Raw genomic sequence first — 72,089 nt, forward strand, 5'->3', positions numbered from 1 at the left:
AACAATTCTATGATTCTATTGTACTGTGGGGACAGTAGTTCATAAATTATCTAGAAAGCAGATTGCTTGATAATACTGCTTTCTGCATTCTCTTCTTCCTTAAAACTGTCTGGTTTTATCAACAGAGTAGAGCACAATACAGAGTACCAAAGGACCTGGGTAAATAAATCCTGTCTAATTATTTACAACCATCTCAGGAATTGTCTCAACAGTAATCTTACAAAAGATTTGGATTCACTGAAATCTACAAGGCAAGTGGTTGCTGCTTCTATACCTTCTACAGGAAACAACTGCTCAGCAGCAAAGGACTTGCCCCATTTTTCCTCTGGAATCTACAAATAATTGATAAAATCAGGAGAATTACACCCTAGGCATTATAAAGCAGGGGTTCTCCTTCCTAATTTCTGGATCTTGGATGAGAAATTAATATCTCTGCAATGAAAGAGAAGTTTCTCAGTATTTGATTGCTGTGTAATTCAAATGTGTATTTATGAAACACATCAGTGAGCCAGGTGACTGTGTTGTAAATCCTTATGCAGCAGCTTCTTTTCTATCCCTGTTTCTCCTTTATGAAACTGTAGGGCTTCTTTAATCCATAAATAGACGCTGTTAGGGATTTACCATAAAGGAAATCTGAAGGACACTCTTAGCTATTTCCAGTTAACTTCCCCTTTTCATGAACACATCCCCTTAGTGGATGACCCCCCCATGCATGTAAAGCTCTTGAGACTCCCAAACACAGGAGACAAACCATATACATTGTGTTTATTTGCTTTAATGAAGCGATTGATTTATTGGTCCCAAATCCCCCAAAAATATTTGGTTTTATCTCCTGGATTCCTCTCAGAGAGCTCTCAACATCAGTCAAAATCACAGCTGTCGTTCACTACAGCAAAGTGCAACTCAAAGGCCCTCCCAGTGCTCCCTGTTAGTGGGGAGCCTTCCCCTGCCCTCCAAGCGTGTCCCCTGCCAGGGCACTGACATCCCCTTCGTCCTACAGTTGTTTGCTTCCCAGAATAGCTAGATTTGAGGACGAGAGCCTTCCTAATGGAGCTCGAGTGCATTTGTGGCACAATAGGTCATTTCTGGCTCACTTGCTTTCTTTTCAGCTCATGGGACAAAAAGGGACATGCTTACACCATTTGCTTACATTGGTAGGTAAAGAAAACCTTAAATGTCGCATGAGTCACTTGCACTCAATTAATTTCTGCTTGTGTTATTTATTCACGTTTAAGATATGACTTTTATTCTATATGTGACCTTCACCAACGGAACTGATAACAAGAACATTACTTTGGAAAAGTGAAAGGTTAAACATTAACCAGAAAAACAGTTCTAAGACAAACATTTTGAATGTTTTTTCCTTCATATTTGGAAGTAGCTTGTCACTTCCCCTCTTAGCACCCTCCCTCCCCTCATATTACTGTCGTGCTGCTGTTCCTGATACTTGGTAGATGCAGTAAGCACTGTACCACAATGTGATGGCCTCCTCTTTGCTTAAAGCAAACCACATGGGTCTTTGAGCTGGCTGCAAGCTCTTGCCTGACTAGCTTTTCATTAGCAATTTCTAGGCTTTCTCATCACCTGAGAAGTGCACTACAGAGAAGCCCATCAGCTTTGTCCTCCCTCTTCTACTCCTTGCTGCATATGGGGTGTGGAGAAAAACATAGCAGATGAACAGGGGAACAGGCTGAGGGGTTGCCCGAGTTTCAAAAGTGCTGTAGGAGTTTGAAGCACCGATTTTAGCAGATGGCTTTTTCCTCCATGTCCCACAAGCTTCACTTGGGAACAACCAACAATTTGAAATTTATTCTACATTGTGATGGGGGAGGGTGTTGTGCAGCTTTGGTAGTTCAAAAGTCTTCATATCTGTTAGGAAATGAGTGAAAAATTAAAAATAGTCTCTGCTTTCAAAGCTGAGTGCCTATTTTGCCTGTGTATCAATTTATCTTTCTTATGTGGAGACACACTTGTGAGCTGCAACTCTGCTCTGAAATTACTTCAGCTTTTCTGCTTTAAGGCAGTCGCAAGCCTCAGTCACAACAATACCAATTGTTAAAAAAAATCTGTAAATCAATAATATCACTTCTGCTCCCACCCATTTTTGAAAGCCCGGGACATGGGACATGCATATATTTTACTCGGTAAAATAGTCTAATTGCTGGTTGTTTGGTTAATTTGGGTAGCAAAAATAAACCACCAAAAGTAAAGATGAATGAAACAGCTAAGATAAAACCAAGGCCAAACAAACATTGACAACAACAAACTACGTGTCTGGAAAAGGGTAACTCCTGCTCTGGGAGTCATTCTGGGTGGTCGAGGCTCTGTCTTAGCCCACAGCAGGACATGGGTCCCAGGGCATGGGGCTGCTGGACTGCAGGACAGCAGAGGTGACCACCAGCCCCCTTTCCTGCTGCCTCCCCTCTGCCCTTCTTGCTCAACTTATGCCCCCACCATGTCTTTAGACAGTTCATTTTGCCTTTTTCAGCGCAAACATTGGTCTACTGATAATATTTTGATCCATCCAGAACAAAAAAAAGCAGCGAAAACTATAACAAACTGTCAGGCAATCCCATCCCCTTTACTGATCTTTATACAATGGATTGGTAAAACCCTGCTACTTGTCCATATATCTCACTCTCTAGACTCACTCTCTAGTCTCACTCTCTAGGCTTGTAGACAAAGTGGTGTCTTGTACCAACAAATGACAGCAGGTTCGACTATGCTGTCTCCATAAGTATTTCCTTTCATCAGTTCTTATTTTGCCATATATCAGTATTTTATTAAATGTCCTCTTATCCTTTGCCATAGAACAAGGTGAATAGAAACCTTCTGATCTTCTTCTTTGGGACCATTTATTATTTCATAAGATTTTGTCATGTCTCCCCTTATTTATGTCTCCCACAAGGTAGTCTGTCCTGGGATAACAGACTGCTCCACCAGTGTTGCTGACGCAGTCATTGCCAGAGAGAACCAGAAGCCTCCTGTCATAATTCCTTTGTGTGAGATCTGCAGCCAGGGTCACAGACCCATTAGGCAGGCTTGGCTTAAGGCAACTGGGGCCTGAGCCTACCACAGTGAGCCTTCTCCCAGCCCTCCCAGTCTGGCTCGTGCCCTTCCCCCTCGCTCAGCTCCCCATGGAGCTCTTCTTCCCCAGACAGATGATCCCTTCCTGTCGCCTCCCTGGGATGGACTTCTTCATTTTTCCTTAGCCAGCTCCCCTGGACAGACTCTTGGTTTCTCACTGACTTGTGCTGTTGAGGTTTCTTGGCCGGGGTCCCAGGGTTCCTGCCTTAATCCATAGCTTCAAAGAGATTTGGATAAGTCTGGATAAGCTTCCAAGTCTCTGGATGCTTATTCAAAGTGCAAGGCTGGGGGAAAGGGGGAGCATCCCTGAAGGAAGCCAGAGACCATCTATGTACAGTCAAACGACTTTTTTTTTCTGAATCAGAGATACTTCCCCAAATCCCTCAGCACCTGTGTGTCAAAATCTGCATTTACTTTAGTGAAAAAACAAATCCTGGCCTCGGCATCCTGAAACAAAATGCCTGGGCATTTAGACACACAGATGGGCCAGCATCTCACCAGGGTGTCTGTTGCAGCATAAAAAGCTGGGATTCCTTCTTTCAGGAGAGCTTGGGCATGTTTACATACCACTGGGTATTTTAGGGGTGACTCACTACAGAAGTCCCATTTGAAAACAAGAAAGAACAGAGTTTTGAAATAAAGTGCACTGAGAAGGTAAGAACACAGCAACAGATCACAAAAAAATGTGAGGCTGGATTCTCCAGCCTGCAGGAGTCCTGCTGGGCTGCAGTATGGGGGGGATGGTCCTGACTGAGCACAGGAGAAGGGTGAAGCAGTTGTAGGAGCTGGGCCCAAAAGGAAATGTCTTCTGTACTATCCATCCTCCTCCTCACTTCTGATGTTGTGGATGGACTGAGAAAGTGCCATTTGGAGCTATTTCTGCATGTGTTTTGCATGGCTGTGGTCCTGGTTTTAAGTCACTGGCACCTGCCATGAAGCTAGGCATGTTCCCCCAAAATTAGAATCAGATTTTAGCCCCTCTGGAATCAAAACCAGCATTTGCTCAAACCACAATTGCTCCAGTCCTTCCCATTAGGCCCTCAGCATTCAAGATACATTCATTCATAGTTTAGTTTCCTGCTCTGAACATGTTTGCTTTGGGAAAACTGATCTTTATTTTCCATCTAAATGAAGCCCAGTTGTGTCATGTCCACCAAAAGAACAATCTGGCTCAAAGCAGCTTTAAGAAAACCACTATCTGATGTCAGTAAATCTATGTCTATGCCATAACTGCTTTAAGTCAGGAAGCAGTGGGTGTGCTCAAAACAACACATAAAGATAAAAGATTTCCAGTGCCAGGAACGTGGATGTATTTTGGAAGAAAACACGGGGGGCATTATGTGCAGGAAGAGATGAAAACATGCATCAGCCTGTGGAGCCTGCCAGGGCTGCAGCTCACACACGCCGGCTCTCCGGGGAAGCCACGTCTTCAGATGGAGAGAGGGAGGCACCGCAGGGTCCTGTCCTTGGCACACAAACAGAGGGAATGGCTGCTGCTTTAGTCCTTTCTTTGTCTTGCAGCAGAGCAGTCTGTATTCCTCTGTCCTCTAGGAGCTGAAGGAACACATCAGAGAAGAGACCCCTGCCTCTTCTCTTTTCCAGGGATGGATGTTGAACAGTTCCTGGAGGTGGGAGAGGATTTGGCCATCTGGCCACGTTGCACTCCTGGACTCCCATGGGGATCTACTCTCATCCTCTCCTGAGCAGAAAGGGTGTTGCCACAACCAAACCTTTACATGCTGGTCACACTTTGACCCTGTAATAACCCTAGAAAAGCCATTACAACAGGTGATGCTGGAATAATTCCATCAAGGCCAAGGATATTTCTATCCCTTGCCCAGCATGTGTAAGTTGGAACGGAAGAGAGATCATTGCTCTCTGTTAAAGGTATACCTGGTAATCAACCTACTTCTACATCTTATTGCTAGTTTTTCTTTTATTTACAATGCAGAAGAAAAAATAAAACACACATCAAAAAAAGAAGAAAACTAAACAAGACCAAAATAATAATAATATTAAAAAAAAAACCCCAACCAAACAAAACAAGTAAGTATACATCCACTGGAGCAGTCTTCTTTTCCAGGAGATATCATGAGGTACCACACTTACAAGAAAGAGAATCAGTCCTCTGACTGGTTCCTTGATTAAAAGCCATAACTTTTTTCAAGCCATGATCATGTGCAGGGCAGTAAGTAACCAGTTTAGAGGGTATTTTGATTCAGTAGGCACATCACCTCTATCTTTTATTCTCAATGCTACTTACACAGCTTCTTTCATCCCAGAGTATCCTAGAGCTACTCATATAGTAAAGTGTAGCAACCTGAGTTCTACAGTCCATGTATTTTGTCTGCCACTGGCCTTCCTCAGACAACTTTTGTCCTTCTTCACAGTTGTTTTGGGAGGGAAGCAGAAGGCACAGGGAGAGCTGCAGCTCTCCTGCCACCCCTTGCCAGAAGGGAAAAGGCAGTGGCAGAGGGCCACAACAAAGGGCATTGCTTTAGCTTGGAGAGTCTGTGTCCCACGCTGTGTCACTGAGAGGCTGCATGGTGTTAGCAGGCTGTGGTGGCAGTGTGGGAGAGACTGCACCTTCTCTTGCTCTGGGGAAATGGATGTCCCAGCAATGTTCCCAGGTCACCCCTTAGGACACAGCCATGATTATATGCAGACTCTGTCTTTCAAACGGTGGATGGACATGGTGGTGCTTATGAGAAACCACTGAAATCCTGTCCACAGTAAATATATATATTTTAAAAATTTCATTATCAGAATAACAGTGGTTTTGTGTGATCGTTGTACATACTTCTTGTCTCTAACACAAGTGATAAAGGCTTTGGGCAAGAGCCTTCTGTGCTTGCTCTCTCCTACTCCATGTCCAGATCTGCCTGTGAAACCAACTGCATAAAAAAATAATGGATTCAGACAGGCTGGTCCCAGAGCATCATGCTATAGCCAGCATCTCTGGAGGAAGACTGAAAAGCAAAAAGGTCTTTCTGGGCACAGCACCTTCTCTCTGGCCTCCCTAAGGTTACCCATTCCTTGCTGCTAAGCAATTGCGTTTCCAAAGCCAGAGAAAATAAGTTATGCATTTAGGGACACTTATGCAACCTGAACAATCCAGCATAATTCTAGTGAGCACCGCCACAGTAGTGACTGCTGCCAGGTGTCCAAACAGAGGAATTAACAAGCACAAGAGAGCAGAGCTCATGGAAGCAAGGGCAGGCAGTATGTTAAGACACAGAACTAAGCCTGACTAAGCCTGGCTCTTCCCTAAGAGCGAGAGCAAAGCAGTGTCCCCTGGAGCCTTCTAATGCTGAAGCTTACAATAATAATGAAATCTCCATGGGCCTAAATGAGCCTCCCACACACATCTTGGGTAGGAGCTTACCACACAAGGAGTCCTGCTGAAAATTATGGGCTGTGTGTGGATTACAAGACGCTATTTAGAATAACTGAGGGTGACCTCGCAGATATTTTCCCATTGTTGTTCCCATTGTCCATTCAGTATACCTGGCTTTTGGTTTAACTGTGTCTCTTCATGAAGGAAATGAAACACAGGGAAGGAGAGAGAGGGAAACATTTATATGGAGAAGCACGGTGTAATGGCTGAAGCAGAAGACTTGGTGTCCAGCCTTGGCCCTCCCATTGACTCCTGTTATCCGGATGCAGTTATCCCATCTCAGCTCTGTCATCCATCTGTCAAGCAGAGCCTGGCAGTCGGGCATCTTGTGTGATTTCATGTCACTACGGTGACACAGGGCTGGAGAGGATCTCCCAGGTTCCCACTGCCCGTGCATCCCTCCGTGCGGGTACAGCCCCTGAGAGGGGTGATGTGGCTGTAGCTGCGAAGCAGGCAACAGCAGTGGCCTTTTCCTGTTTGCTTTATTCCCAGGGGCTATTTCTGGGCTGGAGGGAGGCTGCACTGTGATGTCAGTGTGTAAACAGGGAGGTGAGTGTCGTCAGGGCTCGGGGGGTGGAGATGAAGGCACGTCTGGCTCCCCGGAGCGGGGAGCAGGAAAAAAATCAGCTCAGATAAAGAAGCACAAGGGAAATGGCAGTGGAGCCACAGAGGAGGCGGCGGAGGGGGGGAAAGGCTGCCGTCCCCATGCAAATCGTTTGGGAAAACAGTGCACCGCCCTCCGTTAATTCGCCTGATTAAAACCGCATTAGTTTGTAGGTGTCAGGGACAGGCAGCTGTTTTCAAGGAAGCCCTGGCTCCACCAGGTCCTTCCTCGCCGGGCAGCGGCGGCTCTATCTGGAGGTAAATGTCAGCGAGGCGCGGAGCTCGCCGGCGCTTGTCCTCCTCCTGACAGGCCCTGGCCAATGTCCTGCTGCTGAGGGTCGTGGTAATTTACGTCCCTTCTGTGTACATTAACTTATCTGCAGCAGAGCTGGCGGGGCTCTTTCAGCCAGGCTGTCTCCTCCGCAGGCTGGGAGACTTTTCCTGCCTGTGGGACCAGGAGCGGGGACCGGCTGCGCGCCCCTGCCAAGTTCCTGCACCGGACCAACAACAACAAAAGCGCCGTGGAGCCCGCGGCGCTCGCCCAGACCCCCGGCATCGCCCGCGCCCCTCGGACCGCGGGGGACACTTGTGTCCTGCGGGCCCGTGCGCCCGGGGACAGGGGAGCCAGGCGGCCGCCGAAATCCGGGCACTCGGTTGTAAGCCCCCCCGCCCTGCCTGTCCTCCCTGTTTCTATTCTGCTCTTGCTGCAGCAGCTGAAATGGTTATTTATTATTTGCAGCTCCCCCGGGGCTCCTTTCCCACCCCTCCTCCCCTGCCCCCATGGAAGTAAGCGAGAAGCCTTATTACAGGAGGTAGATACTTCCCACTGGGCTGCATATTTTGGCTGGGGTGACTATATCCTTATGCTTTGTCCAGGAGGGATGGTAACACGCAGGTACGCTGCTATCGGCGGCAAGATCACTCTTTGCCTGAGGAGACGAGTGCCAGGCATGAAGGCACCATCTCAGTTTTCCTCTGGGTATTACGTTTTCCCTACAGCAGGGTATTCTCTCACATCTATTTAATAAGTTTCTCTGTCATCCCAAAGTGCACAACTGAACACATTTAATCATCCAGCAGCTCCAAGGAGGTTTTCTTGATTTGAAAGTTTTGGGGGCCATTACATTCGGATTCACTTTTTGTGTGATTATTCCCTTGGGAATCAACGAGGCCTTATTGGAAACCAGAAAGGATGAAGCAAACTCTGCCTGTCTTTGACTAGGTTAGGTGAGGTTGTCCATTATCATTACAGAACTCACAAAAATACTGAGAGCAGAAAGAAGCAGTGGCAAAGACCACATTGTGGTTAGCAGCCTGAACCCACACCAGTTCAGCCAGAAAGTGTTGATCTGCCAACCTAATTGATTGTAGGAAAGAGAGGAAAAAAGAGTTGATATCTGTAACAATATCAGAAAATGTGCCCTTTGCAGTCTTTCAAGGTCTCCTGAATGACCCCCATCAGGTGGCTTGCTTTACTGGATGCAAAGGACCACTGTTGTATCAGATTGTATTAGAAAGCCACCAACAAACTTCCAAAGTGCCACAATAATGTGAACAACCACAAATTACCTTTCTTCTTCACAAGGATTGAAAACTGTGTCTGATTAGGAGCTACTGGCTTGATCCTCCCACCATGTGCTTTACATGTACCTCTCAGCCTAGTGATGTCTGGGTGTAGCTGGTAGGTACAATAATGAGTGTGAGGAAGAGGATGGGTTATTGTGTTATGTTCCCAAAGCTCTTGGTGAGGATTAAGCTACTCAAAATAATAGAATATTAAAAAAAAAAAAAATCAGTATTATGGCTACAGGCTGTATATCCCTGTTCTAGTTCTCCTCAGAAGCTGCAGGTCACCCTTTACCAAGGGTAAAGCTGTGACGAGATGAACCTCGAATCAAGGGAGAGGACTCACAAGAGGAACTGTGAAATACAAGACCTGTATTTACTGCTGAGAGTCAAATGCCATGCATCTCAGACCCTTGTTGGGAGACATTGAAAGATGACTTGTGGCTTAGCGGGTGGCTAAGAATGCACCGAGTTTTTAGGTACATCTATAGCCCAAAGTTAGGTGCCTACAGCATCTCAATGAGGCATGTAGAGCATTAAGCATCTCAGTTCTGGAGCTACCTCACCTAGTTAGGACAAATACCCAGGAGAGGACTTTGATTTAAGCTCTGCACATTTAGAGCTTAAGCCATAGTTTAAAAGGGAAGATCCTATGTTCATCTAAAAGATGAGGGCCATTTTCTGAATACAGTCCTTTTTTAAAAAGCTTTAGGGCAGTGGCAACAGCAGTAGAACCATGTTTGGAGTTATCATTCTGGATATTTACACATTTTTATGTTGAGTATTTCTTGTATCAAGCGCTGGACCCTGGTTCTTCTTCCTTGGGCCACTCCATAACCACTGGGCAGGTACCTCATTTTTCTCCTCACCTCTATATTGGGAAGGTAGCTAAATTTCCTTCTAATTTAGGTCCCTCACTGGTTATAAAAATAAAAATTATCAAAATTTTCACTACCAGATGTTTTACTACTTATCAAATGGAAGTTTCCATTCCTCCAGATACAGTGGTTTTTTTCTCACGGCAATATTTTCCTCCCATCTCCCACCAAGATTTGGTCTCAGTCTTGCTGGAATGAACAAGTAACTCAGTAATTTACATAGATAGGGAAGAATTCTTTTGGATATTACCAGAAAAGATGCGTCACTCCTCAGATTTCACATTGGTAATAAATACTGTAAGTATAGATGAATTAATTAGGATGGAATTCATCAATCTATCTTGCCATTTGCAGTGTATGGCAGCACCTGCCCTAGGCACTCAGCTTTCAGACAGGGACCTGTACATGAGAACAAGCTCTCACCAACCATAGCCTTCATGACTTTTTTTCCGTAACTTCATGGAATTCCCATGGGAGAAAGAAAAAGACTGGATTGTAGCTTGAAGAATTCTATTCACCAGAACTACTTTGTGTTTAGTAAAGATCCTAAGGCTTGATGTGATATTTGTGAAGTTCACTATGATAAAGACTGTGCTGTTTACCCCATTTTGACTGAAATCTCACAAATCTCTTAAAAATTCAGGCTTTGCTTATAGACTTTCTTTTTAAATATGGCTCAGTCAACACACTGAAGTGAAGCCTCCACAGGATTTTCCACATTTTGATCTAAAGGTGATAACACAAGAGATTAGGGTTTTTTGTGGAAAAGTTGACAGCTTTTTTCCATGTGTAGGACTCCCATTGTCAGAGTTTTCTGCTGAGACAACACAAACACTTGAATCGTGAAGCACATCCCTTCCTTCAAGCACTTCCAAGTCATCACTTGCCTGTGAACACTTCTGTGTTTAAATCTGGCCTTATGAGTTTTACAGATGGACAGGAACAAGGGGTGTAGGATGAGGGAGACCCAGAGCCAGAACAGAAATAGAAGGAAATGACCAGCTTGGAGTCAAAGCAGACATGGATACGTGTTTCTCTCTGGAAACCACTAGAACACATCGAAGAACAGATTTAGTCACGTACAACTGAGTGTGAGCAAGTGTCTCTTGAGTGCTTCTCTCCTGAAATTCCAGAAGAGATTTCAAAAGAGCTCTTTTTTTTCTGCCTGAGCATCACACAGTCTTTCTGACTGTCTTTCTTATGACAAAAATCACTGTCAAGACATAAGTACAATGTTATGCATAGGACATAACTTTACAGCCACTTGATGCAAATAATTTTTGTTAAAGAAGAGCAACAGAAAAGAGCTAACAACCTTGCCTGTTTGACATAAATGTTTCCATGTATTTAAGTCTTACAATGAGTCTTAGAAGAAGAGCAACTAGGGTAAGCTAGAAATATATAGAAATGTATAGATCTAAATATCTCTGTGTTCCAGATAAAGTATAAACGTTACTGCAAATATGTAGTGCCAACGCTGTCTATTCTTCCAGTTAAATCAAAACTCCTGTTAGGTTCTGTTTTTAGTTCTTACAGCTGTGCCTCCCAGAATCATGTGATTTTATGACAATCTCAATTTTTCCGTCTTCATGTTTGCAATGGAAATCTTGAAAATATGTTCCTGTGGGCTGCTGTGTCAGGATGCAGGGGAACAGGCCCAGTCTAACAATACTTAAAAATATCCTGATGCTTAAGACAATGTCACAATTTGGGTTAGAATGTCACAATAAGGTTAGAAATATCATGATGCTTAGCACCATTTTCTGTTAAATCATGAGTGTCCATGAAAGTTCATCTCCTGCCTACAGGCAGCAGCAAGGGAATAAACTGAGCAACCCACATGTTCTCTTCTCATCCTGTCTATGATGTTGGGAGTCATGAATATCCCTTGATCAAGTCACACACAGGATGAGATACTAGAGGACTGATTGTTACCCTTTGATTCCTTGTTTTCATTTTACTATAACGGACCCTTATCTTTGTCAAGCAAGAGCGGGAGTTCTTCCATTGGCACACACACAGCAGAGATCTCTTTGGCTCTGACAGGGTCTTACAAGCTTTTCCCGCCTGTCTATCTTGACCCAGATGTATTTGCACAGACCTGTTGATTTTGCACACAGTACCAGTTGAAATTTGAAACTTTCCAAAAATCACACAAAGAAAAGAACATTTCTGTCTGTAGTACTTTTATGGCAAGTTTCACAAACCCTTCCAACAGTGTTTGTAGTTGAAACATTGGCAGCTGGTTTTTTTGTCGTTTTCTTTTCTCTCTCTCTTTCTTACAGTGACATTGCCAAGCTGTGTTCTAATCTGGTGGGCACTGGGAAAATGAAACAAAAAATAGTTGAAGGGCTTCTGGTAAACTTGAATCTTTCTGAGTCAAGGATGTGTGCTGTAAAGCAGTCAGAAATCCAAGAGCTCTCTCCCAGTGCATGCACTTTGCCATCGAGGGGGCTAAGTCATTTCTTTTGAAGAAGGCTATATTTTGATGGGCAAGACACCAGAGGGTGACGTAAACCTCTAAAGATGATTACTTGGGTCCTGTGTCCGGCTTAGTCTCAAAAAAACCGCCTTGAAAAATGTTTGGAGCTGCTGCTCTTTTGTCTGTCAGCAATGAAAACAAGGGAGATGTTACTGGTCACAAAGCAACTGAATAAAATGGCAGGCATTGTGCTAGGAAAAAGTTCCCTATGATGTTTGCTTGTCTTCAGTACAGTTAGTCCTCCGTTTGTTCTGTGGAGGTCTTCAGACAGAGGTGCCAGCTTGGGGACGCTTCATCAGATCTCAACCTCGTTGTGTGCACTTTGTCTTTATCTGATGCTGTGAGTTGAGTGCACTCCTCAGGGTACTGGTGGTCCTCAAGGCTGTCACCCACATGGGGCTGGCTGAACAGGCCTCTGGCTGCTCTTTGTAGCTGCTAATGCACATTTGGGAATGACAGTGATGCCATGTGCTTTCCCTCAGCATCTTGGGCAGCTGCATCCACATGGGCACAGAAGCCAGTGAGGGTCTGCAGTAACCCTCTGCACAAGCCCCTTTGCAATGGTCTGAAGATTTTGACAGTCACTTAATGAGCCTCTTGGTGGTCTTGTCCTTTTGATAATGAGAGAAAGAAAAATAGAGAAATTGAAACATTGCTGAGATTCATCATGTGTCATAAACCTCTAATCTTAATCTCAGTCTGTTCAACCAATAAGCCTTGATTCCTCATATTATCCTCCTACGCCTGTCCACCATTCCCGTTCCCAGAACAAAGCCCCCAAATTCCCATCACTCTTGTGGCAGAGCACCAAGATCAAACTAATCATCTGAGAATTTTTCCACTTTCCCAAAATTGTTCAGAATGTGACAATAGCTGTACATAACAAAACAAAGTCATACTCATGCTAAAATGCTGGCGTTAAGGTTTATTTATACTATTTTATTTTGTACACACTCCAATATTACATTTGCCATGGGAGTGTCTGAGTCTCTTGCAGTGATGCATTCAGAAATGTCTCCCTCTTCCAACAGCAGAAAGTGTGTAGGGGAAGGTAATATAGAAATAGACACAAAGACAGATGCAATACAGAAAGCGTCACTGGTACCAACAGTGTAGATCAGCTTTTGGAGAGGTCATTTAATTCCCTGCCACTGGTCAAGACCTGAAAAGTCCCTGCTTTCTGTACAGTTTTCCCTTTCTTATTAAAGGCCCTGTGAAAGGGCCTTTGACCGCAACTTTTGTCCCAGAGCTTAATTGCAGGCCTTTTTAGGCTCCCCACTCAGGCCAAGAGGACATAGAGATAGTTAATAAAACCATAATCTTGATTCAAATCCTGATTGGACACCATTCAAAGGAGTAGAGGACAAATATGAGAAATCTGGAATAGCCTCAGCTGTTGAGAAAATGCAGGACCAGTTTCTGCACACGTTGATTCACTGAAGGCTTTCTGCACTGCTGTAGCCTGGCCAGGAAGTGGCACAGGCATGAATTACTGGAGCCAGACTAATGACTGTCAGAGTGGGAGAAAATATCTTGAACAGCTCCAGACAGAACTGATCATTACTCTTGCTAAACCTCTTCAATAAGGCTCTATATAAGAATAAAAAAGAAAGTAAAATACCCGGCACATTACTGAGGAGACCTGTAAGGAGCATGACCTGCCATGGAGAGAAAATCAGAAATGTTAAGGCAAAGCACAACTTCCAAGGAGATGTAAAGTGAAAATGAGGCATTATTCTATATTGATCCAATTTGGTTCTTTTTTATTTTGGCCTTCACTAAATAGAATCAACTGTAGACCAATGCTGACTGCAGTTAACACCGCTGGCATAAAACTCGTTTGTCAAAAATTGTAATACACCATTAGTCAGGGGTAAAGTAGAAAATGCCAGATTGTTACCTCTTATGGAGTTAGATATTATCAAATAGGTTTCACTTGATTAAATTCACTACAACAAATTTGGACTCAGTATCAGTGATCCAAAACTCCAGATAGATGGATGGAGTTGTAGAGTACCAGAAAAGAGCATATATAGCTTTTATTTTTAATAAGGAGAAGTCCATGAGCCATGGCCTATCTTTTTTATTTTAATTTGCAGAAAAATAATAGAGTTCAATACTGTACATATATACTATAGCCATACATATAGCCAGAAGATCAGATGACAATCAGACTACTTGGGAGATAATGGCTGCACAAGAACACGGTTTTGTCAAACAAACACTAGCACTTTTAAGCCTAACTCAATTTTCCTCTCTAGCAGGATATGGGTCTTTGTGAGCTGATGTCATATATCTGGTTGCTAGGAAGGCTTTTGACGCTGTCTCATGTGACAGTTTCCTAAGGAAATTATAAGAAAACATGAGCTCAAAACTATTGTGAGGCCACTTGGAAAACTTTACTTAGCAGGTAGCTGGAAACCGGTCATTTGCCAGACTGCAAAGTTTCTTCGTAGTTCCACGGGGGTTCCATCTTGGGTCAACATTTTTATTAAAAGCTTGGAAAATTTCAGAAAGGATTTCTCACTTCTTTGGAGAATCTGGAAACATTTGGGAGGTTAGACTAGAATTCAATGAAGAAGCAGTGCTTAAAATAAAATTATCAGAAAGGACTAGAGTAAAGTACTACACCTAGAAAGACATTTTCTGCCAAAATGCAAGTGCAGGGAAGAACTGAATAGGCAACAGTTCTTCCAAAACTGAACTAGAGAATGTTGGGGACCACACATTAAGAGTGAGTCAATTTTATGACATTAATGTAAAAAACTCACGTAAATGATGGGGATTTGTAGAAGAGAATATTTTATTTAAGACTAAAAGAAATCCCTCCATTCTGCTTAGCATCTAGAAAGCATCTGTAAAGAACTGTGCCCATATTGAACAGACCATTCAAAAAAGACTTGGACAAACTGGGAAAAGTCATGAATAATCAGGGTTTAGACAACATGAGTTATAGAGAAAGAATGACAAAAATATGGGCTTGTTTAGTCCAGAGGGAAGATGTGATAATACATTTCAAATATATAAAATGCAGCTGCAAAGAAAGAGTAAAAATGAAAGTCCTTTCCATCCATTAGATAGATAAAATGAGAAAATGTTAGCAGAAATTGCAGTGTGGGATATTTTTCAAGGATAAAATGAACATTTTCAAATGGCAGGGGCAGTTAAACACTGGCACAGAAGGCTAAAACTACTGTGGGCTAGGGATGGTTAAGAATTTTGTGTTCCTCTCTTGCAGTCCGATCGCAAGGCTCATATCTTCTTTCAGTTCAGTGGTGCCTAAGGTTCTGAAAACAATCAGGAACACAAGAGCACCCTTAGTGCATGGGAGTGACTGGTTCATGCCTCCCACCAAGAGGAGCCCAACTCATACCAGCTCTTCAAAAAAGCTTCTTTCTCTCAGTATCTTCTGGATCATGATGGGTTTAGCTTTCAGCCAAAGCCTTTTTAGTGCTAATCTATGTACTGCTCTCCTCCAGAAAAAGTCACCTTGCTCACATTAACCAAACAGTAGGACTGTGCAACAAGAAGGTGCATCAGAAGTATCTGGGTGCTCCGAGGCGGCACATCATCTGACTGGCAGGAAGATATTGAACAGCAGAACAGAGAGCATTGATCCCTGGGGGACTTGGTAAGTGCTGCTGTCTTCCAACAGCAGAAACATAGCTTTCTGTACCTGGCAGTCACTGGCATCCCTTCAAGAGGGACCTGGACATTTATTGCATTACCCTGTCCCCCTGTTAACACTCTGAAGTGAAAGAGGAGTATCTTCAGGTCAAGAGTGTAAAATGTTGAAGAAAGAGCCAGGAGGATGAAAATGGATAGCTGTTTTCTATCTATTGACAAGGAGAGATCATCTGTCAATGCCACTAAAGTGGCTTCACCTAAGTGTCCTGGCCTCAATCTGAATTGTGCCATCTCTCACACTTATTAATACCCCTACATATTGAAATTGAATTGAAATATGTACAGGCCATATTTCATCTTCCCGTCAGATACTGGCCTGAACAAAAGGACATCTGTTCTGATATACAGTATGTCTATAGACAATGTATGCTGTGTACTTCTTTCTCCCCACTGGATGGTTAGATTTTTATAGAGAGTAGATGTTCTAACAAAACTTATTTCAGAAGCAACATATCTCCCATCTCTACAGGGAAATTGAATTATCCTGTTGGAAATAGAGATGAACTTAATTATCCAATAAGTGAATGCCAACACTAAAATCTTTGTAAGCACTCCTAGGTAATTCCTTTAAAAAAGAGAGATCCATTATACCCTAACCTGCACTTTGTCACCAGTGTTGTTCCACTGTCAAGGTAAAGAACTGAGGAATGTCCGCAGACTTGTTATGACATTAATCATATTAAACAAGTTATGTGAAAAACAACTGCAATTAAACTGTAGCAATCAAAGTCATAGGAAGCATTTACATTTTGGAAGACCATAAAGTGGTATGTTTTACTTAGAAATAACAAAGGTTGTGTCAATCTGTAAGACAGGAGCTATATACACACCCTTCCTGAAAACTATCCCTATCTTGGGCAGAATTTGTCTGCATCTCCAGTGAAGAGTCAGAGAGTTCAACAAGGAACTAAAAACTTGACCCTGGTACATAGTGGTATAACCTCTTCAGACTCTAATGAATTATAAACAATCCAAACTTATCTCCCAGCATCCACTTCTCATGTGGCTACCAGAAAAATGCCCAGCAAATAACCAAGGTAAATAAATGTTAGGCTCCTTGTGCAGAACTATAATGCCTCCCAAACTGCTATTTCACCACTGGGAATATTGATGGGCTGACATGAATCACTGATTGCAGACACATCTGCGCTGAGGAAAAAAGATTTTTTTCCTCCTCAGGGTCTCACATTTCTACGTGAGAAGTCTGAATGGTGAAGTCAAGGTTCCTGTCCTAATCTGGGGTTGCTTAGGAGCTCCAGAGAGCTCGGGTTTGTACTTAGGGCAAATCAGAAAACGATACTATGCCACCCCACCCAAGTCCTCCAAGACAACCAAATCCTCCCAGACTTTTAAAGCATTCAGACCTTGGGCATAATATAATTTATATTTTGACTGTAAACCTTCCATGACTATACACAGCAAAATCATTGTCAGAAATACCAGACCTCTAGCTTCCAGTCGTGAAGGTGATCACCAAGTATGACTGAGAAGTGCTTCACATATTCTACTTTACAACACACTTTTCAGGGATAACATTATGAGAACCAACTTGTTCATGTACTGCTTTGGGCAACAGATGAGATCCTTACAAACAGGAATGAATAATGTGCATATGGCTACACTTAGGCATGCATCTGGGCAAGGCATCTGTATGAGAACAGAAACTTTTGAAACAGGAAGATTCATTAACTTCACTACCGGCATTTGATCTGGGAAGATGCTTCCCATTACTCCAGGATCTGGCAAATTCAGGAGTAGAGTGTGTTAGAATTTCATCTGCTGTGGCCTCCTGTCACCAAAGCTTAGTTCTTTTCTTTACTATACGAAATAATTTTGAATGCACAGAGCAGCAATATTCCAAAACCTATAATAATTTCCTTGGCTCTCCAAGGCTTAGTAAGCACACAGTGCTGTAGGTACTGATGTGGTGATTACAGCTGCCTTTCAGCACAGGTCAGACAGACCTGCTCAGTGGAGTCACTGCTCTCTGGCTCCCCAGCTTCAAGGACACTACTAACAATCTTTTTCTCTGAGGTTGAGCTGGCCTACTGCCACTGTAAACACAAAATCTCACTTACATGGTTGAAAGATTAAATATCTGATTAAAATTTCTGGCTGCTAATTTGTTGAACTTGGCCATAGGGGTATATTCAATGCTACATGTTCAGGAATAGGGGGAGAAGAGAAAGGGGGATGTTGTATTTCATGAAACAGCAAGCAAGTCACTTCTCAGCTGAAAATCAAGATGTAGGATATGATTTGGCCGTGTCCAAAGCATGAGGTGAACTGCGTTTGGGCAGGTTGTCCTCCTTGGAGCAGCCTCTGCAGGAGTGCAGCTCCAGGGAACCAAACCATGGTGTGAATTCACTGCAGCCACTTTTGAGATGCAGTGCCTGATTCCAGCAGCATGGCTGTAAAAGCTTGCTAGAGGCAGAATTTAGGGACAGTGTGCAGTTGAGGCTGAATTCGGCATGAGATGTCAATGGATTAGATCAAGGACTTCTCAGTCTCCATGAATAACTCAAGGTACCACCTGGGCCCTGGTTCATGACACTTAGGAAATCACACAGGGTTTTCTGAGGGGCAGACATTTCAGTCTCCCTACCCAGTTTCTTCAGGGTAATCCATAGAAAACAGACCTGGACAACCCACTCCCTTGGTCAGAGTCCTTGAAGGGGCTGGGGTGTGTTCAGCTGGTAGCACATGCTCAGAAACTTCAGACAAGTACAGTTTATAATAAAATACAAGGAATGGGTTTGGGTTTTTTCATTACAGGGCCCAGGCAACTCTGAACAAATGTATTGTTTTTTCAGAGACATCAAGCAGCTCCTTCCTAATTGCAAATCTGACCCTTGCCAAATCTCTGAAAAAAAAATTGGAATTTTTTATAATAGGAAAATTAGGCAACATTAATATAGGAACTTTTGCTGCTCCTGTACTAAGTCTTTATTCTTGTGGCTTAATTTGACATGATGATCTCAGCCTTGAGCTTCATTTCCTTGGAGCTGTTCTAACAGGACAGGAGCCTCAATCAAGTGTGCTTCCCCATAGATGTTATAATTCACATAGTAAGTATCAGAAAAAACTCCACAATCTACTTATAACAAGGACTGCAAAGCCCCCATCACTTCTGCATTCAAAATTCACTGATGTGGATATGTTTAGAAAACTCCAGATTATATAAAAGCCATGGGTTTGTCCTGACAGTTCTGGTCTGCTTTGCCCAAACACCTGTGCAGATCTAGTACAGTACATGACTCCCCAAGCAAGACTTTCCAGCACTATTTTTAGCATATTCTTAGCAGTCATGTTCGTTTTGGACTCTCTTTTCACTGCAGCCTTTGCAGAGACTTAACACTGCAACAATCACTCATACCAACCGCATTGCCTCTTACTCTGTGCAGACGTGATAGGGCTGTGTTCTTCCAAATGTGTGCAAATCCCTGGCATGTGTTTTATCTCTTCAGATTCAGTACAGTGAAGATAGATCCTGAACAATCTTATTTCAGGCTGGGCAACGACCAATTTGTCTTAATTGGCGAGTGAAAGCTCATGGCATTGCTTCTGTTCCCAGCATCAGGTTTCATTCAACAAAGTCGATGAGACACATCCATGTACTTAGAGTTAATAAGTATGTTTTTGAATTGGGGTCTGGTTGTTCTTCAGAGCAAATATTGACATTTCTCCCCAAATTGGCTTTCCTTAGCACATTCTTGCCAATAAATGTCACTGCTCAAATGGTAAACAAATACACAAAGGTGCAAATAGAGCCAAAGCAAATTAATTCAAGCAGATACCCCCAGGCAACGTTTTGCTCTGCCACCAGATGGCTGCAGGCAGTGGGAGGGAACAATGTGCAAGTTAATGGCAAGAAAATTCTAAATGCTGAGGAGCTGAGAGCACTAGGGAGCTCTTCACAACCACTCCACCACTGGCAGGACATGAGACTTGGCATCTCCAGGGTTCAAGCACACAGAAAAGCTCAAATAAAATGAAGACCATAGGGAACGGCTGTGGAGGTAACCAGCACACCCTTTACATTTACCACTCACGATTAAACCTCTCCTGCAAATGGGAGAAAACAAAGGAAAATCCCAACAGACAAGTTGGGGAGCTGAGCTTCTATTGCTGCTGCTGCACAAAATCAATTATCAAGGTATGGCTCATGATATCCTTGTAGCCTGTAAAGGCTTTTGCAATGGTAACCCAACAGGTAGTTTCCATTGTGGTCATCTTACAAAACCAAAAGGCTCAGTTTTGCTATGAAGGCCCCAGCAGAGCATCCTACTGCTCAGGTGAATGCTCATCAGAAAATCTTGGAGGCTCCCATTCAGAAAAGACTTTGTTTTGTTTTGTTTTGTTTTGTTTTCACTGGCCTACATTCCTGCATAATATTGTCATGTCCTGTTACATTTATCCCAGCAGTTGCCATACCCCAGCATGGCTGGGCAAGCCTGGTCTTCTATCCCCTCCAGAGATTAAAAAGATGCTGGACTGTGCTGCTTGAAGATCTCTGCACAAGGAGGGGAAAACCTGCAGTGGAGAGGGAAAGCAGAGCAGCAGACTCAGCATCACACTTCTGTGCAAAATATGCAACTCGATAGCCCAAAAATGTCATTGGCTGGAAGGCAGCCATTTACTTTTAAGAGTATTTAAAGTATGTTAACTACAGACCAAAAGAATACATTGTAAACACAACATAATAACTCCTCTAACAGAGGAGAGAGGTTTTTTATTTACCTAACAGAGACATTTGATTATCAAGCAAAATTGCCTTATGAAAAGAAAAGCACTCCATCACCTTGCAGCCTCAAGTGCCAGCATACCACATATAACTTTAATGTGGTCTGTACCTGTTTAGAGGTCACTTAAAAGGTAACTGTTTCAAAAAATGCGTTCATATAAATGTACATTTTAATGCCTTTTGTGTGAAATGCTGAAGTTGAGTCTTGAATGCCTGTGCTTGTGAAAGATCATGTAGTATTTTTAGCAAGATTAAAAGGGGTAATCCTGGTTAAATTCCACTTGGAATACTTACACTTGGCCTACTTTAATTCTCCTGAAGTTTGATCTGTACATTGTGTTCTCCTTGGCTTTTTCACTAATGTGTCAGCACTACCTAGATATGACTGTATTTCGGTAGCACACTCAGTCGCGGGGCCCTCCACCCTGCACAGGTCTGCACCTGCTCCCTTTCCCTCTTCTGACACAATTCCTGAGTCCTTGTGGGCCATTTCACTGGGACCTGGGAAAAAAGGTCCCTGAGCAAAACAGGATTAGCCAGGCTTGATGTGGAACAAGGGAGGACATTTCTCCTTTTTTTTTTTCCAATGTCAAGATACCCAGGAAAAAAACAAAGTGCTATGTAAGTAGGAAGGATCATTGCTGTTAATATCAACAGCAATAGTTATATCTCTATCTATATTCCTTTTCACTTAACATTTTTGGTGATAAAAGGGTCCTAATTAAAAATATAAACAGGTCTTTTGCTTTTTGTTTCATACTTATCTTCCACATGTGCTTGTAATAATCTGCTTTCTTGCCAACACCATCTTGTAAATGAGATCCATATCTCAAGGGTTTATCCTGGTTAAATAAACTGAATTCAATAAAACCCATCTTCAGATATTCCACATGTGAGAGTTATTACTACACTAACATGCTACTGTTGCTTCTGTTACCTAGTGTTACAGATGCATTAACTTCTCCCCTTTGCTTGAGTTATGCTCCACTGTATATCTAAGATAAGAAAATGGAGTGCCTGGAGTCTGTTCAGTGTTATCATATAACAAACAGTGACTTTTTTATTGAAGGAGCTCCACGAGCGATGCACGTTTTATTGAAACTAATTCAGAGGGAAAAAAAATATTTAAAGATAAACGTTGAACTAAAACCAAAGTAAGTAATGATGTTATTTGCCCCCTTTCTCTCCCCTTCCCTCCTCTTTGCCCCCAGCTCATAAGCTTTGTGATAGTGTCGCACAGGGCTGCACAGCATTTCTTTGCAGTCAAAGCTCAAAGGTTACAGTGCAGCCTTATAGCTGCTCCCAGTAAAGTTAGCATCAGCATTTCCTGCCCCCTGAAATTCATTCATTTATCAACCTACTTTCTGTGAGCACCTCTGCTGAGCCTGCAAGCTGGATTGTGCTCAGCACAAACCTCAGAGCAAAACAAACAGTTTTATTTCAGCTCCATTGTGCTGCCTTTTTTTCCCCCTTTTTTTCTTTTTCTTTTTTTCTTTTTCTTTTTTTCTGGATAACTTCTTGTAGCTGCTTAGCTTGAACTTCCTGCCTTGTTACTGCAAAATGATCTGATGTGCTGTGAGACACCGAGCCCCCAGTATGTTTTTCTGACAGCATTTCTTTCTCAAAAGCACCCCAGGCTATCCACTAATCCAAGCAAAGTTATATATTAAAAAGTCATTGCATTCCCTCCAGAATCCTTCTGTTGTTGTTTGGAAAAGAGTGCAGTGGACAACTGGGTGTTTTTCCAAAATTAGGGTACAAACCCCTCTTAGAGCGGGATCCCAGAAGAAGAGCACAAGTAAGAGATAAGATACAGTCACTCTTCCTGGTTTCCTGTGGCCAAGCCTCCCTTCATGTTCCTTTTTATTTGGTTTTTTAATCTCTTTTTCCTGTTGCCTTCCCAGCAAGGAATCTGCTGCATTGCATCACAACTATCAGATGGAAAGCTTCAGTTGAGTTTGCAGGGACATGGACAGACTAAAGGCCTGACCCTGAGATACACAGAGGTTTTGACTGGCAGCGAGAGCTTGCTGTCCAGAATGATTCCAAATGATGCATTAGAAATACGAAACCAGGGCTCTCCCAAGATGGCCAAAAGGCAATTCTTGGCCCATCAGAAAAATAATTAGAACTGTATTGCAAATAGTGAGGCTTCTTTTGCAACTTTTATAGCAAGTGGAGGCCTCTCAGGAAAGATTTCCAGGAGCAGAGCCAAATTCAGAAAATAAAAGCCAACGAAAGGAAGATTTACACTTCCCTCGAGAAGACAGCCAGTAAGATTTCAAGGTGGATTTTGAGACTTTGGCTGCTGAACTACATTTCTTGGATTTTTCTCTTTGATTTTAATGAGGTGAACTAATGTGTTTGTTTACTTAGAGGAATAATAATAATAACACACAGAAACAAATACTGAAGGAACATCTTTTCTGAGCATCAAGACCCACTTTCAGCATTTCATCTCCAACTACACTCTCCTATTGGTTTTTATTTGCCGAAGCACATCCTTGTGATGGGTCAGTTCCTATACTAGGAACTGTTTAAACAGCATAGAATAAAGCCTTTTTTGCAGAAAATTCACAATATCTGCTTCTGGTAGAGGAATAAAAAGGAAAAAAAAAAAAGGAAAAAGAATGAGAGGAACTAGAACTACTGCAACTTTAAAGTGCAATGTGCTGGCATAAATCATACCTGAGACCCAGATGAACATACTGTGTAGAAATAAAACTATTGCTGTGCTCTCCTATTCTAGTTCTCTTAGAGGGTTTTTCTTTCCTTGAGCTATTTCTTAATTTTTTCTCCAAGAGATCTCCTCTTTGTCCTTTTTGCACTCTCAGCTACCTCTTCTTTGCTTGTTGGCTTGGAGTGCCTCAGCTACACCTTATTTCATTCACTGGTCGCAGGAGGAAGTGGAAGATTCAATGAATGAGTGAATAAGTCTGTTAATCAGGTAATCACCTTTTTTTCCTTGTAGGATTCCTCCTTATCTTAAGTAAATACTAAACCCGAAGTCAGTAAGAAAAGGTTTCATATCTCTGAAATATAAAAAAAAGGATGTGACAATGTCTTTTTTCTTGCGACTTCGTCTATTAAACATGAAATTACCTCAGGCCTCTGTTTCTTGCATTTGTAACCCTGGTAAATAAATATGACATGATCAGAAAATATTAACTAGTGTTTCTGTAAACAGAAAAGGCTTCCTACGTATAGGCCTTAAGTGATACTGCTTTGAAGCATTGTTTCAAGCCATATCTTTCTGGCAAAGCTTAGAAGTTTTTAAGTGGAAATATCACACAGGGAATTTTTATCCAGGCTCAACAGCCTGTTGTTAGAGGAGGAGCTGAGACCTGAGTGTCATTCCTGTACTGTGCCACTGCTATCCTCTGAGATGCTGTGCTGGGTTCTAGAGTAACTGGATTTCAGAATAACAGGACTTCAGATCAATGACTAGGAATAAGAAAGAAAATTATCAGAAGACGTACTAAAAACCACCCTTTTTTGTTTGAAGCTGGTACTTGATAGACTGGTTGGATGTGAGGTCTCAAGCTGGGAGGGGCAATAATCATTCTGTGTCTGTTTCCCCTTGCTCTCTTGCCAAGGCCTCTTTAGGCTCTGGCTCCAGGTCTGCCATGGAGGTTTCCTTTCCAAGCTGAAAAGCCTTGCTCACACACTCACGGCGTATGTGGAAACCTCTTCCACTCCTTCAGCTGCCTTCATCACCCTTGCTGGGACCTCCTTCTCTTCTGCTGCAGAGGTGGAGGGAGGATTCAGACCTGAATGCTACTCCATGCTCAAGGAAACCATGGATCTATACAGTAGTGGCACCATGATAGTCACTGTTCTGTACTGTACATTTTTCATCATAGTCCCTAACATCTGATTTGCGTTTTTGAGTGAGCACTCAAAAAAGGCTGACATTTTCATGCTGCTATTATAGCCCCAAGATGTTGTTCACAAGTGATAACAATCTGATCCTTGGCTTTTTACATTTAGTTTCCAGATCATTTTCTCCCGTGTACATCACCTGATGTTTATTTACATGGAGCTTCATCTACCATTTTACCATTTGGCCACTTAGTCTTGTAAAACCCTCTGCAATTGTTCACAGCCAGCCATCACCTTGCTCTCCTGAATAATCTAAAAATGTTCCCAGTGTTATCTCACTATTAAGCTCTTTTACAGATCCTACAGAAATATTTTGATTTTAGCACAGATCTTCTGGAACTCCACTGATAACAACCTGCCATGAAAATAGACTGTGTTTTCTACTCTTTCCTTCCTACCTTCTAAGCAATTATTTATGCATACAGGGACCTTCTATCCCATGTTTTTTCAGTTTCTCTAAGAGTGACTTCTGTAGTCTTGTGGAAAATTTTTAATAATTCAATAGACTGAATCAGTGGAATATCCCTACATGTTTGCTGAGTCCTTCAGAGAAATAACATTTCAAAAATAAGATTTTAATAGAATTCCAATGATATACCCCCCTTTACAAACATCATGTTGGCTTTTGTACAGTATAGCATATTTACACATACTTATTAATTAATGGCCCTCATTATTGTTTCTTCTACCTTGCTCAAGCATAGACGTCAGGATAACTGGCCTGTAGTTCCCCTGAAATTCCCTTGAACAAAGTTCTTTTGTAGTTGGCACAATTAAAAATTTGGTGTTCATTTGCCAACTACCAGTCTTCAGCTACCACTCTAGCTTTCAGTGTGCACTTAAACACTGCAGTTCAGTTATTTGATCCTTGGATCCCTCCACCGCCGTTGGGTAAATACCATCTGGTCCGGATGGCTCGGTATTGTTCATTGTGCATATGGAGCCCACAGCCTCTTCCACCGGCACTTCACTTAGAGACAGGTCCTCTGAGGAGTCCCTCATAAATTAAGATCCCATTGTGGGAACCTCCCAGGATCTTTCCACACGTTCTTTTTCAGATGAAGTCTTGCATTCCTGATCTTAAATAATATAATACACTTGTGCAACTCTTTTAATGACACAGGGTCCTAAATTTTGTTTAAAAGTTTGGAAAAACATAATTTCCATTGTGGCTGAAAAGCAAGAAGGGGCGTAAAAATAATTTCCAAAGTCATCTACCTACCAGAAGACCTGCTACAGTGAATCTAGATAGGAAAAAATTTTGATATGTATAGTGATTTTTTCTTGAATATATGTCATGGACCAAGCACTGCCTGTACTGTATGCAGCCTGTGGGATCAGTCAGCCTAGTACACAAGGTTTTCAAACTGACAAAATCATTGTGATTTAAAGGCTAGTATAAGTTTACTTACATACTTTTATTTGTTCAAATTACACCCCTCCGTGGATCAGGACTGTGACAACAACTAAACTGATGCTCTTCCATTAAAATGTCAAGAAAACCTCTCCCTCAAAGAAAAAAAAAATTAAAAATTGGGGTTGTCAGCTTTACCAAGCAAGTGTAGAAATTATCTTGTTTGGAGCAGACAGAAGGAAAGAAGGCAGTAAGTGTCAGACAACTCATGGTCACTTATGCAGAATTTTCTGAATTGCTCATGGCAAGACAGCATACGAAGAGTGTGAATCATAAAAAAGATCTAACACAGCTTCTAAGCACAAAACTCTTGAAATGTTTTTCATTGTTAAAACACATGAAATCACAGAAAACAAGTGGATGCCTGCTAAGGAAGTGAGAAATTTATACCAAAATTCCACCATGCTCAGTTCAGAAGGTGAATTGATTGTGAAGAGTTTATTCTTTTGAGGCATATTTTGTACTGAGTGGTTCATGAGCATTTGTGTACATGCTGTAAGATTTGTGCACAAAAAAATGGTGAAAACGAGATGACGTGATTTCCCAAGATTCACTCACAGCTGAAAACACATAACTTTGTAGGACAAAAGCTTCTGTTTGTTGCCAACACCAAATGCTGCCAATCATATTGCTTTTTTCAAATAATATAAAAATTAAATCTTTGATAAAGAGAACAGATTTTAGTTTGTGGCCAATGACTCTCTGCCATTGTAATATTGAAATGTCTTTAATAGCTGTTGCTCACTAAACAGAGAGGGGAAATTATCTGTCGTCTGCTGGACTGCTTTCAATGAGGCACTGAGACTGCATTAAAATATCCCATACAAGCAGAAAATATGCTATGATCACAAAGGTCCTTGGCTTGGTATCACTGTTTGCACTGATAATGCTTATGATAACTCTGCGAGATACCTCTCTAGCTATCAAGTAATGAAAAATGAAAAGGATTATCGACTTGCAGAGAGCTGGTGAGCTTATGTGCTGCAAAATACAGTAATGCATTGTTTAGATAAGTTACTATTTGGTCTGGAAAATTGTGAAATGCAGTATTTCAACACTTTTCCTCTCCTGCCAAAAGAGCTTCAGAATCACAGAAGACAGTTTATTTTCAACATATGGGAAAGATGAGGAATGTTCTCCCAGAGATAACCATCTTTATAACCTGCAGTTGAAAGGATCTTCAGACCTTTTCCAGCTATTGGACACTGCTTTTGTATATTAGGTGAGCATTTCCCACTTGCACTTTTAAATGTTTGGAGGGAATGGAGAGATATTTAAGTGACTGAATACTTCTTCCATGTCTCAGGCAAAACTGTCTCAATGCTTTTGTGATGGGCTTGAAACTGGAACAATCTGATTTTGGACGTGCTAAAGTTTATGGCATAGAACCACAGGACAAACTGCAACAACTGATAGCAAATTACTTGTTCATAAATATAACCCTCATCTGATATCATAGCAAGGGAGGAAAAACGGAAAAGAATTTCATTCACGGTAATACTTCAGCTTTAAAATGTCTGACTTTACTCTCCACCTTCATGAAATTGCTCTATCTTGAGATAGATTTGATTCTTTGGAAATGGTGGTTATTTTTCAGGCAATGGCAGGCATTGATAAAGGGGTAACACTTGACAAGAGGCCGGGTACTGACTATTTTTATGAGAAATATTTTGTATTGAGACATTCACAAGTATGTGTGCATATACTCTAGGGGGTTGTGCATAAAGAAATAGAGAAATGTTAAAGCTTTACTTACTACTACTCAGTTTCTTAAAACTTACAGTTTATTATACCATTCCCACCTCAAATTCAAGAGTGACAAGAAATTTTTTCTCTGTCAACGGACTAGGAGAGAGACTGTTGAATGTGTGCTTTTAGCCAAAATTTAAGGTTAAAATTAATTACAGTTGTATAGGTAAAGAATTTTTCTGATTTATTTATATTTTAACTAATAACTAAGCTATATGGAACATTTAAAAATATTTGACAACATTTAAAATAACATATTGCAGCTTTATGATGAACACAATGAATCATTGTGGGGTGCACTACCCCAGTGCCATTTGTTTCAGCTGTAAATATCCGTAGGGCTACCTGGAGTTCCATGGAGACTGCAAAAAACATCCTGCAAAGGTGAATAAAGGCAGTTTTTCCACCTGGAGGTCAATGACACTGTGAGCTGACTGCTAGCAATACCCAGTTGGGGTGTCGTAAAACTTGGCTGGTGACTTTTGGATGACCTGGTGCCAGAAATACACCTGGCACCAAGGTGCTCTGTGAAAGTGTCCCCAGGGGCTGTGCCCACACAGCACAATGGCTCTAATGTCTTTCCAGTGAAACGTCCTGTGACACTGATCGTGCTGTAATCAAACCTCTCCTCATGGGAGACAGTTTTTACAGTCCTTGCTAGGAGTTCCAGAGACAAAGAGGACTCTCAGCCTTCGCTGCTTCTTGATAGTTGTTTATTAAGTCTTATCAGAGAAAAAGAGTCACTAGCATGATCCAGGCATAGCACAAAGCAGAGAATGCAGGAGAAAGCCCAATTATCAAGATTGCACGGCCTTTTTAAAGGTAAATCAACCAATGGTTACTAAAAATATACATTATTTTTACTTTTCTGCCAATTATTTAGTAACACAGGCAGAAACTGCAGAGTCCTTTGTCCAATCATCCTCAACTACTTTTACTGCAGAATATGGAGTAGTAGTAGAAGAAGAAGAAGGTTGGGAGAACAACAACAATCTTCCATTTTGATGGTTTTTGCTTTTATCTATTTACTACATTAACAAACCCAAAACCTCTAAATTTTTCACCCTGTGACAATCTTACATAGTAGTCTATCACCTAATTTACACTAGTGTAGTTTCTAGTTCTTCTCTAAGAGTAGGCAGTTTTTTCCAAGGGCGGAGGTCAAAAACAGTGTTGTTCAGGGGGGTGAAACCCCTCAAAACAGGCAGAGAAATATTCTCTGCACTCTGGGTTCACACAGTCCTGGCTGGACACACCAGGTGTGAGGAGCAGGGCATGCATCCACAAAGCATCCTGTGACGTTAGCCAAGCAAGGAATGGCTCTGTGTGCTCCATTGTGCCCAGCCTGAACATCTGTAAGGTCTGGCAGTGCATTGCCCCATGCCATGGTATTTCAGTTTCTCTTTGTTCACAAGGAGCTACAGACCCCTACAGTGCTGTAGAAATAATAGGCATTTTAACTTGCCAAGGACAAATCAAGTGTTTTAATTTCGCACTCTAACTTAAGATACAAAAATAAACATGAGCTGCTGGGGAGTTCAGTAAACTTGCTCATGAACTGGAGGGGTGGAGTGGAGAAGGGGAAGCAGCATGTGAAAACTTCCATTCAGTGGGATTTGGATAGAAAAGCAAATAAAACATTATACTGCATATGAAAAAGTCTAGGAAACAATACTGAAGATACCCAGGTATCGCTGTAAAAACCAGAAATATGTCCTGATATAAAAGCTTGTATTTTCTGTTTCTACTCCAAAAAGCTCCAGCTATCAAACTACAATAATACTGATTCAAACAAAAGAGGAGACCTTCTCTGCCTTTCACTCCATCTTCAGGCTCCCCTAGCAATTTTTTTTATATTAATCCAGGTGCTGAGGAGAAATCTGGTTGACAACACTGTGGCAGTGGTAGGTTTTGGAAGGAATTACAGATTTTTATGCTCTTACAGGGATTGTGATGCAAGAGCACAGGCTGAGTCACAGCATATTAGAAAGACATTTATTGCATTGGCAACTTTTCCCTCCTTTTTTGGCAATTCACAAGAGCTATAGAACTCTTCAAGAGAAACAAGTTTTTCTTTTCAATCTTGAGTCTTCTCAATATTTCAAGAACTATAATCATCTGGGGAGCTCTTCAGCAACTGTATCTGTAACACCCACTTCTCTGGGCCATGGGGCCATGGACTGCATCTCCAACAAGTGAGCAAGCCAGATCTGAGGAAGCAGGATACTTCAAATCATGGAACCACAAACCAGCTTGGGTTGGGAGGGACTTTCAAACATTATCTAGCCCAGCTCCTCTGACATGGGCCAGGATCATCATTCACTGGATCCAGTTGCTCAAAGCCCCATTCAGCCTGACTTTGAATGGTGATGGGACATCGACAGCTTCTCTGGGAGACATGTTCCAGTGTCTCACCACTCTCATTATAAAAAATCTCTTCCTTATATCCAATCTAAACCTACCATCTTTCAGTTTAAAAATGTGGCCCCTTGTCCTGTTACTAAAGATCCTGATAAATAGTTTCTCCCCATCTTTCTCATAAACCCCCTCTTTAAGTACTGAAAGGCTCCTCTAAGGTCTCACCAAAGCCTTCTCCTCTCCAGGTGAACAACCCAATTCTCTCGGCCTCTCTTCCTCCCTCTGATCATCTTCACTGTCCTCCTCTGGACCCACTCAAAAGGTCCATGTCTTTCCTGTTCCATAGACCCGAGAACTGGATGCAGCACTCCAGCTGCGGTCTTACCAGAGCAAAGCAGAGGGGCAGAATCACCTCTCTCCACCTGCTGGCCATGCTGCTTTTGTGCAGCCCAGGATGTGGGTTCTGAGTGCATATTGCTGGCTCATGTCCAGTTTTTCATCCTCCAGTATCCCCAGGGCTGCTCTCAAATCAATTTTCTAATCATTCAATCAATCAATCAATCAATCAATCAATATTTTAATCAATGAATACATGCTGCCACCTAGATCTTTTTTTCTCAGAACAAAGTTCCTGTGTAAGACACCCAGCTGTGGCACTGTTACTAGCCTAAGTGTAGTTCCAATTTTGCTTAACTAATAGCTTCTAGTCAAAGCAAATGTGCACCCCTCATTTTTTGTTCATACTGATCTCAAGTAACTCCATGTCATTCAGTGGACCCTGGGGACCACGATGTCAGCGAAACAGGAGAATCAGCCCCTTTGACTTCTGTCATAGCACTTCTGAGAAAAATTGCTGGGCTCTCAGAGGTAAACCTGGTGTTCTGGTATCTGGTACAAGTAATGATTGAACAACAAGCCTGTTTCACTGTGAGCAGGCCAAAAATGATGGATGGTTTGGGTTGCTTCAGGACTGTTGTGCTCATCAAAAGGAACAGGCATGCAGAGCTTCCATTTTCTTGTGCATTTCAGGAACAGGATGACATGATCAAAAGATCAAGACTTCCAGAAACGATATCAGGAAGTGGTGATCTGTTAACTAATAAATTCTGGCGGCAGCTAAAAGTGTGAGGATGTAAATTCCTCTGGAAGTGCCTTTTCATGACACTGCAGTTTAATCTGGTCCTGTCTGTGGGTGTCTGCAGGACGAGTGCTGTTCCGGAAGCAAGAGCAATTTTAAAAGCCTCTTCTGAACATTCCTCTCATACAGGGTCCATGAGAAAACTAGGGCATGAACACTGAGATTTTGTTTTCTTGGAGCTACCATTCTGAGAAAAGCAACAGTTTTATTAATGGGGGCTATATTTGTTCATATTATTGTGTGACTTTTCCTTAGTTCTGATTCCAGGGGGCAATGCATGACACTGTACATTTTTACAAATGGACCAGATTGGTTTGCAATTTGGGAAACAGATGCTCTACAATACTTTCTCTAACCACACAAAAAAGGCCAAAATGAGACAGGAGTTCATTTCCTATCTTGCTTTTCAGATTTTTTAGGCATTTTTTAGTAGTCACCAGATTAATAAATGCATCTAAGTGATGCAGAAGTGCATCATTACCAAAGGGCATAAACATGGGGTACCTGCCTTGGCCATTAGGTATAAATCACACCTAATAACTAGAAGAAGTATTTTCCTCTATGTAGCGACAGAGCAGCAGCTGTTCCTCAGTTTTTAATAGAATGGCACACATTCCCCCTAACACTAAACCTCGTTTTCACATTGCATTCGTCTGGTATGAGTCCCCACCTAAGACTCTCACAGAAGCTGACTGATTTAAGGCAGATCCACAAGAGGTAGCTCTAGACTATATGGCACAGGGGCACTGACCTCCCGAATTAAGGCCTGTTACCCCTGTTCAAATGCTTGGTGACACCACCAAGTGCAACCGGGCGAAACTGTAGGAGATAAGCACGGCTGGCTGCATTTGCTGCTCAGTACATTTCTCAGGACCAGGCTGGTTTTGTCTGAGAAAATGCAGGTCTGGTTTAAGGTTCTTGCAAAAGGCAGCACCAGAGCACCACAGTCCCTCTAAGTGATGTGCCAGACCAGTTATTTGTTCAGTACTGACTCAGAAAAAAAGTAGAAGTCACCTCCTGAGTAATCAACCCCACATCCTGAGGGATGTAAGTGTCTAAATCCTCTGAGATTTCCCAGAAGCTTTTTTTCTCACTTTTCAGATTTGAGCTGTCGCTACCTGAGGAATGGCATGTCTAGGCCTGGTGGCAGGGGGCCTGCAGGTAAGGGGATGAGGATTGGCAAGAGCACAAGGACTTGGACGCATCCTGCACCAGCATCTGCAGGCTATGACAGGTTCTGCCTTGCCCCCAGCCTGGGCAGCAAGCCCCATTGCCTTAGTGGGAGCCCAGTGATGAGTCAGGAGAGGCAGGTGGAGTGGCTGATATCTCCTGGCCTACAGATGGGATTGCAGATGCTTGAAGGAGAATGTAACGTTCTTTAGGCTTTAGTAAGTCATGAGGTATCAGAGCTGGCATGCTCTGAACCTGGGATATTTAGCTGTGAAAGAGGTGAGACCCAGCATGACATGACCCTGGGGGGAAGGATGTCTGAGGAGACACAATTTGCTACAGGGGTTGGTATGGCTATTGGCACCTTCCTCTTTGTTGGATTGCCTTCCTTGCCCTTCCTGTTCACTTCCTGCCTCTCCAGCCATCTCATTGTTATTAGTACACGTGGTGGCCAGGAAACACCGAACCCCTTTCCCTCCACCTTGCACACTGACTGTCTTCTTCTTTGGTGTTTTACTGCTAGATGAAAAGGGCAGGTGTCACTGTCACATTCAGGCCAAACCACTTCTTCAGCTAAGGGAAACGATAGTAAGAGGGTGTTTCATGTACCAAAGGGAGATCTCACTGTGGTTTTCAACATCCTCATGAGGGGAAGCTGAGGGGCAAGCACTGATCTCTTCACTCTTGTCACCAGTGACGGAACTCAAGGAAACAGCCTGAAGCTGTGTCAGGGGAGGTTCAGGTTGGATATCAGGAAAAGGTTCTTCACCCAGAGGGTGGTTGAGCACTGAACAGGCTCCCCAGAGAGGCAGACACAGCACCAAACCCACGAGAATTCAAGAAGCATTTGGACAGCATTCTTTAGTCACATAGTGAGATTTTGGGGGTGACCTGTGTAGGGACAGGAGTTGGACTCCATAATCCTGATGGGTCCCTTCCAGCTCACCATATTCTATGATTCTGTAATTCCATGATAATAAACAGGTTCTTCATTTTTCTCTTTCAGAATACAGCAGACTTTTTTTTAAAGTTTATATGGAAAAACTATAATGGGAAAAAAGTTAAATAATTAAAGAAACATGCTCTAAACAGACTATTGCCTGGTCCAGCTGTATGAATTAAAGACCTTATGTAAAAGAAAACAGTCTCAGTTATGTAGAAAGAATAGAAAAGTTGGAATAATCTCTGTAAAATCTTGAACTACACATTTGTTATATGGTCTATTAATTGGGGTTTTTCAAGATTTTTTGGCTCCCAAGAGTCCCTACAGTTTCTGCAGTCAGAACCAAGTTCTATTTTAAGAAATAATTAACTATGAGACAACTGTAAAACTGATGTATTTCCTTGTTCAGTATTTATACAATTCTCAAAACATAAGATGACTTTATTTTCCTGTGGACATTTTAGATGGTAGCATAGGGATCATTGTGGTTTTTAATTGCATAAATACATAGAATAAAAAATTAAATTATCATTATGGTACCATCTAAAATATCCTAAGACTGAAATCCTCTCACACCACTATCGTTGCTTTACTAATTCTCTGTGTTCTTTACAGACAAGAGGATGAACTGGCTGCTGAGGCAGCACAAAAAGATAAGAAGGATACCCAAGGAAAAGTAGACAGGAGGATACCCAAGCAATGTTACAGGTTTGGTGCTGTCTATACCTTTTGTCATAGTTTCTCCCACTGCAGAGCAATACCTGCCTTCACTGACCACAAGAGACATTACTCAGGAGGATTACAGATGACAAGCACATGAGCAGTTCCCTGTCTCTCAGGGATGCTGCTCTGACAGCTCTCCCTCCCATTTCAGTCTCACTGCCAGCAGCATTTCCATGAGAAAATGCTAGTTTGGCCAACTGCATCAATTCCACCAGAAACACCGAGAGAAGCCACGGTGGGTGTCCAGGCCCTCCGGCATGCAGCCTGCCTGCCTCTCTGCAGTCCCAGTGCCAGACCAGTTCCTTGGCTCCACAGTGCTTTTAAACTTCAGTTTCTCTGGAAATGCTGAGTTGCTAAGTTAAAAGTCAAAAAGCCTTGCAATATGTGAAAATAGAAAATTTTCAGCAGGATAAAGGAATCTTTCTCTTGCATTATTTTTTTTTAACTGTTGCATTTAGGGTTTAATTATTTAGAAGAGCAATAATTGGACAAAAAGTATCAGTATCCATAGACACTTGGCAAACAACAAGAATTTCAATATTGTCACAACAGTAAGTCTAGTGATAATTCTTTAAATCACCAGCTGACTGTTACTTGAAAACCACTGTATCATAGAATTCTTTAGGCTGAAAAGATTTCTAAGTCCATAGGTACACAACAAGGTGTACAACAAGCCATGTATTAAAAAAAGACATGCTGTTTATTCTAAGAGAAATTAATCTATTCAGGTTTGCTGTTTTGAGAGTATGTCAACCATCCTGTGATGTGTAGATGATTTGCCTGTGAATCTGCTTCCAAATCAGACTTACTAAACTGAAAATTGAGTTCCTTCCCCACTTACACTATGGATTCTTTTGTTTTTCTTAATTCCATTGGCTATTACATTATAGTCTCAAACAGCATCTCCCAACTGCCTCACGGAGACTAACTGAATTTATTATATAATCTCATCTCCCTTTCCAAAAAATTCAAGATCAGTCTCAAAGAGCAGTCCTCTGAACTTGGCAGACACTCGTGTGGGAAAGTCTTTAAACAAAAACAAAATTGTTTATGTGCTGGGAGAAGGAGCTCCGCAAGAAGATAACATGAGCTGTGAGCCAACACTGCCCTCAGCAGCAGAGCTGGGGTGGCTCCCACAGTGCAGTGTTGAGCTCTGCAGCCGCTCCACCAGCTGCCCCCTCCATAGCCAGCCCCCAGCTCTTGTTGGGCACACGGCGACTGCTTTTGCATCAGGGAAGAGGCAGACTGAGCACAAAAAGGGGCAGCCAGGAATGCCTGAAGGGTGAAATGGTTTCACATAAAGTCACTTTGAATTTATGGATTTCGAGGGCATTTATATGGAACTTACCTCTTTTCCTCAGAAATTATTTAAGTTTGTAGCATCACTGGCTTTCCTTGAGGTTTAATCCCAAACCTCGGGAATTTCCTTACTTGCAATCTAATCCCAGTTCTGACAGGACACACAGTCAGATTTTCTGGATGGAAAAAAGGCTATACCTACTCAGGGTGCCAACACAAGAAGAGTCCCCCAGTCAATTCCCACAAAAGCGGTGTTTAAGGAGTTTGCAAGTGTGTCTGTATGATCTACTACACTGAATTAGTTAGTCCGAGAGATTTAGACTATGGGTCTTATCCCAAATATGCACATTATTATCTTTTCAGGAGAGAAAATTCAAGAAGTGTGCTCTTATGACATGGCTGAGTAAAGATGGCCATGTCCTGTGCTAGCAGGTGAACCTTTTGTACTGAAACCACAGTCGCCAGGTACCCACTGCTGAGTTGTGGCACAGACCACCAACACAGGAACCATGCACACACCTGGTCAGTGAGGCAAACACAGGGGCTGTCCCAGGTAGTTTTGCTCACTTGAAGCAGAGGAATAGGGTTAGCAGGCAGTGAGGGATTTGCTAGACACATGAGGACTATTTTTGCCTCTTGCATTCAGGCTTCAAAGGGCACTGCACTTTCAGGGCTATGCAGCTATCTCAGGTACACAGATGCCACAGCAGTCACTGCTGTGATTGCAGGGTACAGATACCCTCTGTTCCACAGGTTAGGTTTCCTAGCTGGTTGACAGCAGTAGAGGCATAACTTCTGAATGATGTGATGTTAAGAGCTTTACATGAGTAGGAATTCCAAGAATCTAAACCTAAATGGTCTAAACAGTCAAAATTTTTATCCCAAGGGACAACAGCTGAACACTTTCCAAAAAAGCCATATCTTCTTTGGTTAGATTTTGCTCCAGTCTCGACTGGTCTTCAGTTGTGAGAGAAGCTGATTGCCTTGAAATGCTGTGCCATGTCAAAGGACAGGTTTGTCTGGCAGAGGACCTGCATGTCGCTGGTCCTTTGAAGCTGTGACACTCAAGGAGCCCATGAACATTTCAGTGAGAAAACACGGGACTTTATTGTGAGCAAAATAGAGATGCCCCTCAAATCTAGCTATGCATTAGTGTACTTGTCATGGAGCTTTGCAAGGAGTCCAATTCAACTGCAAAGGCAGTTCCCTAAATATGAATCAAATCTATCAGAAACAAAAGTGGAGCTGATAAGCAGTGGAAGGTATGAAAATAGAGAAAGTACTTGCCTGGAAAAAAGCAGTGTCCAAGAAATTCTATTTTATCTGTTGTCCAAACAACCATAACTAAATTCAGATGCTCTGAACATGACATGGAGGAGTGACACAGCCAGGCTGCCTTGACAGAAACTCAAAATATCCAGTTTTCCAAGCCTCTCACAATCATCACTAGTCACACACAGATACCCTCCAGACTGCCCCTGCATGAGTGCTCCAGAGCCACAATCTCACAGGAAGCCAACACCTGCATGTGCTAGGATCCATTGGACAGCATCACCTGAGGATGGTACCTCCACAAGGAAGGAGATAGCTTCATTAATGAATGAATAAAGTGATGCATGACACTGCCACAGAAAAAAGGCTCAGAGACACCTTGTGTATTCAGTTGACCAATGTGCAGAGCCTGCATGTCACATGGAAACTAAGGGATTGGATGGAAATCACAGTGCACCTTGAAGTCACCGGTTTTTGGGGAGCTGTGACAAAGGTTGTGGCATTATGGAGCCCTTACCCAAGGTGCTTCCTTACACCATGCTGCATGTTTGGTTTGTGCTCAAGGCAGAATACAATGGAGCCTAGTTTCCCACTAGATACCCGTGCTTAACCTCCCTTGGCTGCTAAACACCCTGACCTGTGGGTTTTGGTGCAGTCGCACTCCCAATACACTTCACAGCTCTGGGACAAGCATGGCTGGGACCATGTGCTGCGCCAAGTATAGAAGGAGAAAAAAGTTCCTTTCCTGTGGAGCAAGGGGAAACCCAGCAAAGGGATTACGAGGGTGTGAGTCACCGTGTGCCTTCTGCATGACTCTGGGGACAAGGCGGCCTCTTGTTCCGGGGCTGGGGCAAAGTCACAGCTTCGCCTGTTATTATTGTTAGTCACAACCCCAGCTATACAAAGTCCAGCAGAAACCACACTTGCAAATGCCTCAACCTGAAATGTAAAATAAACACTAGGCAAATAGCTGCTACTTGCTTTCTCTAAACGTACCCTTGAGGCCAGATCTGCTTCCACTGAAGTCAAGTCCAGTTGTGCAATCAGCAGCCAGGGAAGTGAGATCCAGACCTTTATTTGGAAAGATGTTAATAATCAAATTGCAATTTTAATTTGTCACCAAGACAGGGGTGTGATAAGACATTTTGGTTGCTGCTATAAGTAGCTCTGAGAATTTTCAGGGGTTGTTGTAGGTGCTAAGGACTTTGTGACATCCTGGCATGGCGAGGAAGGGATTCTGTGACTCTGGCATATGTCCTCACTACAGAGAGGTGAAGAAATCCCTCTGGTCCCCCTTCAAACACCAAGGAGGGGCATAACTGCATCTGTGAAGCTGCAAGAGGAATGGGCATAGAAAAACAGGAATGTTGAAAGCTATAGGTCAGCTTCATTCAGTGATCTTATCAATATTTTCAGTGACTCATCTGTGACTTTTTCCCTTCTGAGATTTTTATGATGTATTCACTTCCTTCATTACCATATAAAGAGGGGGAATTTAGGCAGAAAAGGTGGAAAATTGCTAAGTTAAGTCAGTTAGAAAAAAATAAATGTTTTTAGCTTTAGCAAACTGCTGGGTCAAATCCTCCCACACTCATGGACTTTCCCAATGTCATGGACTTTGTTTCATGGTGGTGTATGCTGGATTGTGTTGGCAGAATGGATGACACTGGCTCTAGATGGTGATTTCCGGAGAACTGTGTTTCTGTGATAAGCACACTTCAACTGCGCCACGTCATCCTCTGTGTATCCAGCATAGTTCTAATTGCTGTGGTGTCACAGCTAGAGCATTTTGAGTTGTTACTGGACCCCACCTGGGAAGCAGGGCCAGAGGAAGACAAGAGAGGGAGAAAGGGACTGCTACATTTCCAGGTTTCAACTCAATAGGTGCTTAGGACAAACTCTGGGAGGCATCCAGAGCTGGAAGCGCAGAGTCACTCCCAAGAACAGTTTAGACCCAGCCTGTACGTCTTTTAGCACATTGCACATATTGGAAGTGAAGACTGGTCAGCTTTGTGATTGACTCCAGAAAGAGTCAACGTAAGTTTAGCCAGACTTATTAGCTCTAATTCAGCCCTGGCTTTGCCAGATACAACCTGCCGTTTGCACAATCTCTTAGGTATTTCTGCACTCTGCTCCAAGAGGGTGTATTAGCTAATGTGCAACCCAAGGTATGTTTGCAGCACTGCAACCACAAGGATAAATTTTGCTGGAGCCAGGGCATACTTAGGTGTTGCCACACAGAGTTCACTAAAGCTTTGGACTGGATCCTGGAACTCTGTGCTTGAGCACATGAGTGCAGATGGAGCCCCTTGCACAGTGCCAGCAAAGTGTCAGGGCCTCTGCGGCACAGTTAATCCACAACCTGGATAAACTGCTCGTGAATAATTGAGAATTCATTGTACACCCACCCAGCACCTCTCTTTTATGGCAGGATAAACACTTCTCTACAAAAGTACTTGTAAAAGTGAATTCTACCTTTATGAACACTCACATTTTATATACATTTCCTTGATGTTTGGGACTTCTTTAAATTGTAACATGAATCATGCCTTTTACTGCAGTTGAAGGTACAAACTCCAAACACTGTAGGAGCAGAAGCATTTCACCTGAAGAGCTTAGCTTGAAGTGCAGGACACACCCAGGCAAGTAAGCAGGAGGATGCAAATCACAGCTTTTCAAAATCTAATCACAAGAAAGTAACTCCAGTTAATTGAAGGCTTAATTTTCTTCCCTTGGAAACTGTCCTCCAGCTCTCACATGTCATTTAGCTGTCAGATATTCTGTTGGGACCTGGACAGTTGTACAGGATGATTTACAGTTCTGTTGGTCCACTGAGAAAAAATCCACTCCATATAAAAATATAAAATTAACAGCCTCAGAGGTAAAGGCTTTCCTCCTTTTTCCATCCAATAGCTTTGAACTAAATTCATTGTTGGAAACATTCCAGTGCTCTGGAAAATAAAGCTCAAAAGCAGTTTGAAATCTTCAGTTGGTCTGTAGATTCAGTGGAGTCTGAGGCTGCAGCCCCTGCGTTTCTGTGGTCCAGCACTTCCAGAGTCAGTGACCTTGACTCCTTAGCCACATCCACAGCATCTGGGATTTCTAATCACTGGCCATTCAAATACCAAAAAGTTACCCAAGTTACTTTTCAAGAGAAGATGAAGGAATTAAGCCCAGAATGACCAGGTGACCAAACCTCTCACAACGGCACCAGGCACAGCAACACTGTCACAGCCCCTCCTGCCCTCTCTCTCGTAGCTGTGAAACTCCTGTAATTTCCATAAGGACCAGGAATTTCTAGCTGCGATGCTGACGTTGGAGGGGTGACTTTAGTGAGCATTTTATGACAGCCTTTGTAGTCAGTAACAATCTGACTGAGGATTATTTGTAGCTCAAATACACACCCTTTACAGACGAAAAAGAGGCACTATGGATCCTGGTTAATGGATTTAACTGGGAACAAAACATCAGTTACAGGAGCATGTCATAAGAACAAAGTTACAGTTAAAGAAAAATTTCAGTGAAGTCATGAAAATATCCATAGTTGTATTGCCCTTGATATAGATGTGAAAGAGGGCTAAGAATGGAAAGGGGGGAGCAACTTTGTCAGTTAACGTCATTTAAGTGGCCATCCTCAGTCCCTGCAATTTTCTGCTTCATTTTTTTTTAATGTAAAGATTTGCTCATATACCCACTGCTTCTGGCAGTGAAGATGAGGTAAGGGGAGAAGTAAGACAATTTTCCTTGGGTACAAATTGTTACAAAAACCTCTGAAACAGACCGGCAGTGGTGACAGCCGAGAGCATGCCACCGCCTGTTTTCAGCAACGTGGTGGATTTAATTCCTTCTGTTTACTCTCACGACTGCTCCCATCCCCACTGAAAAAAAATAAAATAAATGCCTGTTATTTGCAGTCTGCACTGAGGGCAGGCATCAAGGTTGATTGCGGGTTTATGGTTGCCAGCCAGCCTCCCTGCTCCAGCAGGTGCCAGGCACCCTGAATTACTCCCATCACTCCCTGCTCGGCAGGGCAGTGAGTAAGCTGATGAATTCTGCTCATTTCGTCTGGGAGGCAACTGCCTCCCTCCCTCCACAAGGAACATCCCACGTATAATAAAGGTTTATAGTCAACCAGAGCAAGACTTCAAACTCATTCCTTCCAGATTCATTCATGACAAGGGTGGGGATGCTAGACTGCTCAGCAATGTTTAACCCAACAAATACTGAAATCTCCAGAGCAATGGCCCTTTATCACCCCTGCTTTCTTTAGATACAGAATCAAAGACCTAGCAAGCATGTCCTGCCAGCTTATGGTTACCAGAACTGAAAGAGAAGCAAGCTCTTAGGTGACAAACAAAGTTTTTAATCAAGATAAAATGACACACAGTAGAGCTACTGCAAGATGCTGGAGGGGGGCTCCGGCCTTAACATGGAAAGAAAGGTAGCCTTTTCCCAAAAAGTTGATTTTTAATTAGTTATTTAAAATACAGTACTTCATCCATGAAAATAGCCTCACATGTCCTAGTCCACAAAGTGAGGAGACATCCAAGGTCGTGTTAATGAAAGTGTTGTTAATACATCAGACTCAAGCACCTGCAGTGTGCAGATGTGAACCATTAAGCCTGAACAGTAAGAGCCATTACTGCCTATTTCTGGCTATGAGTAAAAAGGAGTATTTTATTTCTTCAAACAAAACAGAAAGTAAGACTATCTTATTGCACCTGAGCAAGATCAAGGGCTCTCCATTGCAGAGGGCCATTTCCCATGTCCTCCAAAGAGGGCTTGCATCCCTTAATGTCAGTGCAAATAGCCAAACAAACCCTTGCACTATCCTACTTCATACACCTGACATAGCTGCAGCATGTGTAATTTCATCAAGTATGGCTTTGGAGATTGCAAGCAGTGGCAGAACAGGTTAGAGAGCAGAGAAATGTGTTAGTGTCAAAAGGTCTGGATGGAGAAGGACCACGGAGAACTGAAATAAAACTTTACATAAACATTTTCAGTCGCTACTTTTGACTCATTCTAGTATGTATTCTCCAGGATTTCGTAAGCTGGGAAGTCTCACTAGGTGAACAGGGATTTAAACAACCCACATTAAAGGAAATTCAGGCGAGGAGGAGAGATCGCCTTATACTATTTCATATGTTTCAACTGGAAAACCAATTCACAGCTTCTGAAAATAAATTTTCAAGGGTATTGTTGACAATTTGGGGTTTTGAACCCAGAAACAACTGGTTTCAGTGTTTTCCCTTTCCTGAAATTGGCCTTTCTTTTCTCCCAAAACACTCCTGTGTATTTGATACAGCAAAATCAAGACTCATGAACAGTATCATGGTTTGGGCTAGCACACTGCAAGACTCCAGCACATTTTCCATCTCAACACTTCATCAAATACTCCAATTTAACTTAACGAATAATTCTGAAGTCCTGAATTTTGGTCTTCTGGCATGGAATACAAGGAGGCCTTGAAGATGTGTCAAGAGACAACTTCCTCTCCCAAAACCACCAAGAGTCAGGGGAACTGGACCGGGGTCAAGGATAGAACTATATTCCAAAAACCTTAACTGCACCAGGTTTCTTGAAGTCTTGACCCTGTTTCTGTCAGCTCCTAGAGAGGGCCTTAAGGAAGACGTGAGCTCTACATACTCTTGACAAGAAAAGTTACTGTAACGGACATATTACATATATGTAAGCTTGTAAAACATATCAGGCTATCTGAATCAAGACTTTACTTCAATAGGAAAGGGTAGGGAAGGGTGTCATTAGAAAATTTACTTGGTTCCAATCGGAATCTCTTTGACAGAAAAGGACAAGCAAACCAAGTTTCATGGTGAACTCATGAAACAAGAGGGTATCACTGAACACCTATTGCAAAACTCCAAAACAATTCCCTTTACATAAGCTGGACTTGCATCAAACTCTCCAGCATGTTCATGAAGGGCTATATAGGCAGAAGTCAGACAGGAATGAAAGATTTGCTGACGGATTTGGGGAACTTTGTACCAGGAGCAGTAGGATGTGGTATCAGAATTCTTAAATGACAAAAGTGCTCCATGTGGGCTTGCAAGACGAAAGACTGTCTCAGGTACTCTCTTATTTATGTGGTTTCAATTGCTTTTAACTTCACAGTGCGTTTAGAAATCACATTTTACAAATACTGAAAAGAAAAAAAAATATTTCTTTTGAAATTGGCAGCTGTGCAAGTAGGAGAAAGTATTACCCACCCCACCTTACTTCGTACCTGGCTCTGGGAAGATCCTGGCTCATTCCAAAGGAAAGAGTCAGTGAGTGTGGTATTACCCAGTGGAGCTACCCAAGCTGAGTCTGCAAGAGCAGCACTTCCCAGCATGGACCTCTAAAGCAAGGAACACCACTGCATTATTTTTTCCAGGAAGCCCCAGAGTTTGTTAATTTTCATTTGCAGAGCATCAGGAAACCATTCCTGCCAAAACTAATCAGCAACTATCACCCGATGTTGAAGGATACCTCTAGACTCCTCTGGACTTGGCACCCTCCAGACTGATTTGTCAGATCCCATAAATTTAAAAGAAATTAAAAAAAAAAAGAAAAAGAAAATAATACCCTGCTGAACTTTTCTGTTTTGCTGTTCTTGTAACATATATGAAACAGATCTGACAGGAGAGTTTCCTTCAGCTCATATCTCAGCAGTAAGTAAGGGTATGAGCTTTTTTCTTTCTTTTTTTTTTTTACAACCTTTACTAAAAATAACTCCTTTAAGATTATGGAAGGACATTTCCAGACATGTAAGTTCAGATGTGCCTGCATTCATTCAGAAGGTTGATCTGGATTTAATATGCACAGCCCTGTCAATACCGTGTTAAGCCCTCTGGCACCAGAGGGTCCGGGCAGCCTCTCTGTATTGTATCCCAACCCCAAGCATCAAGAGGGATGTAATCCATCACATCAGCTCTTGAACCAAAACTGCTGCAATTATATGCTCTCAATAAGGGCCCATTAACCTATCAAAAAGCATTTGAGAAGGAGTGTAAGGTTGTCAGTTATTGTTCACGGGGGAGGAGTGAAGGTAATTCTTATCTTGCAAATAGATTCATGCAAAACCAATTGCAGTTCGTGTTGCTCTAATTGATTTAACCCATTTTCTAGTCTGTGAAAATTCCAGGGTGGAGTGCTCACACAGACACACAAAAGGTAATGCCATTTCCCAAGAGTGGATTCGAGGGACAGCCTGCGCCTGGCCCGCTCCAGGAGTGCAGAATCTAGTCAGCCACAAATAGCCAAGCATGTTCCCAAGGAAGGCAGGCAACAATGGAGAATGGAAAAGGTGGCAAAGGCAGTGCTATGCATTACAAACAGCAATGGATGTGGTAGTGTTGATATTCACATCTCACTTAGGTGCTTCTATGCATCAGCAGCAGTTAAAGGTAAGCTGCACCCACAGCACTTTCTGTTTCCACAAAGTGAGGCTGGAGAGTTCAATAGCCTCCAATAACCTAGTCATCCTCTTTGCAAACAGGATGACTCCCTGGCACTCAAAGCAGTTCTCTATTGGGAAATAACTGCTACAAGTAACAATAATAGTTTGCTAAGCTTCACTGAAACAAAGAGAAAGGGCTCCAAATCAGGTAAGCCTGGATACCAAATGTTCAGAAAATTTCCTGTGTTACTTACAAAATGGGAAGTATGCCCTGTAAGCCCTCACTTTGGTGGAGATCTAGAAGAGGAGATAATTGTGATGGTGACACTCCTTATGCTCCTTGAGTACTCAAGAGAGGAAGCATCCATATAATTTAAATCTCTGACATGATGAGATAGGGAACCTTAGAAGAAAAGACCTCCTTAATCAAGGACAATAGTTCTCCTAAATTAGTCTCCAAATAAGTGTCTGCAGTTAAGCAATGTGCATACCTGTTATCTGCACCTTCTCAGGTAATCCAGGGCTCTCTGAAGTTTTGCCAATGCTGGCTCCAAGCTGATCAAAGCACTGATGGGCCTGAGTCACCCTTTCCCAAGAGGCACAGGAAAAGAGCTGTTCTCCCCAAAGCCATGGGATTGTGCAGCCCCATTTCCACACTCCCTACACAACAGAGAGACCTTGGGAGAGCTCAGCCTCTCACTAAAAACACCCTCAGCAGCACTCAGACCCTCATCAGCTCTGTGTCCCGCAGAGAAAACACAAGGTCCACTGGCTCATGTTGGGCAACTCGGAGGAGCATCTTGGACATGGAAATGGCAAATGCAGGTCTCCCTGTCTCTCTTTTCCTTGGCACACCATACTGCACAACCTCTACCCAGGTGACAATCCAGCCTCTACCATGACTGCTAGAGGAGAGTGCATGACACAGCCTACATTCTCAAAAATGAGGTCCTGTCCCTCCTTGTGACTCCTCCCAAACCAAATCTCCCGGTGGCTTTTTTTCATTGCTGAAAATAATCATCACTGGATTCATTCTGTTCTGATGACTTACACACATCGCAGAGGATGCTGCTCCAAAAATAATAGGACAGATTTCTCTTTGAATATTTGCAGTCTTGCAATCCATTTCCTTGGTTTGAACAGTGGAGCAGTGAAACTGTGTTCATCTTGTACTTTCCCCCTAACCATCTTGTACTGACTGCTGCTGGAAGATTCTTGGGCTGCTGGGTGGCAGATCAGACCTACCAAAGCAAGCCTTGTCTCCCTTCTTCTGTCACTACATCCTTCCTTGCCCATGTTGCATCTGTGGAGGACCGTATTTTACTTGGTTGGTGGGTTTGTTTGTTTGTTTTTAATTCTAGCAAAAGAAAAAACTTGCCATCCCTAAGATATTTCCATTTGCTATGGAAAAGGACTAGAAACACACACATTCAGAAAATGAAAGCTTGGAATCTCTTTAAATTCATCGTTCTCTCAGATGAGTGGGGCCGGTGGATGCAGACTGCATGGAGCCTAAAGGCCAGCTCTGTACAAAAGGGCAGAGGCAGTTCCTGTATGTGCTCCACAACAGCGTGACACATAGCAGGGCTTTTGGACGAAGGGATGTAATTTTTATGTGAAATTGCTCCTTAGCTGTATATTTCTTTGTCCTCTGCCCATGGGAATAATGCTATCAGGCCAAGAATGAAAGACTTCTTTAAATTTCTCCATGAAAATAGGTTTGCTGTTAGTATTTCTTCCTGACTGGAGAAGCTGACAGGTTGAGGCGATATTAAAAACTTCATGGCAAAGAAGAAGGGTACCTGAAATCGGAACATTTTTAAACACACACAAATACACACTCTATTGAGAGCTACCCTTTCCAAAATGGGGTGGTGTGTGGGGGCTGTTCAGGTAAAATTACTCCAGTAATTCCTCCCTGTCCTATAAACCAAATTGATAAGATTTAAGCTAACATTTCATCTTGACATTACTAATACATGTGTGCGAGCATTCAGTTTACACTTTCAATACAGCCTGTCAGATTAGATCTGTATACCTGCTACCGAATAACAAGGGTACTATTGATTTTTCATTATTTTCAAGTATTTGTTTTCTTCACTTGAGCACATTCTATTTATTTTGGCACGGCTAACAGAGAAACCAAAGCAACTTAACCTCTTTTCAGAAAGATTTAAGACTTGACAGACATCAGAGCTTCAACAAACTGTTTGTTCCCACAGCGGTCTGTAACAGAGAATTGTCCTGCTCATTACTTTATTCACTGTTTATTCACTTAATTTTATAACTAAATCTGCAGTGCAGAGGGCAGGCAGAGGTGGTCTGCCGGTTATGGAGCAACACTTTTCTTCCAGAAAGACTTGAAATGTACTGGCAATGTGTTTCATGATCTTGTGGCTCAGTTCTGAGGCTCGGTGAAGTACCCACCAGGTGTCCTCCACCTCAAGTGTCATCCTGCTTTCTACTGCACATGTATCCATGGTGAAGCGCAAACGCAGTTTATAAAATTATTTCTACTCAGTAGGAGTTTAGCTATGTGTGTTGCCAGGTGGATTAAGAAAAAAGAAAGGATTCCATGCCTGTCTGTTGTTTTCTGATAAAACCCATGATTTGACAATTAAATATTCTTCCAGCAGCAAGTACCATTGGGTGATGGGGCTCTTTTCCAGCTGGATGGAAGTGGACAGGCTCTGTCCATGTCAACCTATTTGGGGCTCCCATTGCCCAGGGGCAGTGGGGACCACCCAAAGGCTACAGCAGCTGGTTACCCCCTGTACTGCTCCATCTAACATTTTAATAGCAACATTGCCCATGGGAATCGCTTTAGACACTACTGGTGACCCCGTGCATGGTGTATATTCAGAATTAATATTATTAATTAATTATTCAGTATAAACTGAGAACACTACAAACACATGTCTATTTGAAATCACATTTTCAAGCACATGTACGTCTGAAAAGTCTTAACCATGCCTTTTTCTCCCTCCTCGAAGTGTACTTGCAGTGGTGTGCTCCTATACTGGCACCTAGTGGGGAGTGCATGGGAGATGGGCAAATGGGGAGAGCAGGCTGCGCTGACACACGCTCACCCCTCTGAATACCTGGGACACTTTTTTTTTATCTTGGTTCTTCGAAAGTGCTTCTGGATTAGCACATTTTTAGCAGGTTTCCTGAGTGCTGCTGCTCTTGTGGCCTTCCCCTTCTGTCCAGCAGCTATGCCGGACTCTTTCCTGAAAGCCTTCACCATGCAAACCATCTGCTCCCAGCCAGTTCTCTGGGACCATACCCTCCTTCATACAAGCTGGAATCCCCATCTATGATACCCTCCTCCTGTGTTTTTCTGCTGGATCCCCTCATAGCAGCCAATACACTTTTCCTCCTCCAGGTACCCCTGCCTTGACCTGGGCCTGGCAGGTTTCTCAGGAAAGCTGGCGACCACTGGTGTTGCTTCCTGCCTTGTAGCTTGTGCTCCCTCTTTGGCCTCAGAGGAAAGGGCTGCCTCTTACCCAGCAAAGGACTTCCTCCACCAGTTCCCATCACCCTCAGGAGTCTTGTGTCCCACAATTGTCCCATTTTAGCTGAAACAGCAAAAGGCTCAACCTACCACTTCTCCCAAGGTCCGCCCTGCTCCTTTCAGAGCATCTGAAAGGAAACACTCGGAAGATGTGACATTCTGCCAAAAAACATTTATCTCCTTCTTCTTACCTTCTATACAAAAGGGACAACTCTCCTGAGGAGTCTCCAAAGTTGGTCTCAAATACTCCAACCCAAATTAGACCTCCTGAGCATTCCAGTGATACCAGCATAATTGTATTTGTTCTGCAGTCCCCCTGGCTTATACCACAGCAGTTAAGGCAAATATTTTCAAGCATTTAAGGCAGCAGAGCATTTTCAAGCTCAGCTTCTTCCAGCAAGGAACTGGACAACAGGGGGTGGAGGTGAATTGCGGTCCTACAGGAGAGCTGATCACCAGACAAATATGCTTCCCATGCACTGCACTATTTTGCTTCTAAATTCAATGAGGAGCAGCAGAAACACCTGCTGATTCCCTAGGGTTATTTCTTGTCCCATTAAGGATTTCCTAAACTTCTCTCACTTGAGCTACAAGTCCAGCCAGAGGGTGATGTCTTTCCTTTTGTCTACCCATTCATTTTCCATCGTGGAAGAAGTCTTTGCTTCCATCTTGAAGGAATCTTATTGTTGGTTATGTTGTTAAACAGCGCTCCATACCGCATGGCCCGTAGCCGTGATTTACAACCTGTTTCTAGCTGCACCATGATTCAACTGAGTTTTCCATTGAGCAGTGGATGTGAATGCTAAACCTATTCAAGGCTAGGAGCATTTCTGTGATTCATTCAACTTGAGGAAACACTGGAAATTTATTAGGATGTTTTTACAATCCCGGAAATTGCTATGGGACTCTGTCAGTAACAAAGGAACAGAAATTGCGCACAATTTTATTGTGCTTTCTCATCTGCATTAGGTAATGCCGTCTTTGTCATTTTTTTGGTTTTTAAGTCAAACTCTGTCATGGGCTGAGACTCTGTGAGACTTCCTGAACCTGCAATTTTATCATGTTTCACTATTACTTGGTGTTTTCTGTAATGCCCCAGCTATTGGAGTCACTTGATTTTTCTACCTGAGAGCCTGGACTTCATGAAGAAACCAAAACAAAACTCCATCCCTTGCAACAGTGGAGAGCAGCAATGAAACATTAAAGCTACTCCCAAGCCAGATGGCAAAGGAAAGCTAGATGTTTAAGTTCCAGGACATTTTTACACCACTGCTTTTGGCCTATGATGTCTGAATCTCTGAGTGCTGTTGGGAATGTTATCTGGAAGAAAAGGGAGATGGAAAAGAAGCCATTTACAGCTCTTTGTCCCTCTGTTTGCAGTAGCCTCAAGCCATCTTAGCACACCAGCTGAAATCAGGCAGTGGTCAGCAAGTTCAGCCTATTTTTCTCCCTTCAGGCTCAATCCTCCAACCTACAGAGGCAGGTGTCTGCAGAGTCAGCTACTCTGCCCTTTCTGCAACATGCCACACTGGACTTCCCTCCCCTGACGGCTGCCAGAGCAGCCATAGCCAAGTGTCAATAAGGCTTGGGATTAAGGTAGAAATTCTTCTCATAGTTTGAAAAAGAAGAGCCTGACTTATGCAAATGGCTGCACCCAAACCACAGAGTACTGGGGAACTCTACCATGTGTTCCTTTGCCCTTATCTCTCCCCGACAGCACCGTGCTGGGTGTCAGTCACACCGGCGCCAAAGGCCTTCTGGCTCCTGACACCCAGGGACAGATGTGGGGAGCTGTGAGCACTGGCCACGCTGCAGGAGACAAGGCACAGCAGGAGGGCTCATCACACTTTGCCTTTGCTGAAACCCCAGATCTACTCTAAAAAACGCCCAGACTGGAAAGATATCCTTGCATTTAGCCAGCAAAGGAGAAGGGGATCCCATCACCACTCTCCCTGTCCTCACTCTCACTTGGAGCAGGCGCACCCCGGGGTGTTCTTGCCTGATGCCTGAAGAGGCCTCCTAGAAACAGAGACTAGACAGGAGTGAGGGAATAAAGGTAGGTGTTTATTTGAAAGGCCTCCAAAGGTACCCCCTGGGGCCAGAGGCTATTGCCAAGATGGACCCCAAGATGGATGACAGGTCACGAGTTCTTCACACTTTTATACGTTTGGCTCATTTGCATAGCAGGGTTAATTCTCCAATTAAAGTTTCGGTTTAATGATGTAATTCCCCTCAGCTTGCCCCTCCCTTTAGAGGCTCTTTGGTTTATACTTTTTGGGCCGAGGACGGTCTGAGTGTCCTTGGAGAGCAGGCCTGGAGAGGCTTTGTTATGTCTACCTAGTGTGAGAGAGCAGAAATTAACAGGCTACAAGAAGCTTCAGAGTTACACACTAGGCAGTGCAGGATTTGAAAAATATGAAAGTTAAAACCTATGGTATCATGCCAAGGCCACACGGTGGCTAGGCAGGCTGTGCCTTCCCTGCATGTGTATGGTGAGTGCAGCAGCCCACCTCCCACAAATCTCTTCTCTGTGTGGTGGGGTTTAGTTAAGCACTGCACACAGGAAGCGAGGAGAACGTGAAGAAGCCTTAGCAGCCATGGCAGGGAACTACATCATTTACACCCCTGAGTCAACCAAGTGCTCAGGAGAAAGGTACAAACCACACGTCAGTTCTGGGAATGGCATCCTTTCTGGTGACTGGTCTCTTTCCAAAATACTCATAGCAGTGATATCAGGGCCAGTAGCACTTTTGTTAAAGCAAAAAAATACTTCTAGAGCAGTGCAAAGTAGCCCACAGCCTTGGCTCAAAGCACTTGCTGTAATTTAACACGAGATGTAACAGATTGGTGTTACATACAAAGGTGTTACATACAAAGGGAGGAACCAGCAGAGGTAGCATGATTGCGCTTTGGATATTTATGTCTTGAGTTTCATCGCTATGAATCCTTCAGGCTGGGATTTTCAAATGGCCTTAGGCAGTTGGACTTCCAAAAGGATGGACTAAAAAATAAAAATGTATTGCCCCGTTTTTCCCTTAGTATTTTACACTATCCATAACCTTTTGCACCCTCTGCTTACATTCATGACTACTTACTCCAAAAGGAGTCATGTTATATGCTGCAAAAAGAAGCCTGCTTGTTTTTAAGACATGTGGTTGTGTTTCAAAACAGCATAAAATCTTCTTAGTTGCTGATAGAGAGAGGCCACAGTCAAACAAAAAGACTGATGGAATGGAACTCAAAGAGAAAACCGGCCTTTAGGGATACCAAGCAGTGTTCACACAGCACTGTTATGAAGACTTCATTATGTACCAATTTAAATTTATACATACCAAATGTTCTTGAGTCAGCAAAACAAGAGGGACTGCCTCATTCCAGTAGATCTTTTTTCCACCCTTGTGATGGATTTTTTGAAATAAAGGATCATCAATAACCATGACAGGGTTCCCTCAGAGGATGGACATCCCAGCATGCCACGAAGTTGTCTCTCCCGAGAAGAATTTCCACAGGCTTGAGGGAAATCATAAACTATTTAGGAGGAATGAGATTCACAAAGCTTTCCCAGCCAGCTGCATCACTGCTTGTGAGCAGGTCCTAGAGGACAGCTAAAGACACTAGACCCCATCAAGGAAAGTCAGCAGCCAAGAACCTTGCCCAGTTGTGAACAGATGGAAAAGATAGAGGAGGAATCAGAAGACAAAAGAGAAGAGTGGGGAAGTTAAAAACTCATGCTTTCTGAACATTGGCTTTGGCAATATACACTATGTACATATATTGCTTACAATATAACAATACTTGTGTCCAAAGCTTACAGAGACAGTAACCAAATAAATGGAAGGAAATTTTTAAAAAAGGACAAACTTGCAGCCACAAAGAGCTTTTGCTGGGGAGCTGTTAAGGGTGGTTAACATCTTTTACAGATACTGCTGTGCTGCATGAGATATTGCACCACACCATCAGCAGTGATACATGCCAAAGTTTGTCCAAGGCCTTGACAAGGGGGTACAACAAAAGAACTGATCTAGGTTGGGGCAGACACAGCTTTAAAGACTGATCAGTTTGCCTCTCTGATTTTGAATGTAGAGAGGATTCACCTGTGTGTGTGTGTGTGTGTGTACAAGTACTCCGGAATGTTTTGCATCTGAACTAGAGGAGTCTGGCAGTGGCAACTCTCTCCCCACCATTTCCATCCTTTGGATTAGTGTCTGTGCCCACCTCTGTCTACAGCTGATCCCTCCACTCCCATAAGCAGCAACAGCTCACTGATAAGATAATTAAACTGAATGGTTTTTATTAGATGGCAGCTTAGTCCATCTTTTAAAGAACGCCACTCAGGCACAAAAACAAGCAGTCTTTTTCAAGAACTATTAAGCACCAGGTACATGCCCTGTATACATCCAGCATATATATGTATATATATGTATGTATGTATGTATGTATATGTATATACATATATACCCTATGTGCTGTTTTAATTTCAGAGAAGCTATAGGTCGCTCCTCACTTTTGTAAAACAGGTTCTTGGATACCTAAGAATATATTTTGGAAAGTAACTTCAGGTTGAGGTTTTTTTCTCCTTTTTTTTCTTTTTTTTTATTAATCTTGGCCATAAATTCTATCATGAATGAGTCAAAACCCCATCTGCTCTAAATTTACACTTGATTTCATGCACAAATAGGGTTCACACATGCAAGTCCTGTCATTTGTGTGCTCCCAGAGGCAGTGCATAAATTACCTATGCACAAAACAAGAGGTCGGCCAGCTTTACCTCATGTGCTGCTGAGTAAGTGCACATCAAAGAGCATATTGTGTTCCTGGAATGAGAATGAGGAGTCCTGACATGGGTCTCCAACTCCACAGAGAAATGCTGCTTTCCTTGGGCACAAAGAAAGCCCCTAAAAACTTTTTTAAAAATCTGCCAGAATTGTTCAGCCAGTGGAAAGTTCAGAAGGAGCCAGGGTTTGGGTTAGCACTAACGGCTAAACAGTAGAACTCACAAAGTTGTTAGAAACCTGGTTTTGGTCTTAGAACAGGCAGTAGTAGGTCTTCATTCGAAATTATGTCCGTTTTATAACAGAGCTGTGAGAAGTTTAATGTGAAGTTAAAATGCTTCTATGTGATCAGTATGAACAGAGGTAAGACACATTCAAAACCAGCTGGACAGAGACTATCAAATTCTGTAAAAATCACACAGTAAAAACAGACCAGACAATGTGAAGTTAAATACGGAATGCTCCTCCAAAAGTGCTACCTGCAAAAGGGTATTAGCAGCACCAGGGGTGTCATGTCACTCCTTCAGTCCCTTTTTAATGTGAATTTTTGTTGGAAGACAAGTGATTTGAAAAATTTGGCATCTCACTTTGGCTGCTTTATACTCCGGTCATAATCTGTACAAAAAGCAGGATCTTAGTGAGAATTGAGGAAGGAAAAACACTGATTTTGAGTGGATCTTTTCCAGATAAATAAATTTAAAGCATAGTAAAACACAATGACTACCACAGCTTGTAAATTAAGGGAGTAACTGGTGCATAATGAGGCACTGATGTATAGCCTGGAGGAGGAACAACTTCATCGAAACTACAAGCAATTCATTTTAGAAAAAACACTTTGAAGAAAAAAAAGTTGTCTCCAGACCAGCTTGTGAATAAAGCACACCAAAAGGCAACTCTGATACTCCATTAGCAGCATAAAAATGGAACCATCCCCTAAGCCTGGCACAAAAATTAATTCCTTTTTCTTAGAAATATAGGTGTTTTGACATCTCAAGCTAACTAATGCTGCTTCGACAAGCATGGCTCGGGACAGACTCTGCACCAAAAATACAGTGCTCTTCACAGGCTCTTCAGCAGGTCAGGCTCTGCTCCAAGCCCTGCAGCGCTGGCAAAGGCCATCAGCCCACGCCACACTTCTGCTGCCCGAACTGAGCAATCCTGACCACCAGGTAGCATCTCCAAGGTGAGACATCCCGGCTTTGTCAGAGTCACCTGGCTGCATCCTAGTGGTGATACCCTGGGAGGTGCACATCGTGTCATCCGGCCACGTGGGCCATGGAAAGAGGGACAGAGTTTTCTTTGTCTTAATTTCATCTGTCTTTCCATTCCCAGGGCCAAAGCCATCACCTTTAAGCCAGCCTAGCAGGGTCCCTCTGGTGACCTGATAAAAATGGGAGTCACAGCTTCAGAAAATGTGCCAGCTACAGATTCACCAGATTAAAGGGCAGGAAAAAAGAGTTCCACATCTCTTCCTCCAAACTGGTCACACCATTTGTGTTACAGCAACAGTGAGATTCCCAAAGTGGTCATGGAGAGGCTAGGCACCACCCTAAAGGCCTCCAAGAAGATTTCAGTTTCTAGATGTCTTTTTTGGACGTAGTTTTTTATTTCCCTGCTTCACAGATGTTCCTTTCTTCCAAAATCCTGAGGGATTTTATTTTCCCTTTTTTCCCCCCCTTTTCCACAGGGATAACAAGCAGTCCCATTTGCAGTTTCCTGTTACATTTTATGCTTGTTACTTCTAAAAATACGGCAAAACTGTCTTCACGTCTTACTGAAGATCTGGACAAAGTTTCAACTGCTTTAAAAAACTAGGTTTTGGCCTAAACTTACTTCATATTAAGAGTCAGACTGGTGATTATTTAACATTAAATGTCTTGCTTCCTTTATGAGGAAGATTTTTTGAGAGCTACTTGAACAACCACGTGGGTACAAGCGTGAAAGTCCGTTGAGGCAAAGAGATTTTACAGAGGCAAGTGTATGTCCAGGTAGGCTTTTTGACATGTCTAAGAGATACACAGATGTAACATATACATGTGCAGGATGCAGGTAGGTAGTACAATCAAAGTCTACATCTCAGTCTTACTCGGAAATAAAAATCAGAGAGTAATAGGCAGAACTTGGCCAGACATCTTCTGGAGTTCAAGTAAGGAAGACTTTTGACAAAGAATGCTCCAGTAAAAACATGTCTTAAGACTTTTTTTTTTCTCTACTTCTTCAGTCAAAATACCAATAGCAAATCATTTTTTAATCACTTCCCTGACTTTGTAATGCCCTTAGCTTACACTGTCTGTGTGCTAGAAGCTCTGTGTACAAAAAAGATTGATTCCTTAACCATTAAGAAAACACACAGTACCAGCATTAGCTTGTAGCTTTTCAAATCTTGGCAGAGCTTGCATTCAACCTCTCAGCTTCCACTCAACTTTCTTGTCTTGTTTTTAAGTTTGTTACATTTAAGCACAACTAAAGGAATTCGCTCTCCCTCATCCCATCCTCAAAACCAGACTTTTGCATCAATCAGTCTCACTGGCACCTTCAACACTAGGCTTCGTATATTTCTGTGCTGTGGTTGCAGATAAGTTCTTTAAAACAAAAACTTTAAAAAATCTAAGTTTAACAGCAACTGAAGGTTAAACACTGTGCAAAGCGAGAGAAGACAGTGACAGGAGAGCACTCAATCACCATATAGTTTCCCATCCCAACGAAAGCATCCTTTGAGAGTCTGCCTAGGTGTTGTCTAACTTATATGATACAGCGCAGTGCCCATCAGCAGTTCTGTTTGGAAGTTTGCTGCTTAGAAATCACCAGCAGGCTCATTACTCATAAATCAGAAGAAGGCTTTCAACCAGGCCTGGGAATCTGGAGACACTGCATGAAGAGAGAACTCTGTCTGCTCCATGGGTTTCAGACTGCGGTGGGGGTTTGCTTGGCTTCCTATCCTGGTGCACTCAATCAAGTGAATTGCACAATCATGCTGCTTGGCTCTATGTAATGTAACATTTCCTGAAATGTCATTTGTGAGCAGTACAAGTTATGGTTGTTGGAAGGGGCAGGGGGTGTCCACAGTTTAATAATGTAAAACAAGGTATCTAAGAGAGAAGGGAAGCCAGGCAGGTATTCTTACCCTTGGATAGATTGAAAAGTGCCTATGAAATTACCATGTATTATTTGTCCCTGCAACACCAGGTGGGAAGTATCTCCTTGCAGCTAGATGGGTTCCCACTGTTTTTAGGAGTCACGGGATATCTTGCTGGCTGCAGTCTGATTTTGCAAATCTTGACCTTAGAATTTGCACCTAAGAATTCTTCTTTGTTCATACTTAAATAAGTCTCACCTAAACTGAAATACACCCAAGAGCAGAAAACTTGGAGAAGGAATTCTTGTCCTCAGAGCCTATGGAGGTGCCTCATCCCATCTCCTTTGACAGGACGCAGGCTGAACAAAATAGATTGCTTGAAGTATGTGTTTCAATATGATTTCCAAAACAAGAAATTCTGCAGATGGATGAGAGACCGTTAATAATAATACCCTCAAAGGATTAGGACTTGAGACTCCAAAGTTGTCTTTCAAAGAGAAAGGTCAAGGCAAATGAGTATTGGTCCATTTTGGATGTGTACATGTAGAGACCAAAAATACAGTCTCTAAGTCAACCAGTACACAACCCAATTTAATATGTAGCCTCTGTATTTCAACCACTCCAGATATTCCAAAAAACTGCTGAGATCAACGGGAGTCTTCCAGTGACATCAGTGTACTTTGCAGCAGGGCATTCACCTAAAAACTCAAAGGTAAGAAGCTTTCTTGTTCTTCTCTTATCTGCTGAGACAGACAAGGTCAATTTTAGTGCTAGTGTAAACAGAGATGTAGTTGAGGAGCATCAGTAATTTAAAATATCAAATAACTGGCTTCCACCCGGGGGATTATTATATGAAATACACTAGTGATGTCTCCAACCTCTCTTACCATGGAAATACTGAATAAGCAAAAAGTAGCAAGTTAGGTAATAGCATATTGTACAGGGAGAAAAAGCACTGTTATTCATTCGAATCCATCAGCTGTGCTAGGAAAGGAGAAGGTGGTTCATCCCAACTCTTCTCTACTTCAGCACAAAGCAGCTGTTTTTAAATCATTGGGGATGTTGTGCCACTGAATTAGAGAGCGCTAGCTGGATTTCCAAAAAAACCTGCCAATTAATAAATTGAGCTCTATATAGCCAAAAATAACAGCACTTAAAAGCCGTTTGGCCTGTTCCTGTTGAGAACAGACATCTGTCTGCTCTGGTAACTATGGAGAAGTAGAACCTCAAGGAAAAAGAGTGCAACATATTGACTGATACCTGTGCATTTTAGAAAGTTCACTGGCTGTCCTTTATATTCTCCACAGGTTTCTGCCTTTCAGTCTGTGCTTCTATAAGACCCTCATGTAGATTTGGATTCACTAAGCTGCGTTATTAGGGCCACTTCCAGGTACAGTTGTTGTTAGCAACCAGCAGTTGAGGCAAATACATTTCTGCCTTAGAATAGCATAAAAAATACTGTAGCAAAATCATGGAAATTACTAGTAGTCAGAAAAAATGAAAAATAATTGGGTACCCAATATGTTTCTGTTCCTATATTTCCATCCATAGTTTTTCAGTAGGTAGTGGGAATGTGCCATCTTCTTCCTACCATTTGCCATCATCGTAGCATCACCACAAAATCTGTAAGCATGAACAAGACAACCTGTGTGTTGCATGCCCTGCTGATAAAGCAAGGAAGTGTTCTCAGAGGATGACAAAGGTGACACTGGGTATTTGACTGCTCAACTGCTGTACCTCTAGACTAATTTTAAGTCTGTGTGGCCAGTAATCCAACATGTTTCAAAAGGGTTCTGCTAGAAAAGCAGGGGTATTAGTAAATATTTTTCTGTAAATTCTGCAGAACTGGGACTGCAACTTGGTATTTGTTTATTTAAAACTAAATGCTTTGATGCTGAGTCAGTTTCTGAGAATCATTAGTGAAACAACTGACAGAAGTCAAATGTTATTTTAGTGACAGTATTTCTAGAAGAATAAAAAGAGGCTGTGCTGGTTTGGGCTGGTATAGGAACAATTTGTTTCATAGTAGCTGGTAAGGGGCTATGTTTGTGCTGAAAACAATGTTTTAGTTTACTGCTGAGCAGCACTTGCACAGTCTCAGGGCCTTTTTTGCTCTTTACACCACCCTCCCAGTGAGCAGGCTGGGGGTCATAAGGAGCTGAGAGGGGACATAGTTGGGACAGGTGAGTCCAACTGACCAAAGGGACCTTTCATATCATATGGTCAGCATATAGACCTGGGAGAAGAAGAAGGAAGGGGGGACATTCTGGAGTGATAGTGTTTGTACTCCCAAGTCACCATTAAACATGATGGAGCCCAGTTTTCCCAAGGATAGCTGAACACCTGCCTGCTCATGAGAAGTAGTGAATGGATTTCTTGTTTTTCTTTGCTTATGCATGGGTTTTGCTTTACTTATTAAACTGTCTTTACCTCAAGCCATGAGATTTTTCACTTTTACCCTTCCCATTCTCTTCTCCATCCCACTGTGAGGGGAGTGAAGAAGCAGCTGCGTGGGATTTGGTTCCGGGATGGGATTAAACCACGACAGAGGCAAAGATTTGTTTAGTTCCTTGGGCACCTTTTCTGTGTATCAGTCTCTCTTGGTAGGTTTTTATTTACTGTCTTGTGTGACATCTTTTCTACTGAAACTTCCTTTGAGTCCATACCTGGGGGAGAATAAACATCACTCCCTACAGCAATTTAATTTATATGTATGAGATATACTCAAACAATGAACTTTAAATTGTTTGTTACTACTGCTGATAGTTCTTAGAGATGTTACCTGGATCAAAAAAGATGTCTGCTCTGCACTGGATTTTTAAAATTTTCTTCCTGGAAAAAGTTAAACAGTTTGGATGCCAGATGAAGAAAATGATTACTGTCCATGTTTGCTAGTTTGCCTGAACAAGAACTGTCTTCAGTGCACTAAAGAGAAAAAATGCCAGGGTAAGATAGAGTAAATCTAATTTAGTCAGTGTCTTCTGATATGTTTTATAGCAAAATAGAGTGTATGCTGCCTTCAGCTTGCTTTAAAAGCACAGTCCTGATCAAGTCTGGGCTTGAGTTTTCTTGAATCAGAGTGCTCTTTGGAGCTAAGTGATGTTTTACTTGAATTTCATCCATTTGATTAATAGAGTGTGTTTATACCCCTTCCCTCTTGTTTGTGGATGGAAAGAGATCTGCTGAACAACATGGGGAAATGGTTTCATCAGGGACTAATACTATAGAAAATAAAATGTGTGTATGAGAGAGAGCATGTGAGTGGGAAAAAACGCCTCCTTTTATTTCCTGTCAAGCTGATGGTGAGACTGGAGAAGACCCAATTCCTCTGGGGAGTTTATTTAAACTGTGATACAAAAGATACTCTGAAAAGACAGAGGGTCCACTGACATCACTCAGCTGTTTTATTAACTGTGGCAACAAATTTGCTCTTGGTTTGAACCCCTGGACCAAAAGGTAGCTTGAAGGAAGAATCTGAGCTTGAGGCGATGCTAGAACTTGGGGAAGGATTTGGGATAAGGAGAGCTGCAGTTGACATGAAGTTCGGTGCTGTCCAGTAGTTAAAACCTCTGTCTCATGAAGCATTTTGCAGTATGGACATAGTGGAACTGAGATTCTCAGTCTGTAGAGTGTTTTGCAGATATATCCTTCATCACATTGAACTTCACACACTTCTCGAGGAGGGGCAGAAGTACAGTTTTACTCACAGTAGGTGCAAGAGAAATGCAAAGCCAAAAGAAAGCTTAGCTGTGAGCTTATGGATTGTCCCGCTGTAAGTGAGGAGTGAGTTTTTATTGAATCTCCATTTTCACATGGACTTACAGCTACTTCTTTACTAGACAGTAAAGAAGATCCACAGCTCTCATCTGGCCTGGGCTTTCAGTCAGACTGTCTTTGCTCCAGACACACTCCATTTCAGGAAAACCTGGCCTTGTGCACATATCCTCCGACAGGAAAGGTCTTGGCCCATGTCCCTGAATGAGGCCTGCATGTTGTCTGCACAACCATCATGGCCAAACCCCACAGAGACTGGGGTACCACTGAACACTACAGTTAGGGATGTGCCAGTGCTGAATTTCTGCCTGGACCCTGTTCCGTTTACTAACATAGGTGTAACATAACAGATGCCATGCAGGATGATTGACATACAATATGCGTGAGGAAAGTGGCCCAAAATAAGTAGTTTAGCCTAATTTGTAAGAGAAGTTCTTATGCTCTGTACACAGCCTGTGTCCCTTTCACATTCATCTTGAATATGTTGACCAGCAGGTTAGAGATGACTAACAGAGTTTGACAGCTCCCGGAAGCTTCACGACAAGGAGGAGAGCAAAGAGAAGCAATGCAAACAGCTAAATCAGGGTTCACACTGAGATGAGACCACGATTTCAGCCTTGTTAGGAGCCAGAGAGTCTTCCCAGCAAAAGCATCTTACACTTGTCCTACTACTTAGGCTCAAATTCCAGCCTTCAACCAACAAGTGCAATCATTTTGGGATGAAACTAAAAGAAGCTATGCTTACTTAATCCCAGTTCTCATGCAAATATACATCTGTCTCTGGTGTGCACGATTGCAGGGCGGTTTTGTGTTGTCTTGCTGGGATCTGAAAGTTCTGTTGTGGGAGTGGAAACCCTAAGGTGGCGACCATCTGAAGCACTGTGGTAGGGAAGAGCTTGAGGTGATTGTTTCTAGCTGCATGTTTCCCAGCAAACTATCAAGGTTAAAATAATCGCAGTACAGCCTCAAAGATTGGCAGGATTAAGTTTACAAGCAGGAGATGTGGAAAAGTGACTCCAAATGTTATTTCCAGCTGAGAATCCATTACTATTTTAAATGTATTTTTTCTGACAGCAGTCTGGAGTGAAGAAGTCGTCCATGGAAGGACTATATCATAGCCATTTCTTTCCTTCAGGATTTAGAAGTTTGTGACTCTGCATGAAAGGCAACAATAAATTTGAATATTTCTTGAATTTGAATTTCTTGAGTTTTAGGTGGGGATGTATTAACTGTTGCAGGTGGTTGGTAGAGTTTATGATAATATTAGGTACACGATGCATTTAAAGTTACCATAAAAAATTTGCAGGTACTTACTGCAACTTCTTTTCATGGTATTTAGGGGGGTCTCACAGTCTGAGCACCCCAGTTATTTTGCCCATGGTCCTTCCAAGCACTTCAGAGTTAGGTGCAAGATGAGGAAAATCCATACATTAGGGACACTGTAAGGAGAAGCAGACATTTGCATTTTGTGAGACATGGATGGGAGGAGACATCTTTTCTGAGTGTGGAGTTACAAACCAGTTGGGAAACAATACCTTGATGGTCACGGTGCTGCAGTGCTCTGTATTAAGGAATCAATTTAGGAGGTGGGAAAGGACCAAAAGGAGAAGGATAATGGGCAAATCTAGTAGGTTAGACAGGACTGTCTGACACAGGAGGTCAGGCTGAGTATAAAGCAGACATCCAAGCTGAAGAAAGGTTCTATCATGCCCAAATTCAGCACGTTTTGAAAGCACCAAAGGAAAGGAAGTTTCTAAGGAAAATACTTGAGCTGTGGTAACTGAGAGGGCTTTGAGCAAGTCTGAATAAATTTTTATAAAGCTGGACTATTTCGTCTGTCCTGAGCAAATGCTGTCAGCAGGTGGAAAACTGCACTAGCAAGGGCTAGAGAGAATCTGGAAAACAACTGCGTCCTTGAGATGGCACTTGGGTACCTCAGAGCAATGGAAAGTTTATTTTTGCTCCCCAGGTCAGACTATTTTCAGGCAACAAGGTTTGTATACTCTACACATCCATTACTAGTGGGCAAGGCAGCATAAACTGTACTGCTGACAGATTTCTGCTCTTCTAGCGGGATGGACAAAGAGGTGAAGAAAGAGGTGTTTAAAAGTACAGGTATTTATTAGTATATTAACAATGGTTTTGCATCATTACAGCAACCAGCAAAGTCAGCTGATGAAGTGCTAATGATATCAGAGTTGAATAATTTGAAGCTATTTCTTCCTATGGATATTGCAGGATATTTTGTATAATTTTTGAAAGAATGACACAAAATTAATTATCTAGGAGACTATCTGGCATCTGCCCAGAAAGGACACGTGGGAAACTCAGTAAGTTGAGAGTGGGCAATTTAGTCTCCCTGGTCCTGGAATAGTTTAAGTCCCATAAATAAAGGAAAGCAACTTGTATTTAGCACTACTGGAAACTGAGGTTATTCTTTGATGAGTAGTACAGTATGAGAGTGACATCACTGGATTTATACACAGTGAGAAAGAGAGTTTCAAACCCTTCACTTTCACGTTCTCTCCATCCTTTCCGCAGCATTTTGTAATCTTTCAGTGATCTCCAACACACACAGGCTTGTTCAGATCATTATTTCACAAAATCTTTTTAATGAAGGAGAGAGGAGGGTAGGATAAGTGGAATGAGAAGCAAGTTGTCCTGGACACAGACTGCAAAACATCAGCCTCCATTTTCACCAAGAGACAAGAGGAAATACCAGGGAAAAGCAGCTAAAGGTCACTGAATGGCACATTTTTTGTATAGTTTACAAGAAGTATATGAAAACAGCTGTAGAGAGAATGGATAAATTATGTTTTAACTTTGGATTGAACTCAGAATTTTGAACAAAAAAATCTACCTACCCTATTTATAGCCAGTTCTGTCACAATATTGTATGCTATTGCAAATTTATTAGCTGGCAATGTTTTCTAATAAATCAGTGTGCAAGGCATCCTTGTAATAAAGATGCTATAATGAGAAAGATTTTTGATTGAGTTCCTTGTCCCTTTTTTCCTTGGGACAGTTTCTCTCCTGTCCTACTAGGTAATGTCTAACTTTATATGCCCGTATGTTGAGAGAATAAAATACCAGCATGCCAATGGAAAGTTTTTGTTCATGTGCACAATGCTTCAGTGCTAGTGGCCTCTGCAGAAGATAGGGTCATATTTTTTGACATACAATTGCTGAGCTGCCACCAGAGCATGAAACAATTAAGAATTATTATATATTATGTATGGCAAAACAGCTTTTAGCTAGACATGGACTTAGTCACATGAAAATTTAGTTTAGAAGCAGTTTTCCATTCATTCTTTTGCCAGTAAGATTTGAGAGAAAATAAAATGTTACTAAAAAGAATTGTAATTGTTCATAAAAAGAACTTGCAAATTTATGCACAAGTGAATTTGGGTACTCCCTTTTGTCACTATGAATTTTCATTAATCTTAAAAGATTTAATAAACATAATAACATGGAGAAAGAAATCACCTTGCTCTTCAGTGCAAATATTTAAAGAATGTAAGAACATGAACAGGATCACCAGTGAGTTTAATTCTTAATTTGAACTATATTTGGAAGTCTTAGAAATCATATTACAAGAATGGGCTTAGGAAAATTCTCATATTTGAATCCAAAGTCAAGTTTAAATTCAAGTATTTTCACAGCTATGACTTTCCATTCCTTTCTAATAATGCTGTCTTCTTTTTTCTTCTTTTCTGAATACTACAAAAAATGAGTATTAAATTTGAACATGCCCCTGGCAAACAAGGGATATAAAATTCATGGCTCAAAAGTCCTCTATTTTTTGCATGCCTTCTACCAGCCTTATTTATATAATTAGTAGACATTGATTGCATGCAGAGTTTCACTATTGGCAAATAGCTTCATTGCTGGCAAACTACCTATTAAGCAAGCAGATGAATGTAAACGTTCAATAAATAATTTTAAATTTCCTAGAAGGGAGATGTCAATCTTAACAAATTTTTCCAACTGCTTGCTCATATACCTATGGGGGATTTCAGACTATCACAGCTGAGCACTGTACTTCTCCTACCACATTTCTTATTGCCTTTTTTTGCTTTGATTATCAAGATAACAGAGCTCTCAGCTGCAAAACATACAGCAGCCAATGGAGCCCATCAGGGCACAGTCTTGTTGTACAAGGTGTAAAAGACACCAACCTTCTCACAGAAGGATCTTGACTTCAGTTCCCAGTCACTTCACGGAAGAGGAACGCACTCCACATCATCATAGAAATATCAATATGTTTATGTTGCTTCATTTTTTACAGGCTGGCAATTCAATAAAATTCCATCTGTACACCAAATTGGATCTAATTAACCAGAAATCCACTGTGTGCATTAAAGAAAGGCAAGTAACTTTAAAGTGCACTAAATTTCAAAGTAAAGATTACGTACACTAAACCTAGATCTTCACCAGCAGAGCTCCACTGATGACAATAATTGCTTCAGTTTTACATGAAGATCCACACAGAACCACACCTGGGCTGATTTAATTCTACAGGATGCCATTCAGTCCTAAAGTGGGTAACTGTGTGCAAGAGGCAAGGTAGACAAAGGGGGCCAAGTCAGCTCCTTGTGAAGGTGGGGATAATAAATGTTTTCAACTGTGATGGTGAAAGGGTTAATGTTTCCCTGCTCATGTACTATCAATAATTGCATTAACTTGTTTTCATTCCTTTCTAATGTTGTTGTTCATTTTCAGATTCCATTTTTAATATTTTAAATTCAGTTTTAATATTCTCCACAGGAATTTAAAAACAATTTTCTCTTTAAAATTTAATTGTAGCATTTGTTATGCCATAAGAATACACTTTACATTTTCAAAGCCAATTTTGTGAAGTAGTTGGATAACAAATGAATAATAAGAACAACAAGACCTTTATTAACTTTTTAGTCATTAAAGTGACCTAACATTTCAGAAAGAAAAATAACTTTTCCAATAACGTTCCAGAACAGTGATTATAACTATAACACACCAAAAAAATGTATAAAATGATGCTGTCTTTCTTGGACAGTAGGATGGAAATTTGAAATTATTTACATTTTCCACAAGCAGCATAAATTACCAGCATTTCTCTCACAGAAGAAATTGTGCCCCCTCCCACTGTAAGGAACACAAACAACCATCCAAGCATTAATAAGGCTGATCACTCACCAGCACTACCAGTCAGCCCCTCTGCAATGAACCTCCTTCTCCTGAACAAGTGGATGAGGCACTGGTCAGTACCCTGGGTGCTTACCACGGGGTCAGCCTGGGACAGAGCTGGTCAATCCAAACCCCCTATCCATTTCTGCTGTTGGAATAAAGCCCCATAAAAGCTCAGGAGATGCCACCAGCTCAGTTTAGCAGCAACCCTGCACCAAGCACAAAGCACAGCCTTTCCACAGTTTCCCTGGTGCCAGCTCAGGATAAGAGGAGATGCCCTAAGTGACGTAAGGCCTCCTCCACTGCTTTCCTTCTAACAAAGATCCCCCATGCAGGGGCTTGGCCTGAGCCAGGGTAAGAGCTGAGGCATGGCTGGGCTCTTGGTGCCCAGGGGAGCCCAGGCAGCTGATACTGCAGGACACCTGTGCTCCTTCCCAAGCACAGATGTGAGCAGAGTGGTCCCACACCCTTGTGACCTCCCACACCAACTAATACAGTTTATCATGATGGGTTTGGGCCTGGCTGGGGTCGGTAGAGCCTCATCTGGAGCAGAACAGAGCAGCCCTGCCTGGTAGTGGCTGTGCCACTTCATGTAGCTGCAGAATGGCCATAAGTGATACCAGAGAACATACTGCTGTGTGGTAAAGTCCAGGCCTTAACACTGTCCAAAGTACCATTTTGGCACCTCACACCACTTTACAACTTATTCAGACCTGTCGACCCATCATCCCAATCACCTAATGCTCTCTCCCTAATTCAAAAAATCCAGGTGAAATCTGGACAGCAAGAGACTTGAGCAGCACTGTGGAGCCCCCAAATTATTTGTAACACCTTACAACCAAGCATAAGTGGGTGCTGTGACAAAGCGTTGACTAAACTTTTCCTGTCACCTAATCAGCTGGAAATCTACCAGCACAAAATATCTTCTGTCTGAGTAAGAGCTGTTTTTCAGTCCTCTCAAGCAGCCCATGAGGACTGGGCTTCAGCCTGGTTTCTCATCCCAGTTCTCATCCCTCACGCTGGTTCAGGAGGAGACTTTAAATGCACGCTAACCCTCAACCACACCAGCAGAGCCTTTGAAGTCACAGACGACTTAATTTTAAATACTTCCCTCCCACAGTTCTAAAATAGCCACTGATACAATAAGCAGTGAATGACCATGGCAGCACTGAGTACAAGGGTCGTGTCTCAGGCAACAAAAACTTTGGAGAAGTTTGTTTTCAATGGGAAAAAGAGCACTGGCAAGACCACTACCCTGACTGCAAAGAGCAGGACTTTGTCTTTTAAGATCAAGTAAATGCAATTAATCTCTTTCTTAAAAAAAAAAAAAAAAAAAAAGCTGCAGTTGTCCATGGGCTTTCCTATTCATACTTAGGTATAGTAGGTTGCAAACCAAGAGACAAAAAAGGACAGGTGACAACAATCTCAGCCCAGGACTATTGTGTTTGGCCCAGCTCTGCTGCCCCAGCCACAACATTTGGAGGAAGTGCCACACAAACAGAGGAAGCAGGATTCGGGCTGAGAAGGATTTAGTAACTGCATTACTACGCTCTCAGCACTGATGCCTGTAAAAGATAAAACCTGGGAAAAGACCTCGGGTTCCTACTCCTTATTGTTGCTGCCTGGGATTTAACTTGTATGTCTGAACTATGTACATATTTCACCGATTTAGGTGGGGCGCCATGAACATATTTATATGGGCTGAGACAGTGACAGGACTGCTGATGTTTACAGTAACAGGTTAGAGAGGCTTTGCCAAAGCATTCTTAGTTTTTAAAAGGATTGGTCCGACCCAGCCCCCTTCCCCCTCTCCATTGTTATTTTGTCTGCTGGATTTACGGAAGAAGGAAATGGTAAATTACAAGAAAAAAATAGCATTTATCTTGCCAGGACGTGTTGCTTTGAACTTGGATGATATTAACATATCAATCAGATTCAGTGATATGTTAAACAAGGTTGTCCCTGGTTTATGGTTCACCAAAGCTGGGAGTTGAACCATAGCTTTGTCTGCCTGTCTGTATGGGTAGGGAGCTTAACTCCACCAGTCCAAACCCTTCATGTGGACACACAGCACTCACACTGTGCACGGGGCACCATTTGTTTCATCTGAGTTATGTTGACCCAAAATGAAGTCCAGCTTGCAATTTAATTTGGACTGAAAATTTGCCCAGATGAAGCAATTACATAATCACAAATAGACTGACCATGGCTGAAAATCCTTGAAGGATAAAAACACAGAACATAATGTAATGTTCTGGGAATAAAAGGGGAATATAATGACAGACTGCAATCACTGTTTAGAGTAGTCGTGTAGGAGGAAATATTTTTGGATGACATTTCCAGTTCCCAATCAGAGTTTGGCCAATTAGATGGAAAATTAATTCAGAAAGGAAACATTAATTAGGCCTTGATACAGATGCTAATTCCAAAATTTCATGAGGCTTCAAAGATCTGTCTTCTCCTCTCTGCCATTTCCTTATTATGGAATATTCATTATTTTACAATAACTCTTCAGGCTGGGGACAGCTTAATTTAACTACATTGCTTCCTTTGGGGACAACTACGGACTTGCTATTTAAGTGTTAAACGGCAGTACTGAACTGGATGGTGATTTGAACTGGACTGAATTTGATTTACAATGCAAGAAGCATGCCATGCACCAACCTACTGGCTACATGGAATTCAGAACAGAACAAAGAGTGAATAAATTAAGTAATTCCCACAATTAATAGCTTAAAGAAAGAAGTCTTACCCTCTCCCTTCTTCCCTCTTTTAGGAAAGAACAGACACTGAAATGAAGAAATATATATAAACAATATTTAATCTTGCTTGTAACTGCTTTTCTTCCCATATGTAAGCCACAAGTGAAAACAGATCTCACTAAATAATACTATAAAACCAAATAAATAATTTAATAGACAGTAACAATGTCCCAAAAGTAAATTAATCCTCAGGGCTTTAAATAAATACAGACGATTTAACTCAAAAGTACAATCTTTTCCCTCAAGGAATTGTAAGCTGAGAGTTACAGCGAAATCTTGAGGTAACCATAACCATAGCATCTACTATAAATAAGTTGAACACACATTAGTGTTTGGAAAATTAAATCAGCCCTTGGAAAAGTACTTTTACTCATTATGTTTACAAGTAGTAAAACTCTACAGCTAATCAGCAGACAGATGTCACAAATACATTTTGAATACTCAGACTAAGTATCCACACTTTCACAATTAACTTTTACATTCATGAAGTATTACAAACTAATAGAAAAAGAGCTGCAGTTAAAAAGTAAAAATGCTGTAAGTTCAAAGGCCAGGATCATAGCACAGTAATAATTCTCTGTAAGTGAAGAGAGAGAAAAACCCCAAATATTCTGATTTAAGAAAACAAGTAGCTACAGAAAATGAAGTCCAGTTCCTGTGGCTTTGTGTTTTGTGGTTGAATTATCTTGTGCCTAATAAGATGCAAACTCTGATTGAAACTTTTCCTAAAGTTGAGGCATCTCCCGGCTCCTTTTCTCTCCCATGGGGATTTTCTGATGTCCAGTAATAATGTTTTGCTCATAATGAAGTCTTTCCCTCAGCAGAAAAATGTCAGACCCCTCAACTCTGCTCAGCTACTAATTTGCACCTAACACAGAAGAAATTAATGTCAACTTTCCTACATCAAATAAACAGAAATTACTCAGCAAATTTGAGGATTGCAGCAGGAGAGGTTCAGATTAGGTATCAGAAAAAAATTTTCTCTGCCAGAGTGGTTAGGCATTGGAATATGCTGTCCAGGGAGGTGGTGGAGTAACCAGCTCCAGAAGTGTTTGAGAGGCATCTGGATGTGGCCCCTGGAGATATGGTTTAGGGTTGATTATAGTGGTGCCACCTTGATGGTTGGACTAGATGAACTTGAGGATCTCTTCCAACCATGACAATTCTGTGATTCTGTGAAATTCAAAACTTACAGAGGCCTGAAAGACAGGAACCTGGGCAACATGACAGTAATATGCATTTCTTGATGAAGCAGGTTGAAAGTGAAAGTATTTTGGGAGCACTTGCTTTTGTCTCAGATCAAGTTTTCCCTCATTAAATACCAAGTTTTTTCTTGTATAACAATTTTATATAAACAAGGAGTGTGGTTTTTTTGTAAGTGAGAAAAACAGTAGTAATGGCAGGGGAAAAGAATCTAGCAGAGGTACTTCAAAAAAGGAGAGTAAAAGATCTGTGAAACTGCTACTCAGTACAGGTAATTCTGGTCATGAGGTTAAGAAAACATTTTTTTAGAACATATTCTGATGTGCTTTAATACCATCAAAAATCAGGGCTCAAATTAGTAAATTCTAATTCTACACTCTTCAGGAGCTCTTTTGTGCTTAAAGTAAACTCTCTTTAAGTGGAGAACAAGGTTTCTAGGCCAATGCCAAAAAGGATAAAGGAGGACATATCTTCTGCTTCAGCATTTCCTTATCTTTGTGTTCAAATCATTACTTCAGTATTTTTGACTTGGAAAAAAAAATTCTCCTTGCTCAGCTTTTGCCTAAAATGTTGTTACATCCTTTACTGAGAAGATCATGCAGAAGAACAAATAGCTATATTCCATTCTGAAAGTGCTTTAATAAAACATCCCTACAGCAGGGGTAAATGCTGTACAGCCAAACCTTGCCAGCCACTCCTGTGCTATTGCGGGGCAGCAACTGCACTGCCCCTCGTGCTCTCCTCTGTGCCAGATCACCCAGAGGGTGAATATCAATTTACTGTTAAGTGTGGATGAGGCCCCAAAGACCTTGCATGACAAGTCAAAGCAACACCAGGGTCTTCTTTGCGTACTCAAAAAATAATTTAGTGCGTGCTTTTAAAACTAAAGTCATCTGATGAATTTAAAGATGTATTTCATCTGGTGAGACAAATTTTACAACAGGGAAGGATTAGCAAACTTGTAAGAATATCTCTTTGTCACAAGAATTTCCACTCTTGTCTGAGTCTAACAGATTTTGGCTACGTTCCCCCAGAAAAAGCACCAGAGGTCATGCATATTGCAACTACGGTTTACCTCAGCCAGTAAAACCAATTATTCTTTGCATCTCTCCCTCATTTTTTCCTAGGGAGATAATTTCTTCTGGGACTGCCCACTCATGGCATCTGGCTGGGATCTAGGGATATATTTGAAAGTCCTTTATATGAATCCTCAAGTCAGAATTAGCTTACACAGGGATGCAGAAGTAACCCACCAGATACAAAAAGCTTTAGTCATCAGTTCAACTCTGCTGACAACACTTTTCCATCCAGCTTTCTTTGAGAAGAAGGAATCTGATGAGTTAAGGAGTTAAGGCAAGTCTACCACAGGTTTGAGACCCAGGGTCCCAAAGTCGGACTCTGTTCCTGAGTATGAGAAGCACACACAGGAATATACATCTAGGCATATAAGTCCTCTCTCTGATGAATCGCAGGTGGCACTTGGGTCTCCATTCAGGAGCCTCTACAAAACGTCTGTTATGGCATTTGATCCCTCCTGAGGCAACTACATCTGGTACTTTCAATAGGGAAGAGCAAATGGGATATTCTAAATATCACCTACTTAAATCTACTTGGCCTCAATGGTCCAGAAAGGTCATGGATAAAATTTAAACCTTTCACATACTTTCTGTTGAGGTTTTGAAACTGGTTGTTGGAAATGAGCACCTGAAGGACTGTGCTTTTCATATGCTGTCTGCAAAGAACCAGCAAGTACCAATGACAACCTCCACAGTCTTTGATGGCTTTCATCTGACGGGAAGCCATCAAATCCAACTGGACTACCTAAACCATGAGAGGAATCAGCCAGCACAGATTTTCCATGTAATTTACCCAATATTTTAATTATCAGCCAAACCAAACAGCAGAGGGTTCAGGAAACACACAATCTACTTGGGAATTCACCACCTGCCTGGTTCAAAAAGCTCACACAAAACCACATTGTTTTATAGGTTTCAAAAAGAGAAGGAGGATGAAAAATAGTAAGCATTTGATTGCTTTTCTTCCAGAAAATCTCTTTTTCTAGAAAATTTCTCTTGTAGCTGGATTTTAACAGAACTACTATAGCAAACTGAACCTTTTCAGTGGCCCAGACTGTAGCTTTGGGTCCATACTCTGCATTTTCCCAGAGATAAGACTGACAGAAGCTTGGTATTTTTTTCTGAGAATATAGCCCATCCTATGCAATTAAGGACTCTATGGGAAAAAACCATGTAAATGTCATGAACATGGAAGAGACAATGTAACAGAGACAACTTATTTCTGATATTTTGTTACTTTGTAGGGCTTGACTTGCAAGCTGAATAATGTAGGTTTTACATGCAATTCCATTAAAGGAAAAAAATGAGGGGCAGAGTACTGGAAAACTTCATGAGTAGTCATCAGGTCCCAAAAGCTTAGATCCACAGCACAGCCTATGATTGTCCTAATCTGCTTGAGCATTTGGTGACACAGTAGAAGACTATTGTCTATGCCCAGCCACGGGAGGGAGATGAGATGGAACTTTAATGAGTATATTTCAAAGCTATTTGTTAGACAGCAAATGAAAGATGAAAGTTGGGAAAGCACAGTTCAATCACAGAAGAAAAATGTATTTTCTTTTTGGAAAACTCTGCTGTTCTTGTTCTCCCTGGCTTGTCTCTCCATCCCCACATCTGTTCCCACTTACTCTGCGCCCATTTTCTCACTGGGAAGCATCAGACAATCTTTACTGCAGGCACAAATATCCATTCCAAGTGTCTTCGAGAGAATACATTCTTAGTCATGCTTCTACTCTACTGGGTGTCCTTACTTTACATGCAAGTCTGTGTCCACGTGTGTCCCAGGCTTTGACTCAACAAAATACTTATGCAGGGATCTCATAGTACAGAAGTGCTTAACCCCCCAAATGTCTAGCATGCACTTAATTTTGAGAATTCATTCCACTGAAGCTGGCAGAAGTGCAGTGCTTGTCACTGTCCTCTCCGAACCCAGGGCTTGAGACTTGCATACTGCACTTACTTGTGACACTGACAGCCAAAAATGCATATCGATTATATAGCAGAGACAACATTTCTGTTTTTTAAGAAAATGTAAGTTGGTGAGAAAGACTGTTACTTCCCCCACACTTTCTCTGATGAGTTCATTATTAATTTTCTCCTGTATTTTGTTATACACTCAAAACTCAGAGCAAGACTTTACTTGTCTGACTTGCGACAGTGTTGTGAATTCTCTGTGTCCCTTGTGTGTCTCCCACAGAGAACCAGCGAGCCCTTGGGTGCCTCTTTCTCACTCCTTTACTGACTTTCTCTCAGGGAGGGCTCCTTACCCTCACCCCTCTAGGTGGCTCAGGTGTCCTTTACAGACAAATAACACCACAAACACTTTGATGAAGGGGGGAAAGATGCCCAAAATCACAATGACGCCCTTATTTGCCTATTGCTTGTGGATAAATGATTGTGTTCCATGGAAGGAATAGAGAACTGGCATGGATCAGGAAACATCATAAGGCCAATAGGTTGCTATGCAAAATAATGACTTAATAGGCAATGCCTGTAAGCATTTATTGTATTAAATAATTGCAATTAACCTGTTTCAACTACCACAAAGATTTTCATTCAGCTAGAAATGCAAGAGTTCACTGTGCAGTGAAGCCATTAAATGTAGAAAATCACTGCTCAGAAAATCATAGCTCTGCAAGAAAAGAACATTGTTGCTAGCTCTCCCTTTTTTTTCCTTTTTTTTTTTCTTTTTTTTTTTTCTTTTTTTTTCCCCCAGGAGAAAAGCAGCTGATATAACAGGACAGGACATTTTCCACTCAGAAAACATGCATGCTCAGGCAGGCTGGAGGACTGTGTAAAACAGGCAGCTGTGGAGAGATGAGTAAGTCCCATCCATTCAGAGATAAAACACCTTTTTTTTTTTTTTTACATAGGATAGTCTAATGTGGAAACTGCCAATCCTTCTCCTCTCACTACTTCTTTGATGTTCATTTGCTTTAAAATTTTTCCCTGTGA

General features: G+C 42.0%; 1 long non-coding RNA gene across 1 annotated transcript; it reads left to right on the forward strand.

Moving 5' to 3' along the window:
- The first annotated feature begins 26,846 nt into the window (after positions 1-26,846).
- Positions 26,847-55,960, forward strand: LOC109144210. Its single transcript, XR_005604417.1, has 3 exons — positions 26,847-26,962; positions 33,714-33,806; positions 55,779-55,960. It is a non-coding gene; the product is annotated as an uncharacterized LOC109144210 (long non-coding RNA).
- The last annotated feature ends 16,129 nt before the right edge of the window (positions 55,961-72,089 follow it).

Source organism: Corvus cornix, chromosome 2 (genome assembly GCF_000738735.6).
Source record: "Corvus cornix cornix isolate S_Up_H32 chromosome 2, ASM73873v5, whole genome shotgun sequence".
NCBI classification, from domain to species: domain Eukaryota; kingdom Metazoa; phylum Chordata; class Aves; order Passeriformes; family Corvidae; genus Corvus; species Corvus cornix.